The sequence below is a fragment of the Euprymna scolopes genome, chromosome 11, assembly GCF_053919585.1.
Source record: "Euprymna scolopes isolate OS-2025 chromosome 11, ASM5391958v1, whole genome shotgun sequence".
NCBI lineage: Eukaryota > Metazoa > Mollusca > Cephalopoda > Sepiida > Sepiolidae > Euprymna > Euprymna scolopes.
Window position 1 is genome coordinate 142484595 of NC_136492.1, and position 72089 is coordinate 142556683.

The window sequence follows — 72089 nt, forward strand, 5'->3', positions numbered from 1 at the left end:
CACGCCTGTCTCTAATTAATTAAGTCATGCCTAACCGCCTGCTTGGAATCGTCACGTGCGACCAGACTTTTTTTTCAAGCACTTAATTACCACAGGGTCCATCTTATTCTCCTAATCTCTAATGCTTTCCCGGCAAGTTACTCTTCTTGCGAAAAATATTTATGGACTTTAAAGCAATTTATTAAAAAAGGAAATCTATCTTTTGGCATATCACATCCATAAAACTTTCTAAAACATACCTGTTTACGTATTTGTTACTTTTGTCCCACTCCTAAAATTCTTATTTTCTTAAGGCTCACCATCTTTATCAATATCTTATTTTTCTAAATCATTTCAATTCTAATGCATATACCTAATAATGACTTGACTTCATTTCGCAAAAATACAATAATAATATGCATATATTTAAGACAATTTACAATATTGGTTCAACATTATAAAAACATTTTTTTAAATATATTTAACTAAGATTTACACAAAACTATGATCAACAGTTACAACTTTTTTCAGAAAAATATTTTCTGTAACAAACAACAATTCAACAAAGTCTGTCAAAAAAATTGTCCGTTTTTTTTCAAAAACGAAACAAATAAAACACATAAAAAGCTGAAAGTTTCAACTATGAACACAAAATGCCTTTTCAATAAAAGGGCAGTTACACGCTGTTTTAAACAGTGCATGCGACTTTTGAAAAAAATCCTGTTTGATTGACAGATTCAATTCAACAATTGTCCCAAACGATTTCATATTGACATAAATTTTATAACTAACACTCTGATACAAATTTTGAAACAATAATGAATAACTCCAATTTCTCTATTTGTGTGTATATGTGTATTTTTACAAACAAAACAATTCATGTATCAATGAATTACGCATGGTGACTTGTTTTAACAACTGTTTATTTTTTTCATTCATCTCTACTACTATTCTCTGCGGCATATCGACCCTTTTTATTTTTCTTGTATACATTTTGTTCCATTGTTTGTATTTGTGTGTTCGTTTTTTTCTTCTTTTTCTTTTCTTTATTATTTTTTCATATCGTCTAGTATTTATTTTCGTGGTATTTTATAATGGACCCTCAAACGTTGTGATTTTCCCGTGGTAATCTAAGTTTCTTTTTTTTTCAAACCCACCCTTATATGAGTGGACTAGTCACGTTTACAAAATATGAGAAGTATGTTGCATAATTCTTATTAAGATGACGACTTATATATTTTGTCGTTATGTTCGTCTTAGTAAGGGAGTCTTAGAGTGTTCATTTTGTGATATAGAGACAGGTACACTTTAAAGGAGATAGAGACAGGGCATATATAAAGAGACAGGGTACATGTTAATACAGTCATGCTGTAGACATGTAATACACAATGAGAGGAGATTTGATATATTGATAGATAGACCGAGAGATAGTGCGTTTGACATTTATACTATTTGACACTTCTGTGAATGGGAGTGTTTCTATAAACATCGACACATATATCTTTTACCTATTTTTAAGATGATTTTCACAAAGTCCTTATAATATAAATTGGCAATACCTTTTCTGTTGAATACATAACACGCAGACGCAGATACAAAAAGATGTTTATGTTGTTTATTCCATTACGACCGGTCAATGGCTTTGCATTAAGAAATTCAAGTCTTTACAGGATTCTTTCTTCTTCTAACCTCCGCTTCCAAGGTTCCCTATCAGCTCTGTCTCTGACTCCTCTCTTCTCCCCTGACTGACTCCGTCCGACTGAGATTTTTTGACTGACCGACAAAACCTCTCTATATTAAGACCCATAACGTCATTGCATGACCAACACGTGCCTATTAGACACATGGCATGACATGCCTCCGTGTTTAAGCATTCATTGTCATTCACATGTTTCAACTCCGATTTCTCTAACCTACTTTACAAATATGTTTAATATTTTCTATTGTTCTGATCTAGATTCCTTATTTTAATTTCATCTCATTACATTCCTTTCTCTATAAACAGATATCTTTTTCAATATCATTCTTATTTCAATAACATTATGTATTCTGTATTTATTTTAACTTATGATCGGAATTCTCAATTCCAAATATAGGTTCGCAAGTTCGAATCCTCGACTATCCTCTCTCGTATTTTCTCACTTACAAGAACAGGTGGCTGTCTATAACAGAGGGAGGAGGATAATGGGCCAATAATATAATGGATCAGTTCTTTCACCAAAGTCCATGTGAAACTCTATGCATACTATCAGTTTTAATATCACAGCAGACGAACTTGTAATATAAACTAATTCAACTGTTACTTATTTGATGACTGTTTTCTCATCTTCATCGATGTTGTTTTACGACATTTCGTTCAACTATTACCTTAGCCTTCGTCGTGTTGTTAACCTAAGTAATTACTGGCTTCCTTAGTTGTTGCTGTCTCACTATGTTTTTGGCCAACTAACTTTCTGACCTGCTTTGGGTAAGATTGAATTCGCTATTTCCAGACAATGCTCACCTGAAAATATAGAGATTCAACGTATGTAGCCATTGCACCGGGAGTTCCGAAGTGAATCAAAGATGGATTTCTATTCCTGTGGCCTCTAAATATATGTACAATTGTCAACAAGAACAAACCAGTCATGCGGGGTCCTCTCCAACAAATAATAAATTTACTGTCACCATAACTAGTGTTTGTAACAAATTAAAAAATATCAATAGAATGGTTATTGAGAAAAAGTGAGACCAAACGAACGAACTAACGATTTTGGTGCAATTTTAACCTATAATGACCCCTCGGGGTCAATCAGTATTAGCCTGGAAAATCAGTTCTGGCAAAAATTTACATTCACTATGACTAATGTTGAAATTTTAAAAGAATCTAAGGTTCTTGTGCGAACTGAAGACTGTACGAACGGAAGTGAATTATTACGTTCAACCCCTCCTTTGTCTTTGTCAAGGGACAACTAGACTGTTATGATGTGGTCGGTATAGGTAGTCTGGCGGTTGTGACCGGTGGTGTGCGGATGTGTCCAGTTCAGAGTGACTAACATATGATCTTACTTATTGTCGACTCTTTTTTTGTCTTTTTGTTATCAGTCATCATTTATAAACATTTAACAAATTGGAACCTTTCATTAAATTATTTTGTTCTCTAATAGATATGTCGATTGTTTCTTTTGTTTTGTATTTACGAAATCTGGACCTCGATCCGAAATGAAGGTCGACTTTTTTTGACTGTTCAGAGTTTTTTTACGTCATTTAAATCTCCAATCTCAATTAACACATGGAATATGCGTGTGTGAACATACGACAGATTTTCCCAACCTCGCAAAGGAACTATATTCAACTCTATGAATTTTTTTACTGATGTATTAAACCTATCTATCAGTTAAAAAAGTTGTGATTTAATGGTGTAAATTTCAGTATTTTTTATTGTTTATCATATAACTTACCAGTATGAAAAAATTAATTACTTATAAGATTTGTGAATTCCCCAAGGTTTTAAGAGATAACTATAAGAATGGTATCCATTCAATTAACTACGTTTAAAATACCAAAACGAGCTGGTTTACAACAGCGAGGATGCAGCTTTAAACGATGGATAACAACTAGGAAGTATCTTTAATAAATCTCCATGCATTTTGTTTTTCAGTCATTTAATATTTTCGTAAATGATTAGAAACTCTCTAAGTAATTGCGGGTTATCTTACTAGTGACTGACCAATTATTATGACTTCAGGTTCTAAATGAACTTTACTAACGCCTGATTGTCACATAGTGAATTACAAAAATGCAATATGAAGGTGGGGACACTTTAGAAAAATGATATGCAATAATATTTTGTTTTAAACTTAGCGGAAATGGCACAGAAACGTATAAAAATCTTTAGATTGCTTTTTGCATGAATCGAGCATCAGTTTTTGAGTGGCATAAGCGATTCAAGGAAGGCCAGGAGTCTCTGAAAGATGAATAAAGCAGTAAGGAAGCCAGAACAGCAGGGTTGATTGGCTAAATACAGAATTTCACGGATAAGAATCACTGTGTCTCTAAAGAAACAATAAGTGTACAAGTTGATGTGTGGGAACTGAAGATGCGAAAGATGTGCACGAATGTATCAGTCCACGGCTATATTCTTGTTACAGACTATTTGACCAAGATGGGCGTCAAGGCAGTTCTTCGCATTCCGTTTAGTCTCGACCTCGAGACAATTTAGGAGAGGAAAAACGTTGTAACAACACTTACTGACACGCAAGCACAGTAGGACCTGTGTGGGTCTGTCTAGACGCTGAAGGAACTGCACAAGTGCATAACAACCGAGGGAAATTACTCCGAAGAGGACTAGAGTTTCATCCATGTACTATCAATAAAAGTGCCCATTCCAAAAAGTCCTGAAAAGGCACCTCGTACGTTTTGTTAGATGATCAGAATTTTTACTTTAAATCGATTTGCCAAATGTGTAACATTTTGAAAGTCTTGAATTATACGCGCAATATTGGAGAATTACTCAACTCAGATTTTTAAGTCTAACTCGTTAAATTAAAACTGACACAAAATTTGTTCGCTGGTCATTGCGACGAATAATAATTTGTACTTTTACTTTCATGATCGATTAAAGGATATGATACAAGAGATGTGATGAAAACTGCGCGTATAAAATACTTGAAACGAATAAATCACTTCGTCTCGAGAGTATAATGTCTATAACAAATGTTGAAAGAAATATGTGTGGATAGAGAATGAATAATGAATCAACATAATTACAAATAAACTATCTATCTAATTCTGAAATACTTACAATTCGGCCATAGGTGCGAATTGCTACATGTTATAAATAAATATTTCTATTACTAGAACAAATGAAGAGACATTGCATAAAGTATTTATTGAGTAAATTTTCAATAGTCTTAAAATTTCGAAAATTTAGCATCATGTACGTGAATTATTTTAATGCATAAACTTTGTATGCAATAAAGCATGAACTGCCAAATGTTTAATCAATCCCAGAAGAAAAACATCAAATTTATTGCAAAAATATGAATATCGTATTCTACCAAATAAGTATAATGGCTATATATATATATATATATATATATATATATATATATATATATATATATATATATATATATATATTATAAGAGAGCACGAGAGGAAACAGGTGGGAAAAATGAGAAAAGTTATCAGGTATATAGTAGTGTAACCCTTTAGGCTGTTATCATAGCGTAGTATCTGTTAACTGTGGCAAGCGGGGTCAATTGTCAAAACATAATTATTTATCAATTATTAATTGATTTGAGCGACGGATGGTCGCTGGATCAGTTATCATGAGTAGAAGAATAAGCAATTAAATTGGGGAAGAAATTATTAACGTATGCATCGCAAAAGGAATGTGAAAATAGAAAATAGATGTAAATATTATTGTGGGGTGATGTAGTTAGTTTTGGAGAGATTCAGAGAGTTTCGGATTGACCACCAGAGCGGACAGACGTCTAGACAGTGGTGGACAGACAGCTAGGAGCGGCCTGTAAGAACAGAAAATATAAACGAACTGCAGATCCTGTGAAAACCATTTGAGACAACTGTAATAAATTTATATTATAAAATATAAAGAGTTGTTTTATGGTTTCACAAATAAGAACAGATGTCTCAATTATATGGTGCTGATCGCTTCATGGTTCATCACGGAGCAGCGGAAAGATACAGAAGAACTCTTCAAGCAAAAGTTATGAAGCATATATTATTATTCTATCATATGAACTATAAAAATATCCCGTGCGGCAAGTCTGATACAACATGATTCAGTTTACACGTCGATATCATGTCCTCCTGGCTAAATAACATACATACGATTTATACGTTTATTATCTGTCTGTTAACAGAACATTTATTATCTGTCTGTTAAAAGAGCAATACCTTACATACACTAGATAACACATGCCACGTTTTAATATATCATCTCCTCAAATATAAATCAATATACAACAGTAGTATTTGTTTGCTAGCATTTTCAATATGTTAAATATATGGAACCTAAATAATAATTCATTTGTTGTTAATAATGCAGCAATTAATATTAAATGACATATAAGGCACCATGCTTCATACACATTACAGTCTGTATGTATGTGAGTATAATTACACGATATATAATGAAAATCGCAGACAGCAAAATGTACGGAAAAGGGAAGGATACAGTTTATATTTTTGTTTCATCAAAGTGTTCAATTGTGGTTGCCATTATATCTTTACTCAGACTAACATACCCACAATTATAAATAATAATTTTTATACATACATGGACTAGAGTTCCGTCCATCATCAGTGTGAAAAAATCATCAGTTTGAAAAAATATAATTGTTGCTGTTCGTGGGATTCAAACCCCCGCAACGAACAACGAACACAACATATGACCACCTTAAACCACAATGATATTCCATTGAAAATAAACATTTATAAAAGCATTTAAACAAAACGTTCTGGAGTCATCGATCTACTAAATGCAGTGATCTAGTAAACAGGACAAATGACTTTTTACATTTCAACGGACAGTGCTCAACTGCGAAGAAGCTTACTTCTAAAAAGGTGCGGTAATTATATATATATATATATATATATATATATATATATGTGTGTGTGTATGTATATATGTGTGTGTCTGTGTATGTGTGTGTGTCTTTGTGTTGTGGGCATATATATATATATATATATATATATATATATATATATATAAAGAGCATATGAGAATGAAAACAAATGAGAGAATGTTAAAGAGCAGACAAAAATAATAAAAACTAGACAGTATCAAAGTGTGTAAATAATTTAGACGATTCCACATTTTTATACGGTTTTATTTGTGCTACTATTCAGTATTTACTTATATATAGAATCACTGTGAACAACTTTAAATCGAAAATATGCTCATACGAATTTCCCAAGGCAAATCAAATATTATTTGCAAAATACATATACAATAATTTCCTTACATATTTCAACAAAATGAATAAGTTTACAGGAGAAGAAAAAAATGTACATATTTATTCTAACGCATTTTTAAAAGTGTGTATATAGACATCGAACAACCCAACCTTCCCATACGCACACATATGTGTGCCCTTCCCGACATGGGTAGGATTCAAAATTGTCCTCTTTTTCGTACGATCTATGACCTTTTTTTCTTGCATTTTTACGTCAATTATCCTGAAGATGTCCTCTGAAATAAGGACGAAACGTTGATTATTTTAATAATTTCATTCGGTTTTTCTATTTTTCTCAAAACATATATATATGTATATATATATATATATATATATATATATATATATAAATACATCTAATATCTCTCTCTCTCTCTCTCTCTCTCTCTCTCTCTCTCTCTGTATATATATATATCTGATATATCTATATATATATATATATATTAAAATATATCTGATATATATATAAACTGTGTCCATCGCTTTATTGCAGATTAGAAAATAATCAATATTTCAGTAAATATAAGTTATAAAAGGCTGAAAATTACACCATCCAAGGACTGTATTAAGGATCCTAAAATTTCATCAAAATTCATGTCATATTTAAAAAAGTTATGTAATTTTTTAATATTAAAGATTTATCTCACCTTAATACAGTCCTTGGGTGGTGTAATTTTCAGCTTTTTATAACTTATATTTAGTGAAATATTGATTATTTTGTAATCTGCAATGAAGCGATGAACACAGTTTATATATATAGCTCACAGACAAAACGTCGCCAGGCGATGCCTAATTGAAATGAATGTCTATCTTGATTTTATCATAACTCTTATTTAAACTTGTTTCCAAAATCTATATTCCATGCTGCATGCACTCGTATATCAGAACTTTGTGAAAGAAACTAAATAAGATTATCAGAAAAAAAAATGTGCATGTTCAAAAGCAAGCATGAAATAGATATTTTCTTTCATTATTTTTTTCCGAATGGCATTTTTTCCTGCCTACACGGCATGTGATGAAGGCAGGAATGCATGCTTTCTCGGTCAAGGAGCTGTGCAAAATCCGTTTTAAAGCGCGTAGCCTTAACCGATTTGCATGCAGGCTTCGCGATACTGAGAGATATATTTAAAGACTTGATTGCCCAGTAACAAATAGTCCCTGAAGGGAGGCGACTTGATTCAATTAGTAATATCTTTAACCGCCGTCGTTTCACTTCCCCGCGTTTTCCCCTGGCGGGGAACGATCAATCATTGACTCATATTCACACTTGTGTGTTGAGCTCGCAGTTCACAGTCACCTACTGCGTTGATATTCGCCATTGTGATATTTATGTCTTACTCCCTGTTTTCCCCAGTGATTTCTTTCTATCAATTTCATTTAATGCTTTGGTGTTAAGAAAACATCCCTTTTATTACTCTTGGTGTAGTAAAATACAGTTACTGTTGAAAAAAATCTATATATCTTGAGTTTTGGAGATTAATATTGAAAGCCTTCTTTTTTCTATTAGTATTTATTTGCTTCCCCACGAAAGCAACATGTGTCAGAAAATCGTTTCTAATGTTCAGGTGTCTAATGTTATGACATGATGATTACGTCACCTTCGCGGGAAACCGATCAGAGTTACTTATTAGTCGCAATCGCGAAGCTAGAGATGATACATGTGTCTTTAAAAGGTGAGAGATCCTAAATAAATATACCCGTGCAATGACCATCCTAAGATTAATTTTTAAATAATATGAAGTAATCAGAATTAGATTGGTCTCTCTTCCCATGAATAACATTCTCTACATACTGGACCCAACTCTCTTCCTGATCTACATCAATGATCTCCCAAAACACATACTAAAATCTTTCGTTGACATATATGCTGATGACACGACCATCTATGGCAACACATCAAAGGCCGTAAATGATTATGTTCTCTCTGATTCTCTCTCCTCTGATCTTGAGCGCGTGGTACAGTTGGGAAAGAGGTGGCTGGTTACCTTTAAATCATCTAAGACCAAGCTCCTATGTCTACATCATAAACGCTCTGATCCCCATCTGGCATCAATTGAAATGGATGGCTCTCATCTAAGGGAGGCCCCAGGATTTGATAAGCTCCTGTGTTTGACCTATACACCTGATCTTAAATGGAACACGTACATTAAGTATGTGGCCAAGGTTACTGGGAAAATGGTGCGAGCCAAGTACGTCCAAGGATGGAGTACTGCTGCCACATCTGGGCGGGGGTTGCAAAAAACAGCCTATCCTGCCTTGACGGAGTACAAAATAGACTCCGTGGCTTGGTGGGGGATGCCCTTTTCTCTACCCTGCAACCTCTTTCCCACAGAAGAGACGTAGCGAGCCTGTCATTGTTCTATCGTTATTTCCATTGTAGGTGCTTGTCTGAGCTCCATTCTCTGGTCCCCCCTCGCAATCTTTTTCAAAAACACCCGACTAGCTGAAACCACCGTCAATAATTTTCCCCACTCCCTATCTGTGCCTAAATCAAAACGCAGATACCATGAACAATGCTTTCTAAGAACTGCACGCCTGTGGAACTCTGTTCCGCTTGCCTGTTTCCCTCCCGAGTTCAACCTGGATAAATTCAAGTCCAACACAAGCACATTCCTGATGAACCCCCCCCTAAGTAATGACACCTTACCAATTCTCCAATACTATTGCTACACTATCCCTTTGATTACTGTACACACAATAACCCTTATCCCTGAGTGGCCATTGGTGAACTCCATGTAAAAAATTTTTTAAAAAAACATTTGATAGCTAACAAGTCTCCAATGCTTTTTTTTTTCTTGAGTTCAAACGACCATTAACGATTACATGGGTCACCTCTCACGCATGGATAAGCGATGATTAGAGAAGTAAGACCAGCAACTTTAAATTAATGTATGAAAGACTTCATTTTGTTGAAATATATCTAAATAACTCATTCGCAATAACGCACATGTTCACCTTCCATGTTTGTTTTTCGTTTAACGTTTGTTAACATATGATGGTGTTCCCCGTCGCATTAGCAAAGTAGATCCAGTTCTGTTTGGTTTTTCCTGGAAATATCGAACATAATTTGGAATGTAATACATTGATTATCCTAATATCCGTGTTATCCTGAAAGACGATAAAAATATGCACACCAAATATCTAGTAACATTATGTACTGAGGAGACAGTCAACCTGAAATGTTGTTTTAATATAGACGAGAAGACACAAAAAGTAAATACAAAGGTTGTTCTAAAGCTAAAACCCTTATGTTTTTAACTCAGGTTAGTTAGATATGAATACGCCCGTGTATGTGTTGCCTTTTTAGAGTATATAACCGTCAAAACCTACAACGTAAAGATGAAACTTTTACGTTATGAATACATAAGTTTAATCATTATAAGAATGCAATTCGTAACATTCTCTTATACATTCGGGGAGATAAAAATATAAGGCATTACTTATGGAACTTCCTTCGTAAATATTGTTACATATTATTTGACAATAATCTGTTCTTAATACTAAATGTAAAAATCATTTGTGAGTTACAAAATTAATTTCACAGGGTTTCCTTGTTTTCAACACTTCATCTGGTAATTTAATAGTTGGTTTATTGATGTCATTTTTGTGATGTATTTAATAGGGAGTGCAGGTGTTATTGTTTTATTCAACTGCATATTAAATTCTATTTGGGTTATTCATATTGAATTCTGTTTTTTTTTTTTTGTATTATTTGGACTGTCCTCACTTTGGACGCTTTTTCTTAACGTTTCGGCTGATGTAACCTCCGACCATATTCAGGTGCATTCAGACTGGGTGTTATTTGTGAATGGTGAAAAATAGCGAAAAGTCTACTTCTTTTTATAAGTTCTGGTCCATTTCTTTTTTATGATGTTTGTATATTTTTTAGATGGGACTTAATAATGATTTTTGTAGGATTCGAATTGTTTGGATTATTGTTCTCATCATGCTTTAAAATTTCATAATCAAGTCTCATTTAAGAAATATAACGTTGTAAAAACAACACGTTGTAAAAAACGTTGTAAAAACAACAACCAAGATGAGAATAATAGTCTAAATAATCTTAACAGTAAAACTTATTACCAAGCCTCATCTAAAAAATATACAGACATTGAATGTGGTTGTTAAGTTAAACGGTTTTTTCGTGTGTTTTGTTTTTGTTTTGTTTTTGTGTTTTGTATCGAATGCTTTATGTAGTTATATACTTTTTCAATGTGTTTACGTTCGTGTATTGTAGAGCATTGCTGTTTTTATTTTTTCTGTTTGTATGGAGAAAAATTTGGCAAAAGGAAAGGAAAAGTATACGTCGGACATTTTCTGTTTCTATGTCTATCCTTGTGGCCATGTCACTAGTAAGGGTGATGGAGGTAAACGTTTAATCTGGGCTGACGTTATCCGCCTGATAGTCAAGAACCCGAACCTTGGATTAACACTAAGGAGGTTGTCCTATCAGCAGGTGCAAAGTATTGGAACTGCAGTATTGCCATTTGGTGAATGGATTTTGGACCATGCAATAATTTCTGGTGGGGCCTCTCGATGCCATACTAGTGGATAAATGTTACAGATTTACTTTATCATGTGTTACAAAAAAAATCCTGTTTTTTCTTTATTACTTTCCCCCTCTGTCCTGCCATAACCAAATCTGTCGACCTGTTCCACAAATCCCAAAACCTTAACATAAAATATCTCCAGAAAAAAACACATATTCTTTCTAAGCGAAACTGGCATAGGGCCGATCATTTCCCTGGACGAGTTCGTAATCTAAGAATACTCCGACTTAACATCTAAATCTGACCCCAAGATCGACATGGGCATGGAATATGTGCCTACATTAAAGATGGCTTTACGTGTGGTAAGGATACCTCCAGAGAAGATACTAATTTACCTTATATGTACTTCCGGGTTGCACTTACTTACACCACTGTATTTATATTTGTCTTCTATCGCCCCCACAATAGCGAGGTTACTCTCTTTAAGAATATATCTGAGAAAATTGGCCATGTCTGTCTACACATCCGTCGGCTAACATTCACATTTGCGGGGACTTCAATATCCATAATGTGGAATGGCTGACCGACTCAAATAAGACCGTTGATGAGGGGAAGTTCTGTCATGATTTTGCCATTGCCTGTGACCTCCCTGAAATTGTTCAGGAACCCACCCGTGTGCCCGATACTACCGGTCAGTATGCAACACTTCTAGACCTTTTCTCTCAACTTCCCTTGAGCTATGTTTATGTTCCGTTCTATATCCTCTGGGATCCTCCGACCAATCCTTCGTATCAGTTAGGTTAAAAATGAAATGTAATAAGTCTTCAGACATACCCCTCCACCGTACTGTATATCGATACCCTATGGCTGACTGGAATAGCTTCCGTACATTCATATCTGATCTACCTCCGCATTCCATGTTTAAAAAGGATGCGTCCTCTATAGTATCAAACCTGGCCGAATGGGTAATTGTAGGCATAGACCGATTCATACCATCAAAAAAATTCCAACAAAAACCTAACAGCCAGCCATGGTTCTCCCCAGATTGTGCTGCTGCCATCGCGCACAGAAATCTTCTTTTCCATAGCTACCAACGTAATAGATGCACTGAAACTAAAGCCGCTTTCAGGACTTCCAGCAACCACTTTAAAAGAGTAATAAAAGATGTAAAAGAGCTATATGCTCAGTTCGTTAATTACAAAATAGCTGAGCATAGGCTTGGTTCCCACCAGTTTTGGCAAATAGCAAACAGGATCTTGAACAGAAGCGTGCGTTCTATCCCAATCATCATTAATGGACCTGAGGTCATCTCGTAAGCATCAGAAAAGGCCAAAATATTGGCCAGGCACTTTGCAGCTAATTCTACCCTATGCGACGAAGGCCATCAACTCCCCGTATTTCCTCCTATAACAGACAACACACTATGCAACATGCAAATATATGTGCGTGGGGTCGCCAAGATAACCAAGAACTTTGATTCCAGTAAAGCAACTGGCCCTGACGGCATCCCAATAATAGTGTTGAAAACGCTTCAACCCGAATATGCCCCCATACTTACGAAACCCTTCAAGCCTTGCCTTAAGGTGAAGTGCTTTCCAACACCCTGGAAAACCTCATCAGTATGCCCTGTATTTAAGAATTCAGGTGAAAAGCTATCTCCCTCTCAGTACAGACCAACAAGTCTCCTGTGTGTCATGAGTAAGTTGTTGGAATCCATATTAAATAAAGAAGTAGTCAACTACTTCAATAGAAACAACCTTCTTAGTGACACGCAATGTGGTTTCCGTTCTGCAAGATCTACAGGAGATGTGCTAACTGTTATATCTCATAGAATCAGTGAATCTCTCGACAAAGGCTTCCTTTCTAGGGCAATTGCCCTTGACATAACGAAGCCATTTGATAAGGTATGCCACAAAGGCCTACTTCACAAGATTTCCAGCTAGAGCATAACTGGAAATGTTTTCTCAATTATAAAATCGTTTCTCTCTAATAGGCTCATAAGAGTAGTGATTGATGGGCAGAAATCAGAGGCCCACAGTATTAATGCTGGAGTCTCTCATGGATCCATCCTGGGCCCAACTCTCTCTCTGATCTACATCAATGCTCTCCCAAAACACATACTGAAATCATTCGTTGACATTGATGCTGGTGTCACTATCATCTATGGCGACACATCAAAGACGGTAAATAATAAAGTTCTCTCTGATTTTCCTCCTCTGATCTTGAGCACGTGGTACAATAGGGGAAGAGGTGTCTGGTTACTTTTAATGCATCTAAAACCAAGCTCTTATCTTTACATCATCAATGCTCTGATCCCTATTAGGCATCAACTGAAATGGATGGCTCTCGTATAGGGGTGGCTCCATGTTTTGACAAGCTTCTGGGTTTGCCATTTACTCCTTATCTGAAGTGGAACACTTACATCAAGTCTGTTGCAAAGGTCGCCGGGAAGATGGCGGGGTCCTTCTACGGTCCAGAATATATCTCACTACCGATGCAATTCTCTATCTATATAAAAAGTAAGTACGCCCAAGGATGGAGTACTGCTGCCATATCTGGGCAGGAGCTGCTGTTTTATCGTTATTTCCATGGCAAATGCTCGTCTGAACTCCAATCTCTAGTCCCCCCTCGCCAATCTTTTACGAAAAACACCCGTCTAGCTGAAACCACTGTCAAAAGTTGTCCCCACTCTTTATCAGTGCTTAAATCCAAACGTAGATTTCATGAACAAAGCTTCTTTCTTAGAACTGCACGCCTGTGGAACTCTGTTCCGTCTGTCTACTTCCCACCTGACTACAACCTGGATGTCTTCAAGTCAAACGTAAACAAATCCCTGATGAACCGCCCCCTTAAGTATACACTTTATTAAATATTCACACTAACGTACTGTACTTACAATAACCCTAATCCCTGAGTTGCTTCAGGCCCTTGATAAGTGGTGACCACCTTGTAAAAAAATAGCCTATCCTGCCTTGACAGAGTACAAAATTGACTTCGTGGCTTAGTGGGGATGCCCTTTTCTCTTCCCTGCAACGTCTCTCCCATAGAAGGGACGTTGCGAGCCATTGTTTGCTTTATCCTTATTTCCATGGGACATGCTCGTCTGCGCTCCAATCTCTGGACCCCTCCCTACTTTTTCATGATAAACACTCTTCTGCATGAAACCACTGTCAATAATTTTCCCCACTCTTTATCTGTGCCTAAATCATAACGTAGATTCCATGAACAAAGTTTCTTTCTTAGAAGTGTACGTCTGTGGAACTCTCTTCCGTTTGCTTGCTTCCCACATGACTACAACTTGGATGTCTTCAAGTCCAACATAAACAAATTCCTGATGAACCGCCCCCTATAGTAAGACACTTTATCAAATCTCCAATACTAATGAGTACTATGATACTATCCCATTGATTACTGTACACGCAATGACCCTTATCCCCGAGTGGCTTCCGGGCCTTGATAAGTTGTGACTACAATGTAAATAAAAAAAAATTTGGTGCACTTTTGGTCAAGAAGCTGGCATCTTCAGACATCAGTTTAAATAGAGCGTTTCATATACAGATATATGTTTGTGAAATTAATCGTTATATATAGGGTTTTAATTAATACTGGAAGTGTTTATCTTGTCATAAATTCTATGATAATCCCCAGATGAAGATATAATTATTCAAATAAATATCTATAAATACACGTGGAATACAATTTAAAATAATATAATCCAAAAGTTTTCTATATTTAAGCTAAAATAGGGAATTATGTTCAAGAGACCATATTTACCTGGTGCTCTTCATGCAAACTATAGAGACATAAAATCATACATTCGTATATAATTTTATAATTAAGGTAGAAAACATAGAATAAGATCCTTCTTTCGAAATAAATAATTTTAGCATCATAAAAGAGAAAACACGCCTGCCATTTTTCCGACGCGTTAAGATTGCAAGTGAAAAGATGCCCACGCCGCGCAATACTTCCGACGCCCCTGGATATTGCCATTACTCATCGCAGGAGGAAAATGACAAGATGTTTCCGGAAATGTAGATGATTCTCATTCTCCTGACCGAGTTAAAAGGTTAATGTACACCACGTACGCTTTAGAATGCGAAACCAATGGTTGTAAATTACACACACAAACATACACATACACACACGCACACACACAGAGTGCCTTACATACAAAAATGCCACACAAAGAGCTTATTAAAGAATAAAATAATATTGTAGATCCAGCTTTTGCGGACGGTAAAGGTAAATGCGTGAACTTTTCTAAATCCAAGCCTGTTGGTGTAAAAGAAAAACGTAATTTAAAAGTAGTTATGATTCATTTTCATAAATCCATTGAGCTGTATTCAAATAGGAAAAATATTATTACAACAATAGTTATTCATTAGGTTTAGGCCATGTTTCTTTTTGGGCAAATGTGTATTTACATAGACTAGAAAATTTATGCAAATATATATATATATGTTATATATTCGGGATTGTCATAAAGGAGATTTTGTCAAGGAGATTCGTGTACGTGATCGTCTAGTTTCTAACCTTATTGTTCATGTCTTCGTGGATGTGTGTTTGTGTACATGTATTTCTTAACATACCTTTATTCATGTGTCGTCGGTTGTTCCTCTGGTTTTCATTGTCTCTTGGAGGGGAGCTGGCCTGTTGGATGAAGAATTCACTCCAAGATGACAATTAAGGTTTTTATGTTTTTATTCACCTTCCAAAGGTCGACACAGAATGGAGGTGAACCTTGCTTGTTTGATGATACACGTCAGCGTCCTCCCCAGCCCAGGGGGGGGACAGCTGAAAAGCCGTCTGTCTTATTCAACACCCGAAAACCCAACTGCCAAGAAAGAATCAGCTAACCTCATCACATGATACCACGTCATCTGGTCAGCTGACCCTTCTTTTGCAAACGTGTCCACTGTCCACGTTATTCACCTCTCTCTCTCTCTCTCTCTCCCTCTCTCTTTCTCTATTCTCTAATAGAGACACACAGAGAGAAAATAGAAAGAGTAAGAAAGCCAGAGAGGGGGGGGGAGATGCTCTTTAACATTCCTCCACCCCTTTTTTATCAAAATGTATGGCAAGCCATACATTTTTAATAACTAACTAACTAAAAAAAATAATTATGTCCGAAGTACATCTTTATTTTTTTCACTTTCCGGACTCACCCCTTTTCCAAGAAAGATCAGGCACCAGTACTCTTCTACAACACTATCAACCCTTCTGCTGCTTCTCAAAAGTCCCTCCTAGACATTAACTTGCTTCCAAGTTAGACAAAGATACAGCTTTGCAGATATACATCTTGTCTAGGCGGTCGCATTGTTGGATATTTTCCACTGACTCTGCTCTTTATTTGGACCACTTGGCCAAACAAATGGAGACTCCATTTTCGATCACTTTTTCGAAATGGGGCCAGCATATCGCAATTACGACCAGAACGTCGGATGCTCCATGTTGGTGGTAGCTTTATCGCATGGGGACTCGAACCCCAGACCCTCAGATTAAAAGTCTGATGCTCTACCGACCCAACCATCCCACTCGCGTTCTCGACTTTCAGCATAGGCCTAAGTCCCAGTTTTTTTTCCTTTACTGTAATGCCCTGACGTCTTTCTCTGAGTGGTCCTATTACTGGAGCTTTGTTCTATTCAATCTACTACTTCGGGACTTCACAAAGCTCTTCTACTAACTCCCTTGGTTGGTCTAAGTCAAGATACGCCTTCACACTGATTCACTCGGAGCCTGTTTGAGTTCCTGGAACCCGACAAGATACGGAATCATCACTCCCTAACTAATGCGCCATCGATTTCTAACTAAGTAGTTTTCCCTTTGTGATTTTTCAGCATTCCCAGCAAGTCCCAAGATTCCAACCCAGATATCCCTCACACATTCCTCTAAAAAAATAAAAAAATAATAAGGCTCTATCTTGTCCCTTACGTAATCTGCATCTTTCCCTTTCTTCTATCTCCCCGTGATTAGGCTTGGTACCGACTGTCCAGTCGCTCCGTACCCTGAGGAATTATCGCGACCTCGCACGCCAGACTTTTGTTGGACAAGACTTATTGCCGTTGCTTGGGCCTACGTGGCATCTTCCAACTCACTGGAACCACTAGTATTGTTTTAACAGGGTTCTCATTACTCTAAAATAGTATTTCCCCTGCCAAATTTTCTAATTTGTGACAATACCGTGGCTTATAAAATAAAAATAAAACAACAGAAAAAACTGCTTTCTACAGCCTAATCGCCTTGTAATTTTCATGAAAAAAAATGCAACTACGCGCTAAACGTCCCTAAAATATAACTAAACCAACCAAATCTATTCCAAAATAATTTAATTTAATAATACCAATTAAATTCACCCAGCATGGTTTTTTTTTAATTTTGGTACCTTTAATTCACAATATTGTAACATTTTATTTTCCTAAGTACTTGCATACATATTTCATTCATCTTCTCTTGAGCGATTCGTAACATAATGGCCACGTCAGCCATTGCACCCCCTCTGCCCCTTACACCATGTCAGAGGGCATTTCATTTGCTCCCTGAAGTTGATTACAACTAGATCCGCTCACGCTGGACAGAATACATTCCGTTCACTGCTATGTCAGAAAAAACTTTCTTTTTTTTTTTCCAAAGTCGGTAAGCGCAACCTGCCTTGAAGACACATAGCTTCACGGAAAACATCGGATTTCCACACATGAAGTACTCAAACTTGCTCCATGTTGATTCTACTCGAAATCAACAGAAATCACGATAAAAAAAAATAAAATTCGAATCATTTCCCGAGAATAATGAAATTAATAACTACCCATGTAATTCAACACCTCTCCAAAATTCTAACATGCTTGCCACAGAAATTAAATTCCATTCACGCCCCACTTTTTTCTTTCATTTCTTCATATAGTTTATTTAACCCTATATTTATCCTTTTTTTTTTTTTTTTTTTTTTTTACTTATGGTCAAAACGTCACTCATGTCGAATAGAACATTTATTCTACTTTTCGAAAATTGAAATTAATACCGACTGAACCTTTGACTCTTCCGAAACTTTTTTTTTTTTTTAATCATTTATTACACTGTTTAAATCTTATTTCTTTCTCCCTATTTTATTATTACTATTTAATTAATTAAAAACACATTTTTTCTTTTATTAATCCTTCTTTCCATAGACCCCACAAGCAAGATTCCACCTCCCCATTCTGCGAAAAAAAAATACATGTCACAGAGTAAGAAAATCCTGCACAATACCATTTTAGAACACATCAATTACATAAAGAAAATAAATGAAAAAAATACAAAAATATCCTATAAGCATTCAGAAAGTCCCATCTTAGCAATAAATAAAATCCAAACAACAAAATTTTGTCCACGTCAGCAAAAGAAAATTCCTACGAAAAAAATCGCACAATCAGCGAAAAAGAAAAAAAAATCATTTTACAGGACATGATCATTGTCTTTTCATCAACAGTTCATATTGTTTTTTCACTAAAAGCACATGAAGCTTCGCAGTTCAAAATTGCAACAAAAATTATTATTAACAACAAACCTTTCGTGATTGACATGTTTTTTTTTTTTTAGTAAGGTGACAGGCTCATTTCTGACACACACGTTGTAGCTAACAAGTCATATGTTCTATTTCCTTTTTCTTTTTCTTTCTTTCTGTCCTTCTGTTTTACACTTGCTGTTTAATTCAAAATTAACAATATTTTATCAGTTTGTCTTTCGTTATAGCTGGGTTTTTTTTCCAAGTTATTCTACTGTTTTTCTCACAGAATTTTTTTTTCTTTTCTTTTCTTTTTTTCTCTTTACTATTATTTTTCCTTATTACTTAGTGTTTTAACGGACCATCGTTGTGTGTGTGTTGATTTGTATTTCTTTTTTTTTCTACTAGCAAGTTTGAGTACTTCATGTGTGGAAATCCGATGTTTTCCGTGAAGCTATGTGTCTTCAAGGCAGGTTGCGCTTACCGACTTTGGAAAAAAAAAAAGAAAGTTTTTTCTGACATAGCAGTGAACGGAATGTATTCTGTCCAGCGTGAGCGGATCTAGTTGTAATCAACTTCAGGGAGCAAATGAAATGCCCTCTGACATGGTGTAAGGGGCAGAGGGGGTGCAATGGCTTTTTTTTTTTTTTTTTTTTTTTTTTTACTTATGGTCAAAACGTCACTCATGTCGAATAGAACATTTATTCTACTTTTCGAAAATTGAAATTAATACCGACTGAACCTTTGACTCTTCCGAAACTTTTTTTTTTTTTAATCATTTATTACACTGTTTAAATCTTATTTCTTTCTCCCTATTTTATTATTACTATTTAATTAATTAAAAACACATTTTTTCTTTTATTAATCCTTCTTTCCATAGACTCCACAAGCAAGATTCCACCTCCCCATTCTGCGAAAAAAAAATACATGTCACAGAGTAAGAAAATCCTGCACAATACCATTTTAGAACACATCAATTACATAAAGAAAATAAATGAAAAAAATACAAAAATATCCTATAAGCATTCAGAAAGTCCCATCTTAGCAATAAATAAAATCCAAACAACAAAATTTTGTCCACGTCAGCAAAAGAAAATTCCTACGAAAAAAATCGCACAATCAGCGAAAAAGAAAAAAAAATCATTTTACAGGACATGATCATTGTCTTTTCATCAACAGTTCATATATATATATATGAGTGTGTGTACTAGACTACCCGTGACCCGTTGGGTCAGTATGTTAGATTAGCTATGGAATTAAGTATGAGCGTGACACTTCTGACGTAAACAAAATCTGTGACACAACAGAAACATTGCTAACCGAAACCTTTAAATCAAACAAAAGGAAATGACACCTAAAGCAAAAGATATGTTTAAACGATTACCAAACTCAAAGAAAACCAACCTGCCTCCTCCCCTGAGGCTTGCATTTACGAATATCCGCGGGCTTAGAACTAACTTAGATGATGTTGAATCATATTTCCTTGTAAACACCCCGGTTATCTTAGCATTAAGTGAAACTAACCTTTACTCCTCCATTTCCTCTAACCACTTTAACATGCCTGGTTATCTCCCACTCTACCGTAAGGAATCGGACAGACATATGCATGGGCTTGGAGTCTATATTCGCAACACCCTCCCGCTGACTAGAGAAACAAAACTAGAAACAGACGACCAGGCCTTTATGTGCTTCAGACTAAATATGCAACATAATATTAGTTACTTGTATTTTCTTTACTGCTCTGCCTCAACCCAGGACTGTACCCTAATTAACAGAGTCTCTGACAGCATAGATATAGCACTCTCCCTCGATAATAGCGCTGAAGTACATGTAGTTGGTGATTAAATATCCACCACAGTAACTGGCTTGGATTCTCTAATTACACAAACGTAGCTGGTAGCACAACACAAACTCCTATCCTTACATCATCAACGCTCTGATCCCCAGCTGGCATCCATTGTGATGGATGGCTCTCGTCTGGGTGAGGCCCCGTGTTTTGACAAGCTTCTGGGTTTGACCTTTACTCCTGATCTGAAATGGAACACGTACATCAAGTCTGTTGCCAAGGTCGCAGGAAAGATGGTGGGATCCTTCTTCCGCTCCAGAAGATATCTCACTACTGATGCAATTCTCTATCTATATAAAAGCCAAGTACGGCCAAGGATGGAATACTATTGCCATATCTGGGCAGGAGCTGCCATAAACGACCTATCATGCCTTGACAGAGTACAAAATAGACTTCGTGGTTTAGTGGGGGATGCCCTTTTCTCTACCCTGCAACCCCTCTCCCACAGAAGAGACGTTGCGAGCCTATCCTTGTTTTATCGTTATTTCCATGGCAGGTGCTCGTCTGAACTCTAATCCCTCGTCCCCCCTCGCCAATCTTTCATGAAAAACACCCGTCTAGCTGAATCCACGGTGAAAGATTTCCCCCACCCTATATCTGTGCCTAAATCAAAACGCGGATTCCATGAACAACGCTTCTTTCTTAGAACTGCACGCCTGTGGAACTCTGTTCCGTCTGCCTGCTTCCCTCCGGACTACAACTTGGATGTCTTCAAGTCTAATGTTAACAAATTCCTAATGAACTGCCCCTTAAGTAAACACTCCATCAAATCTCTACACTAACGTAATGTACTTGCAATAACCCTTATCCCTGAGTGGCTTCCGGGCCTTGATAAGTGGTGATCACTGTGTAAAAAAAAAAAACACACACACACACACAGAATCTACATATCCCATTCCCTGTCTCAGACGGTTGCATTCCCGACACGTTTCCTAGACCGGCAAGATAAGCATACCTCACTTCTGGATCTCTTTCTGACAACAGTTCCCGATGATTGTACAACAAATGCCCGCAGCCCGCGCGAGAATGCTGATCACGTTGTAATAATGGTAGAAATCACCCTAAATTCTCGCCCTAAAACTGAAGACCCACTACTCAAAACAACGAGGTATTACAAAAAGGCCGACTGGGAAGCCATCAGGGAACTCATCAGAGATGCCCCATGGCAAAATATATTTTCTCTCCTAGCTGGACAGCGTGCAAATGAGACCACTGAATGGTTAAAAACTGCAGTTGAAGCACATGTTCACACACGGAAATTCTATAGCAAACCCCACTCTCCTCAATGGTTTGCGTGTGCTTCTCAAAGGCAGCATGCGTTCCGCAGATTCAGCCGACATAAGTCCAGTTCAAACAGACAGAAGTATATAGAAGCCAGAAATAGTTGTAAGAGAGTAATAGAGACAGCTAAGACAGATTACACTGAAACCACCAGGAAACGCATTGAAGCATGGAAATTAGGAACCCGTGATTTTGGGAAAATCTACAACACTGTAGTAAATAATGGGCAGTCAACGATTCCTCCACTATCAATCAATCATGAAGTTGCTTCCATGGTAACCGATAAGGCAAATCTGCTTGCCATTCGGTTTGCCTCTAACTCCACACTGGACCCAGCACACCATCCCTCCCCGACTTTCCTTTGCGGATAGACGCCATACTAGACGATTTGAAAATCACCCCTTATGGTATCATAAAACCTACGAAATATCTGGAAATGTTCTCTTAACCACCAGACATTTACTTTCTTATAAGCTTATAGATGAAATGGTTTATCATTTTGCCTGTTTTACAAGTATTTTAATGATAGGTGCTCCAAAAAACTTCAATCTCTTGTACTCCGTCGACGTAAATACACCCGACAACCAAGACAAGCAGCAAAATTCCAACCTACACATTAGGAATTCCTATATACACAAGGCAACCTTCTACTCTAATAGTTTCCTTCATAGAACTGCTAAAATTTAGAATCCCTTTTCGGGTCCCTGCTTTCCTGACTGTACTGACAATGATAAGTTTAAGTGTAATGTAAACACATGTCTTGCTGCTTAACTCTCTAATTAGTATCCCTGCAAATTATGCCCCAGATAGTTTCCTTCTAAATGAAAGTATTACTGGGTCTTGTTTGTGGTGAAAATACAATATAATAAAAAAAAGAAAAAGCAATAAAAAGAAAAAGAATTTCAATAAAAAATAAAATGCAATAAAAAGTACATGAAAGAAAAAGAAAATGCAATAGAAAGAAAATGCAATATAGAGAAAATACAATAAAAAGATAAAAATGTTATCATGACAGTAAGATTCAGATTCTGATTCTGATTCTGATTCTGATTCTCATTATTATTATTATTATTATTATTATTATTATTATTATTATCATTATTATTATTATTATTATTATTATTATCATTATTATTATCATTATTATTTTCATTATTATATCATATTATAAACGATGATACCTATCCGCTTCCTGCTCGACATAAATTATTTCCACATCAACGTTTTTCTACCTATTAACCTATTAAGCATCAATTGAAATAGAATGGCTCCCATCTTGAGGAAGCACCCTGATTGGGCAAACTTCTAGCATTGACCCCTTGTATCTTTCCTCTCTGTGATTAATTTTATAACAGGTGATCTAGTTTTAACTTATAGCTGCACCCCTGTAAAATATTCGCAAGAAATCCTTGCACTGTAAAACATTCACAACAATTCATGTCAAAGATTTTCTCTACTCCCTATTTATGCCTAAACTAAACGAAAGGTCCATGACCAAAGTTACTTTCCTAGAATTTCTACTGATGGAAAACAATACAAAAGGGCAACTTATTAATTATTAATTAGCTATACATGATAACCGTTTTTATATTCAGCGTCAACAAGTTCTTGTGAACCGTCCCTTGAAATAAGGATTTTTTCCCAATTCCGATCATTAGGAATCATAAAAACTAGCAGGACCTGTGGAAATTCTACAGGGGACTCATTTATATGTAATATATTGATGTTGGTATTCTGTAAATGTTCAATGTAAATGGAGACGCTCTGATATTATTGTAGCTCATTTGTTAAAACTACAGATGTATTTATCTAAGCTAGCACGAACGCCCAGCAAAGCCCACTCGTAAAGTACGCTTAAGTATGATATTTTAATTCTTGCAGATTTCGTACATATTATGATAGAGTTAATGTTCTATCGATTTTTATATATTATGAAGTTGCGATTTCAAAAAAAAAAATATATCCATATGACTTGGGCGCATTATATTGAATCGAAACCGAAATAAAAACTTATGATATATACACACACACATATATATATATATATATATATATATATATATATATATATATATATATATATATATAATGTGAGGGTGCTATTTTTCAAAGGTAGAGTGACCAGTGAAATATAACGAGATGTATACAAGAGTGCTCGATACAGAAGTAGAGCAAGTTACATTTTAAATGTGTCTTTACATAAGCAGTAGTTTGTTGCTACACAGTCATGAGCATGTTTCGGTCTACTAATATTTACTAACTAGAGATCTCTTTAGGCAACAACCCTTATTTTCGAAAACCGAATTTGCTTTTAGAATTCCATTTTCGAAAATAAAGGTTGTTTCCTGTAGAGGTCTCAAGTTAGTAAACACTAGTAGACCGAAACATGCTCATGACTGTGTAGCAACAGACTACTGCTTATGTAAAGAAAAATTTAAGTGGCATCAGCTATAATCTAAACCGAAATCAAAACTTACGAAGAATAATTGGTAAAATTATTCATGACAAGAAATGGAAGTACATAACAATTAAACGACCCGGATATAAGCGTGACACAGAAAATAACACACACACTATCGTATTAATATAGAGCTACTTTTTTCACCATCCACTTGACAGTCTTTACCCACTATGCTTTAAAGGTATTTGGGCCTTGATAATCGGCGACTTTCCGGAAAAATGGACTTAAAAAATAAAATTTTTATTTGAAGAAAAGAAGTCATGGTAGTTTAATAGAATAACAACAGAGACTGAACGCGTTACCCTATTCGAATATTTCTTTCCATAATATTTCTTTCGTTTACAGATATTTGTAATTATTATGTTACTACTTACAGATGTAAAACAGATCCAAACGAATTTTAAAGTTTTATTCAATCGGATCTACTTTATTTACCACGTACTGCTAGTCGAATTATTTGAAAAGTCCTGGAATGTGAAACGTAATTGCATTGATGTTTAAATAGAGTCTAATACAAAAGAATATAGCAATATTACTCTTTGTGATGGCACAAATGAATACATTTACGAAATAAAAATGATGAAATAAATTTCAAACTGCGTAAGCTATAGGCGTAATCAACTTGCTAGTATCATGTTGTTCCTTTCGCTATGTTGGAAGTGAGATCTTGTTTCTATACCTAAGTACTTAGGATGTGCCTTCAATAAGTTTACAGACTTTTTTCGTGTGAGTATTTTTATTGATAGTACACATATTAAACTCTAGTCGACTTCGAAATAATCTCCCCGGTCGCAATGCACTTGTTTTACCGTTATAACAACTCCTGGAAGGCAACATGGAAGTCGTTTTATGTGCGGCTGTCAATGATCCTTATCACAGCTTCTTTCCTCCTCAATTTTCTCAAACCGACAGCCTCAAAGGTTTGATTTGAGCATAAAAAATAACTACGAGTCACAGGGAGCAAGATCTGGACTATAGGTGAGGAACGGTCTTGATGGCCATCTTTATTAAATAGTCTGATTTCACTGTTGGACAACTTCGCGCAAATTTTCCGCATCTTCAGTCTACAGTGGATAATTGTGCGTACAGTTTCCACACTGACATCAAACTGTGCACTTATTGTCATATACACGCAGGGCGATCCTTTCCTATGAACGTCTGTATTGGCCAATTAACTGTCGTGTTCTGACTTCTTTTCTAATCGGATACCTCTCATCAGCCCTCACAGACTTCCTACCTTCTTTGAATTATTTATAGAACTCAAAAACTGATGCTCGAGTCATGACAGTTGGTTCAAAATCAGTCTGAAGCATTCTATTTGTTTCTGTAGCATTTTTCCAAGTTTAAAACAGAATTTTATTGCATATCTTGCTTCCAAACTGTCATCATATTCAGATTGTATTTTTGGAATTCATCAGCTGTGACAATTAGGTTTTAGTAGGTTATAATCCAATCCCTGTTGTAGCTGTTCATTTGAACCTGAAATCATAAAAATATGTTAGTCTTCTACAAACATGTGTAGTAATAACACATCGAATTTCAAGTATCAACAAAAAATTTATATGGCTGTACAAAAATAATCCTGAAACGTATTGAGGACACCTCGTATATAAACAATGTCAATGCATATTACAGAAGCATTCATGGATATACTGTGTGCCTTTTTATTTTCAGCTCATATTCATTTGTATATTTTGATATTTTTCGTGTCTGTTGCCATTAAAGACCGACTTTAAAATCAGCAAGTTTTAAATAGAGACGCTATATGCTACTGTTAAATGAAGCTATAGTGGAATGCTGTCGTAGGTGGGAAACTGGTCTAATGTTTTATTCAAAAACGAACATAATTGTTGTACACGTGCATTTGTCTATTTATGTATGAGAGTGTAAACTACTAATTTAATGGAAATTTATAGTCAATTAATTCTAACAGTAAATATAACTTTATTTTTGGTTGCCAACATGTCTTTCACTATCCTCTTGCTCACATATATGATTTTCTGTCGGTTTTACATGCAAAGACATGATATACACATACAGAAGCACATTAAATTAATGGTAAAATTCAAATAATTAATTGTATTAACAACCACAAACACTTTCTGATTTTAATAACCTGTCGCACGGCAATAAACTCTTTTTCCTTTTTTAGATGAAGTCATATAAATCAATATATTTGTCATTATTACTATAATGATTTTTTAAGACAAGAGTGTTTCATCCTTTCCGGAATCATCAGTACAGGTGCCACGATTACCGATTCGAACTCGGCCACCCAGCCATCTTTGCCTTCATTGGAAATGAGCAAACCCACGCAATGAACTTTATGTGTGAGAAATATAGTTGAAATTTAAACATTTATTTTTAAATATCGAGACCTCCTTCCATAGTGATCTAAGGATTATAAGATCATAATCTGCGCATGCGAGTTTAAGTTACCGACTTATATTTCAACTTTAAAGTGATCAAAAATAAGAACCAAGTTCTTAAACTGATTGACATAATTATTGCTATAATAATTTTTAAATAACTACAGACACTACTGTTTTATCCTTTTGAGAATCATCAGTGAAGGCTCTTACAATTACCGCCGCCGGTTGGGATATTCGAATTGAGCCACAAAGCCATCTCTTACTCCATTAGCATATATATATATATATATATATATATATATATACATATATATATATATATATATATATATATATACGGACGCATAAACACGTATTTATATATATTTCACATGATGTATTTTAAAATAAGTTTTTGATATGATACATTTACTTTATATATCATTTTAAAGAGCAGTTATCGCCCTATCTAATCGTTTGTTTACAATTGTTTAAAAACAATTATGTGTTCTTTTCAGTACGTGGAATAGAAGATGGCAAAATGCAAACTCAACCAATTTCCTTATTTCAATCCAAGCGAGGCTAAAATATTACTAAAACAATATCAACGAAATCTTTGATGTGCTTTAGACTAAACGTGCAACACAGTATTAGCTACTATTATTTTCTCTACCGCTCTCCCTCGACTCAGGACTGCTCCATAATAAACAAAGTATCTGACAGCATAGACACGGCACTGTCCCTCGACACTAGCGCACAAATACATGTGTTTGGTGACTTTAATGTCCACCACAAAAACTGGCTTGGATTCTCTACTCACACAGATGCAGCGGGCAGCACAACCCATAGCTTCGCTATATCTCACTCCCTATCACAAATTGTTACGTTTCCAACCCGTTTCCCTGACCAGGAAGAACAACACGCATCACTTCTAGATCTGTTTTTGACCACAGTTCCCGATGACTGCATAGCGAAGGCCCACAGCCCACTCGGGAACGCTGATCATGCAGTGATAATGGTTGAAATCGCCCTAAACTCTAGACCCAAAACTGAAGAGCCAGTGCTCAAAACAACGAGATATTATAATAAGGCTGACTGGGAAGCCATCAGGGAACTAATTAGAGATGCTCCATGGAAAAATATTTTCTCTCTCCCTGCTGAACAGTGTGCAAACGAGACCACTGACTGGTTCAAAACTGCAATCGAAGCGCATGTTCCCATGCGGAAATTTTATAGTAAGCCCCACTCTCCCCAATGGTTTACGTCGACTTGTGCAACTGCCATTACTCAAAAGCAGCATGCATACCGTAGGTTTAACCGACATAAGTCCAGTTCAAACAGACTGAAGTATATAGAAGCTAGAAATAACGTTAAGAAAGAAATAGCGACAGCTAAGAGAGAATTTACGGAAACCACTAAAAAGCGCATCGAAGCACAAAAACTAGGAACTCGAGACTTCTGGAAAATCTACAACAGTGTAGTAAATAATGGGCAATCGACAATTCCCCCACTAACCAACAATCACGAGGTTGTCTCCTCAGCAACCGACAAGGCTAACATGCTTGCCAGTCGGTTTGCCTCAAACTCCACACTGGACCCTTCCAACCACCCCCTACCTGACTTTCCTATGCGGACAGACGCCACACTAGACGATCTGAAAACCACCCCTGCTCAGGTGCATGCTATCATAAAAAACCTTGACACCTCAAAAGCATGTGGACCCGATCTTATCCCAGCTGTGCTATTAAAAAAGTGCTCAGCCGAAGTAGCTCCAGTTCTCTCCAAACTCTACAACAAATGTCTTAATGAAGCTTGCTTTCCGGGCTGTTGGAAAACTGCTTCTGTTGTACCAGTATTCAAGAATTCTGGTGAAAGGACAGACCCATCAAATTATCGCCCCATTAGCCTCCTTCCACTTTTTGCCAAAATATTTGAGACCATAATTAACCACGCTCTAATCCATCATCTTACAGATGCTAAACTACTGACTGACAAACAATATGGATTTAGACAAGCCCGTTCCACAGCAGACATCCTCACCGTGATCTCTGAACGTATATACCAATCACTGGACAAAGCGGGGGAAGGCAGAGCGGTAGCTCTAGATATATCTAAGGCTTTTGACAGGGTATGGCATGAGGGTCTCCTCAGTAAAATCAGATCATACGGTATCACTGGTAGAATACTTAACATAATTAAATCCTTCTTAGATAAGAGAAAAATCCAGGTAGTCCTCGACGGTCGCACATCTAAACAATATGATATAAATGCGGGAGTGCCCCAGGGTTCTATCCTTGGACCTCTATTGTTCCTGATATTCATAAATGACCTCCCCGACAACATTGCCTCTGAGATGGGTATATATGCTGATGACACTACACTCTATGGCAGACACGACAGGAAGACGAATGAACACATTTCTAAAGAAATGGCAGAAACACTAGAGGAAGACCTCCAATCTGTAGTGGAATGGGGACAAAAGTGGTTGGTCGCGTTCAATGCTGCCAAGACTAAACTAGTTTCATTCAATAATTACAAGAAACCCTCTCTACCACCAATAGCAATGGCCAACGACTCTTTATCTGAGAGTCCATCTTTCAAACTCCTTGGCCTAACGTTCACAGGAAACATGAGTTGGAACAATTACATTGAAGGCATTGCCAGGGCCGCTGCAAGAAAGGTGGGCTCTCTCTACCGTGCTAGAAAACTACTAACACCCGAAAGTATCCTGTACCTCTATAAGGCCACCATTCGCCCATGTATGGAGTATTGCTGCCACATCTGGGCTGGTGCATCTGCTACTAGTCTCTCGCTCCTTGACAAGGTTCAAAAGAGAGTCGCAAATCTGATAGGCCCTGAACTGGCATCTAAGCTTCAGCCTCTGTCCCATCGACGAAATGTTGCATCCCTCTGCCTGTTCTACAAGTATTTTAGTGGTGAATGCTCTGATGAACTGCAATCACTTGTGCCCCCACGACGCGAGCACCCTCGACAAACCCGACAGGCTACTAGATCCCACCCCCACACTGTAGAGGTCCCTAGATGTAAAAGATCTTTTTACTCCAATAGTTTCTTCCCCAGAACCGCAAGACTCTGGAATTCCATTCCAGGTCCCTGCTTCCCCAACAGTACTGACGTGCAGAAGTTCAAGTGTAACGTGAACCGACACCTTGCTGCCCAAATCCCTACATAGTACCCCAGTAGTTGTTGCCCCTGATAGTAGCCCCCTACACCAAAGTGGCAATTTGCCTTGTTTGGGGTGAAAATGTAATAAAAAAAAAAAAAAAAAAAAAACATTAAAATGGTGGTTTTAGAAATCTCATTGGGGCAACCAGAGTATTAAAGATGATTAGCGTAGTGGACAGTAATCGGATGTTGACAGCGATCAGTTAAGTGCTTTTGTCGAACCAATCCACGCACAACTGTTTGGGAAATTAGACGTAATATATACGACAATCTTTAACCACTAAGTAGAGATTGGAAAGAAAAAAACTTGATAACTGGGCGCTTCACGAACTGAGCGACAACAAAAAAAAATGCCGTGATAAATGCCATCATCCTTTCTTTTACGCAACAAGAACGATCCGTTTCTCGACCGTGTTATGAAGTGCGATAAAAAGTGGGTTCTTTACGATAACCGGTAATGCTCAGCTCAGTGGTTAGGCGCCTCAAAGCTCCGCGACACTTTCCGAAGCCAACGTTGCATTTAAAGAAACACATTTGTTAAATGCAAGTGAAACCATTAAAAGCGGAGAAGTACAGACAACAAATGGATAAAATGCATCAGAAACTTCGACAGAAACAGCCAGCATTAGTCAACAGAAAACAGTGCAATTCTCCTCCGCCATAATACCCGACCGCACGTTGCTAAACTGACCTAGCAGAAGTTGAACGAATTGGGCTACGACACGCTACACAATCCAGCATCTCCAAACCTCTCCCATATCAACTATTACTGTTTCAAGCTTCTCGACAACTTTCTCCGTGCGAAATGCTTTAAAAACCAAAGCGAAATTAAAAACGTTTCAGCGACTTCATCGCCATCGCATCGCGAGACTTTTGTTATCGACATAAATACACTTTTTTCTGGTGTTAGAAAATCTTTCCCATCCTCTGTATTGTTCCTGTGCAAGGTTTTTCTGATAATCAATCATTTGAGGATGTAAAATTAATTAGATTCCCTTTATATGATGAGAGGATACTGAACATAAGTTTGACTAATATTTCACATTATATAGCAAAGTATTTTTAAGCTGGTAGACAAATCAAATACAGTTATAAATAACAAAGGCTGTTATTCTTATGAATATATATATATTTTTTTTATTTTCAAGATGATGTTTTTAAAACCTTTATTTAACCTTTTACACAGACCTAATCTATCTATACATCTATCTATACATCTATCTATCTGTCTATATATCTATAAAAGTGAAAGCATGCTTGATTGAGACAACTTCTCGTACTCAACGAGATTTTAATCTGCAAACTTTGACGGTTATATATAGGGTATACAGATATGCAGAGAACTTTTTAGTCGGTTTCATCCATAAAAGCAGGACTGCTAACGAGTCAAAATTAAAACATTGTTACTTTGCAGTTTTCAGATTTCTATTTGTTTATCAACTGTTTCATGCACACTCGTGACCCATGACATTTTCTTTGTGTTATAAACAAGTAGATTTAAAAACAGTTTGTAAAGATCATGTCATACTGGTGTATCGTTATCATATTTGACTTATTTTCCTTAGGTTTTGGTTTCGATCTAAGCGTTACGTATTCTTTTTTTTTACTTACAAGAAGTGAACTCTTTCGAAAAATATAATACTTGCATGCACATGTCTCAGTTTCCGTATGAATAGAATATGATATTCATGCATATTTTCTGACCGAGCAACACCGGGCGGCCTCCTATTATCTATAAAAGTGAGAATGTGTGTGTGAGGGCACTTTTTAACCTATATACTCAACAAGGTCTTGATCTACAGATTTGAAATATGGTGTATAGGGTATTCAGATGTGTGGAAAACGTAAATATGTTTTCATGCGATAAGAAAGGCTCATAGGCTCATCATATAACAACAGCGGCCGCGTAAAGCTAATCTGATGGTTATAATAGTTGCCTTGAGGCTTCGGTTTTGATCTCACCTCTAGTATTTTTTTTTTTTACTTACAAGAAGTGAATTATTTTTAAAAAATATAGAAGGCATGTCTCATTTTCTGTATGAATTAAGATGTAATATTTATACTTATTTTCCTAGCGACTGACTAGTATATATTAAAAGTTGATTAATCTTTTTTCCTCCAAACCAGGACTATAATGTGAACCCCTTACTTATATTGATTTGGTTACTCCTGTGTAATGAATTACTGCTTATTTTTACGCATTTCTTGTAGATTAAGCACACAATTAGACGAAAATGTATCAGGCACATAAGTATTCCCCTTCATTTTCTGAAAGTTGTAAAGAGTAGCTTTTAAAAAGAATGATCGTTCAAAACATATTGTGTTAGATGAATCTATTTTTTCATAAAATAATAATGAATGAAAAAGTGAGAGAAACATTTTTGAATGCAAGCGCATGTTCCTTAGGATATGCCGCACCTCTGTAAAAATCGTTAAAATTATTTTGATAGTTTTTAGCAGACAAACGCAAAAAGAAAACGTTTTTCCTTCGTTAGAGATAATTATAAGAGAAAAACAGACAATGAAAAGAAGTGATTACTCATAGTGAATGAAGCGAATATTTCGTTCTATTGTGGACGGGAGCATGAATACGGTTTCCTGGATGTGTATGGAATACCTACGGGCGATACCGATCATTAATTCTAATTCCTTATACGCGTCCACATCCTTCACCACACGTTTCCGATTTTTCATTCATTCATTCAGTCCACCATTCATAAATATTTCCTCCTGTTTTTGTTCAATCGCTTGAAGGTTTACGGGCGCTCATCTGTTGAGCGGTTATAAAACATTCCGGAAACTTACGCTGTCTGGATTAAAATTGTTTAGCCGCGTTCATTGATCAGTAATTATTGCTAGAATATTTTAGTAAGTAACATTACGATATATAAACATATGCTTACGTCAGATTTTATATTTTGTCTTTAAAATGCTTTATCAACTAAACTCCAGCCCTTAGGCAATCGCCGCAATGTTACATCTCTGCCTGTTTTACAAATATTTTAATGAAATGTGCTCTGATGAACTAGTTACACATGTGCCCCCCGACGTGCATATTCCAGACAAATCCGCTTAGCAACAAAATCACGCCTCTTCACCCTTGGATTTCCTAAATACCATAAAGCTTTCTACTCTAATACTTTCTTCCCTCGAACAGCTAGACTTTGAAATTCTCTTATTGCTACCTGCGTCTCTGACTGTACTGATATGTAATGTATATTAATCTCTTGTTAATCTTTCATAATCATGGTCCCAGATAGTAGCCCTTACGTTTAAGTGGAGATATGCCTTGTTGGGGCTGAAAATGAGTAAAATAAAAAGCAATTAAATTGAACCGATACTTTTAGCAAAATTATTAAGTTTGTAAAATGTGAGTATGCATAAGGTTTTCAGACAACATTCAGAACTGGACAGACAAAGAGAATCGAAACAAGAAGTAGCGATCGAGAATGTCGAGAACCTTTAGCCCTTCGCAATTGACGTATGTGCTGGGCGTTGATACGTTTAACGAAGGATCACGCTTTCCCTCTAGTAATGTGTAACGCTGCGTGTCTTTTCTTGAGTCGTCTATGAATTGACAATGTACTAAGAATTAAATTCTCCCACCATGGTGCGCGCCCACTTATAACAGTCAGAAGCAAAAATCCTGATAGGTTAGTGCTCTTCTCTAGTAAAACGGGTTAACTTCCAAATTATAAAAGTAACTTCATAATAGAGTGTCCATTTTAACATAATACTTTTACATGTCTATACATATATCTCTAATCAATAGATTAAAAGATTCAGACAAAAAGACATAAAACAATAGGTCAACATATTTTGTTAGTGAAAACAACTGTTTTTGTGTTAAACAGGGTCTTACTTTCAACATTTAATTAGTTTTATTTTTTATCAACAAAACCTTGTAGAAAACACAGTACCCAATATGCCCGTTAAACATATTCTTGGAACCGGCTTGTCACTATAAACCGACAACCGAAGACTCTTACCTATGTTTTAATTCGCCGATTCCTGCCAGAGTATACTGGGTGTTTCTCTTTCTTCCAACGACAAAAAGTTGTGACACAAGGGTTCGGAAGTTTGATTGAAGAGCCAGCAGCAAAGTGGATGGGAAATCTGCCCTGGAAATTGGCTGATTAGCTCGGTCTGCATTTTGTGGTAGGGCTGCATCAGGTGATTAGTATTAAGAGAATAAGCAAATAGGAGGAATTGGGATGCTTAAACTTGCACAGCACCATCTTTGTGGTTATAGAAAAAATAGTATTTCAGATATATAAAAATATATTTAAGAAATATAAAAGATATTTCAGAAATGTGTAAAAATATGTCAGAGATATAAAATTAATATTTCAGTATTATATATAAATTTCGGAAATATATGAAAAAAATTCCCGAAATATAAAAAAAAACATTTCAGAAATATAAAAAGAATATTTCAGAAATATAACAAAAATTTTAAGAAATATATAACAATTTTCAGAAATAGAAAAAAATACTTTGGAAATATAAAAATATTTCAGAAATATATAAAATATATCTAGAAATATAAAGAATATCTTTGAAATATAAGAAAAACTTTAGAGATATATAAAACATATTTCAGAAATAAAATAATATTTCAGTATTATAAAAAATATTTCAGAAATATATAAAAATATTTCCGATATATATATATATATATATATGTGTATATATTAGAAATATAAAAATATTTCAGAAATATGAATACTATTTCAGAAATATAAGAAAATATTTCAAAATATAAAATTATTTTAGAAATATAAAGAATATTTCAGAAATATAAAAATATTTCAGAAATTTATAAAATTTTTCAGAATTATGAAAAATACTATTGATTTATAAAATCGCTATTATTTTACATGCAATAATGCATTTCATAAACATAAAAATATATTGTTAGATTACAAGTTGCATTCGAATTCGTATTATTGAATACGGTGTATCAACATATACTTCTTTAATTATGGACAAACATACACTGAGAAGCTTTTGCCTCGTTAGTCAATTACACACATTAGATTTTGATGGCAGTTCTAATGGCACAGTACTCATATCTTACATCATTTAGTTAGAATAATATTAAAATATGGTATATATTGACACTGCTTCCCCTCTCCTAGATTGATGGCCTAACAAAATCTGCTAACTAATATACCGTGTTTTTCTTACCCCTGGTAAAAATATTAATATAACAAATTCCCCTGCAATTGTTGACAGAAATAAATACTCTGGTATAGAAATATTATTATGACATCCTATACGGTTATCGTGACTCTGGAACACGGCCAGCCAAACGGCCAACTCTGGCTACAATAGAACGCCTGCAACAGAGACTTAAATACATATGGCATTTAACCAAAATACTTCGAATCAAAGACATCCGATCCCACAGCCTGACGAACAAAGGTCACGGACAAGATTAAATTAGCAGAAAATAAGAGAGAAAGACAATGGGAAGAAAAGAAAATCCGCAGTCGAGATAGGATACAGTTCATCCCTGCTACCCTCACCTTCCCTCCGGCTTACGACACTTGCAGGAATTGCCAACGATGCTACAAATATAAAATTGGGCTATATAGCTACAGCAGACGCTTTAGTTCACCTACGTTCAGAATGTCATTGCATTAGAGGACAACAGGTTTTTACTACATCACATAATTTTTATGTATTTTATTTACAACGAAACAAGGCATATTCTAGTTTTGGAACGTAATTGCTTACAAATTATGATTATGCCCAATAAAGCAGCTGGTGCTTCTGCACTACATTAAAACTTCTACAGGTTAGGAGAATTAGGGAAGCAATAAACAGAAAAGGAATTCCAAGGTATAGCAGTCTAATGTTAAAATCTATTAGCGTAGAATACTTGTCGGCATCGAGGGACCGCAACAGAGATTGAGTGGTATTTTTATGCTTGCCGACTTAGTCAGGATTATGTACATCGACGGGTGTGGGACACGTACAGTGAATGTATCAGTGCACATTCCATTAAAATCTTGTCAAAAAAGCACAAGTTTGCAACATTATGGCGGTGGGATGTACATTAGACCTTGGCAAGTAATGCTAGATCTTGTAGATTTGAGATCCATTTTATGAACTCGCTCTTAGTGTTGAAGATAAGTAGCAGACGATCCCTCCCAGATGTGGCAACAATATTCAATGCATAGTCAGATTGTGGATTTATACATAATTCTCTTTGGTGTGTCAATTTCAAGCACGGTAATAGGACCCAATATTTTTGCAACAGCTTTGGAAATGTGCTCATAGTATTTTTTCTAATTCATGTTGCCTTTAAATGTTAAGCCGAAGAGTTTGAAGCTCTCGACATATCCTAAAAATTTCAATTTCTATGATCTTTCCTACTAATGACGGCTTCCATATTATTTCTGTCACAATTCTCTCATAATGTACGGCTTTCAATCTATTTAAGAAGTATTGATCTACAATCTACAGCTTATATTTCCGAATTCTCGAATGCGTGAAAAATCTTCATGATAAAATTCACTTTCTCTTTATACCATGCTACCTCCTAGTTTTGTATGGTCTTTATCTCTCCAAACTACCAGAACGCATGGTCAGCATTCTATTAATATGCGCTTTTACCTTTTTTTTTACCTAAAAATAAAATAAAACACGAAAACTTATACTTTCTAAATTTACGAAGTTATTTTTATTAGCATTTAACTGCATTTAATTAATGTGGGGAAATTTCAGCAGTTTAAAACCTGTGTTTCATGTGTAAGTAAAAATAATATGCTTTTATATGATTGCAAACCTCATTTTATTTTTCTGTGAACGCTAACTTGACAATAAAACAATAAGAGATACGAAGGTCGTTCCAAAAGTAAAATCTAGTTTAACTGAAAACGTTAAAGAGGTACGAAGAGAGATGTGGTACCATAAAAACGACAGCATTTAATGCCCCATAAATTATTGTTCTCCATACTTAACACCATTTTAATGCGCATTGCAAAGAATTCAATAGCGCGTCTATGCTTCTAACACACCTCTATGACAGAGATTAGTTTCTTAGAGTCTCACACAGAGAGATTAATCTTTCATGTGATAAATGTATACGTTCAGTTATCATAATAGTAACATGTTTAATCACCTCTGATCTATTTGGTGAATGAAAAATTAGGAGTCTTTACTTCTAGAAAATTGCTCGTACTTCAGATGTGCACTATTATTAAATTTAAATTACTCGCGGAACGTAGTATGGGTGAACATACTGTTAGCTATGTTATGTTAGTCTCAGCGTATTTTATAACACTAGGACTTATCAGAGTGTCGTCTAAGCATCAACGGAACAAACTTGTAAAACCATATCTTCGAGTAGCTATTAAGACTACATATCTGCTAACTTGTTAGTACATAAATTATGTAGATAAATATAGTTTTAAAATGTCGCTTTCAGGTTTCATGTCGTTTATTAATTAATTCTGTTTAAACGATAGATGGGAAAAACCTGTTCGATTTGGAATAAAATTTGGATTTTATTATAACAAATAAATATGTCTGTAACGGAGTGATGAAGTTTGTATTAGATGGCGGATATATGTTTCGACATAATAAATTTCTATGTGGCATTTGTTATTGCAAACCTGCCATAATTTGGTCCAGAGGGGAATTTCTGTAATCAAATTATTGCATATAGGAGATTGGATGTATGCTCCTTTTTCTACATTCCTACATGCTTTAACAAAGGTATTTTTATTGGCCATATAATCATAAAATAGTCTACGATGTGAAGTAATCGATAGTTAGTAAAAAGGAGAGACTAGTCGATTAATATAAAAATGCCGAACAATATAAGTTACTTTGGATAGCGATTTTTGGAGATTAGTAGATGGTGGCATATAAAAATCGTTGGTTGATCTAAAACAAGAAATATGATTTTCACTTCATCTCGGATAGAAGCACGAAAAAGTAAAAAGTAAATGTTCCTCAATTTAGATTTAATACACGTAAAAATTCTACAACTTCATTTTCGTACAGATACAAGCATCATAATTGTATATTCATTGTTCCTAACAGATTTTAGGTTACAAACAACAAATCCAGCATTCATCCATGTTTCTGTTTAAATCTGATCAGCATCAAAGTAATGTGAGTCTAAAAGAGAATGTGACCAGAAGACGATTCTTTAAAGAATACAAATTTAAACACGTCATCGTAAGAAATCAAACTTTTTTTTTCACATTCCATTCAAGATAGACCAGTCGTATTTTTAATATACAATAGATCCCGTTTATTTTCATCACCATTTCCTTACGTATTCACATTACTTTGTATCTGATCTGAAACACAACTTTTAATAAACATCAAATGTTATACACACACATACACACACATATATATATATATAATTATTTTTAACTATAATAATTGTTAAATACCTAGAGACACTAGTGTTTCATCCTTTCGGGAATCTTCAGTGCAGGGTGTCACGATTAATACCAGTCGAACAGTTCGAACTCCGCATCACGAGACATCTCTGGCTCGGTTTAGCGAAGACCTAATCCATTCGGCTACCATTAACCGCGTGAAATAACGTCGAATTTAAACATTTTAATTTTAAATGTTCATTTACGTCAGTCAGAGAGTGATCTAATCGTTATACGATGATCTATGCATATATATATGCATATATATATATATATATATATATATATATATACATAATATGAAGATAGAGACAGTGCCGCCCTCCGTGAACTCAATGGGTGGCTGAAGTCCCCGACTTTGGAGAGGGTCAGAGGAAGACCCTTCCAACACAGCTTACGTGGCCGACGGTGATTATGGCTAAATGTGTTGCCATAATCCTTGTAAATCATTCGAAGCAGGCATGAATAAAAGAGAAAATAAAATAAAATGGATGCCTCAATAAACAGACGAATTGTGGTCACAACCTAATAAAACAAGGCACAATATTAGATGATCTATTTTAATAGATGATAGAAGGTATCTTGAAGCTGACCAGACGAAATACTATCCGTACAGACATTCTGTTTGATTACTTAACGTAGTCTGAAACGAATGGAAATTATTGATTATTCAATAGCTAAGATACAAAGGGTCTAAGTTAACAGCGCACATAGAAGAGCGAGGGTCACAGGAACCATTGGACTTAAAGTAGTCCAGTTCATGAAGGGCAAAATGGACCACTGTTTAGTCATATTTTCTTTACTTTTTTATTTAAAGGGTGCAAGGGGGATAATTAGTCTAACTTAATTTATTAAAAAAAATGTAATCTATTTTTACTAATAAGTAATTTTTAATGATTTAAGGTGGTTTATATTTATCAAATTTAAACCAACGTTTATGACTGCATGTGAATATTAATTCCTTTTAAAAATAACTCTCTGTCAAACCAAACTACTCTATCCAACTATATTTGGCAACTAAAAAATAGCAATATTTCTTTCAACTTAAAATGGCGAGTAATTGAGTCTTGCAAACCATATAAACCAGGAGATAAATTATGTGCACTATGTACAAAAGAGATCCTAAAATTTTAAAATATGAAGATATAAAAAATGCAACCACACTATTAAATTCAAGACAGGAACTAATATGCACGTGCAGTCATAAACGTTGGTTTAAATTTAATAAATATAAACCAGCTTAAATCATTAAAACTTACTTATTAGTAAAAATAGATTACAAGTTTTTTTTAATAAATTAAGTTAGACTAATTATCCCCCTTGCACCCTTTAAATAAAAAAAGTAAAGAAAATATGATTTATTATCCCCCCTTACATTATGTAATTACACAAACAACATTCGATATATAAACCGTAGCGTCTTTAAATGAAAAGTACGCTAACGGAAATAATTTATTGCACGGGCGTCTCCCCCTTTTAAAATTCATCATTCAATAAGGTACAAAGCTATAGCAAACATCTAAATGAGTATTTTAACCATAGTTCCTGATGTCAAAAGGCGAAAAATTATAAGGTACATTTCTGTACCTTTATTTTTATGTATATACCTGTATATCTATATATATGTATGTATGTGTCTATTTTTTCAATGTTGTACTTAAAGCTAACTTATAATTTAAATTCAAATCTATATTTTATTCTATTTCTTTTCTATCTCTAACCCATATTAATTTTCTTATCAATTTTAAATCCAGACCTTTTATTTCAATTTTTTCAGATACATCTGCCTTACTTTTAATGCTAGGTTTATTTATGGTGTCTTTTAAATTTAATAAAAACCCTTCAAAATTTGCTGACGAGGAGACCTTGCTTATTAAAAAACTATATGTAATAATTATTGTCCGTAATTTAATGTCTACCACAATAAAAAGCATTGTTTTTCGAATCGATCGTACAGATAATTGATTTTGTTGTTGTTCCTTCTTATGAAACGGATTTTTAATTTCATTATAATTTGATTTTTAAATTTTAAATTATCAATCACATTACTTAATATTGAATTAGTTCTAGGATATTTACCTATCGAGCTTATTATATATCTAAATTACAACGAGCACTTTCTGTTTCCTGTATTTTAATTAAACTAGTAATTTCACTGTTACATTGAAATACACTCAGCTCTTTAGACTATTGTTCTAATCTCCTTTAAATTATATATATATATATATATGTGTGTGTGTGTGTGTGTGTGTGTGTGTGTGTGTGTGTACTAGAAGAATGTGGTCAGTTGTGTCATACATTGATCTGAGGTACGAATGTTTGAATCGAGTGGTCCATTAGCAATAAGCTAAATTTCACTTGAATAAAGATATTATGGTTAGGTTTGTGTAGGCTGAAATTTACAAACAAAATTATACATTATGCCAGAAAACATTTGAATCTGAATATGCCTATGACATCCACATAAGTGTGAAGAGAAAATCAGGAAAAGGTTTCATTTTAGTGTCTTTGACTACAACTAAAAGTGTCTTATGGTTATCTGAATGGAGTAAAACAAAAATTATGGCGAAATTGAAAAAAAATGATACAGATAAACGTAATGTAACCTGTCATTATTTAAAGGTATTAAAAAACATATAAATTACACTAATTTTTGACGAAACATAATCTTCCCAGAGACAAAGCAAGCTCTTGTTGGCAAAAAAGATTACCAAAACTGTTTACTGATGCTATTAATTAGACGATAGTTCCCAAAGTCAGTTAATTTAAAAACAAATCAAATTACAGACAATAAAATAATATTTCTATTTATTTTCTTCTAGTATAGTTAAATATATTATAAATGTTTATTTCTTTGTAATCTACATGAAGATTATCAAGTACTGTCACATATTTTATTCATACAGGTGTTTACAAAGGCGTTTTATTTGTAAATTAGCTGATAAGAGTAAATGGCCCTTCCTCTCTCTCTCTCTTTTTCTCTTTCTCTCTGTCTCTCTCTCTATCTATCTATCTAGCTGTCTATCTGTCTATCTATTTCTAACTCTAGCTCTTTCTGTAAAAGCTCTGAGAGAGTAGGAAATATTAAAGGGGTTAAACAAGAGAAACGGCCAAATAAATACAAAGATGGAATTCAGAAAATTACAAGCTATAGCCAATTTGGCTTAATAAAAATGGATATTTTCAAACATAACACAATACTAGAAATAGCTATTTTAGCACGAATCCCGCATAATTAATGAAAACAAACTTTGATTATTTACGATGCAATCTTTATGAATAAAACAGTAGATATGTGTGTGGAGCTGTGTGTAGATATTAAACTGTGAAAATCTTAAAGTACTGGCCACATCACAGTAAAAAAGGGAAATAGAAAACATATACCAAGAATAGTTCATAACGAGTAAAATCTTCGTTTGGATGGATGGACGCGTACAAAAATACGTCGCCAAGTGCGCATGTGCAAATTCAAAGATGGCTTCGAGTTGTTCAAGTTTAATCCTTCTTCAGCTATGTTGCAATAGTTTAGATGGTAGGGAAATATTTTAGTACTGATTCGAGCTGATACAACCCAAGTAATTTTTTAAGTTTTAGGCATCAGTATTATATATTAGGTACAGTATAATTCAATAAGAATTGACTTTCATATAATAAATTGCATTAAAATACATTCAATAGTATTTTATGATCGGATAAAGCCAGGCGCATTCTGTTAATAAAATAATTAATGTTTTTCATCTGTTGTGTCGACCATAGAACACATATTAATTAATTAGGAAACGTGACTTAACGATACTAGTATATTATATATATATATATATATATATATATATATATATATATATAGCTCTCTAGCACACTCTCTCTCTCTCTTTCTCTGACAGCTATGTTAAAATATCGTGTGCTTACTTTCTTTCGTAGAGTATTGATAAACAATGAACACCTGATGGGAGCAAGAGTGACACATTTCGCATAATCAACACAGGTCAGAGATAAATTTCTAAACATTACCCAATACTCAAACTTAGTCATATGATTTGTGTATATGTACCATATTTCGAAAATAAATGGATTTTTTCAGACAGTGGTAACAGAGTTATGACTAAATGTCGTGAGTGTTGAAAAAAATCATATAACTGAGAGTAGCTAACCTGAAGTGAGGTTGCGAATAAATACAATCTTCTTCGGGACTTTCTTCTCAGGTCTTGTAACCACAGTAACATGAAAAATAGGAACGAAGTACTCTTCACAAAGGAGGAAGGTTTTTGTAACAATTAACTTACTCTATTAGTATAAATAACCCCAAGACTATTCTTCTTCTTGGCTGTTGGAAGAGCATCCTCATCTCCGGCAGCTACACTCAGGTAAGGTATGTATTATTCACTACATGAGTTATGGTATAAGCAATGGACCGTTATTAGAAGTATAAATAATTGTATTTGTGAGTAGGTTGGTGTATTGATGAGACGCCCCTTGGGGAAATGCTGACCATGTTTCCCAGGCTATTTAAAGGAGAATAGTGTGCCCCTTTTTTAGTGGCATTGATTTGGTTTTCTGCGATCCTTACCCCCCCCAGCCTTAAGCCACGTTTTCATGTCGTGAGAATCGAGTAACTAGAGTAAACCGTTACACTCATAGCCACGATAAGGTGTATATATTTCCTGTAATATACTATAGCGTACTTTAGTAAATATACTATTGTTAAGAAGACATTAATTATTCTTGGCTATTCAAAATCAAAACACTGGTGATGAGATTTTCACTCTATGTCAGATAACAGTGGAGACAACATACTAGTCCTAATTAGGATCATTTTCCCAAACAAAGAAAAAAGTATGGATTTATTAAGACTCGAAAATTTATCAAGCATAACGCACGAAATAGAAAACTAAGGTTTGTGGAATGTACATTTTTTGTTGACAATAAAAATAAACCATATTTTAACAATCAATGTGCGTAAATCTGCAGATTGAAATATCTAACGTTGTAAAAAGTGTTCGTTTCCGAGTAGAAAAATAATTTGTATTGTTTTTAACTTCAAGCCGTTAAAGAATAAGACATACCAATATAAATGTCTATCAATTTGTATTGCGTTAATCAAAAATATAACTTTACTACGACTTTATGTTATTTCTTTCTACTGAGATGTTATGAATTCATAATGGCTCTTTCTTTTCTTTTTATATATATATATATTAAGGGATAGTAAAAAAGCAATATGTATATAAAGCTAGATGGAAGCATCCATACACACATACATCAATACAGAGGGGTGTATGCATACAAAGAATCAGTTTAATTTAAGTGACAGAAAAAAGACTTTCGTAAACATAAATAATATGTTAAGAATAATCTTCATTTCAATTGATGCTAGACGGGGATCAAAGAGTTGATAATATAAAAATAGAAGCTTGGTTTTCGATGCAATTAAATTAATCACCCACCACTTTGTTGCACAACGTGCCCAAGATCAGAGGAGATAAAATCAGGGAGAATTTGCTCATTTACTGATTATCACCATGGATGGTAGTGTTGTCAGCATAAGACCTGCCTACGAATGATATTTTGATGTGATTTGGAAGATCATTGATGTAGGTCAGAAAGAGAGTTCGACCTAGGAGTGTACCCTGATGGAGTACAGTATTTATATTGTGAGCTTCTGATTTCTGTCCACCATCCACTACTCTTATAAACCTATCAGTGAGAAATGAAAGAGAAAGGTTGCATTCAGACAAGAGAAATTGTAATAAAATCCTTAGATGTAAAGAGCGGTTCGTACTTACAATTATTTTTTAATTTTTTTTTACACAGTGATCACCACTTATCAAGGCCCGGAAGCCACTCAGGGATAAGGGTTATTGCAAGTACATTTGTGTAGAAAAATGTTTTGAGTTATACAAAACTAAAAGAACGACGGTCTTTGTTACGAAATGTATCAATTAAAACCTCAGTGAATTATGGGAGATTGGCAGTAGATTTTTGGAGTGAGTAAAATTACGCCTATTTATTCTAAGTTTGCGTGTTAAGAAACAGTCATGTTGTTTATAATAAATGTACAAAATTATTTTATCGAATGAAATTTACTGTTAATTTACAGATTACTGCATTAGATAGTTTTAGTGAGTAAAGCATATGTCAACGTAAGAGAGAACTATGGATGTTAAAGTTAACGTACTGCATTTTGAAATCAAATTACAGTAAAAGCATCGGTTGTTGACACGTAGCTTGACTATAGTTATTTACAGCATCTGTTTTCTAGCGTTAAACTGACTGAAATTAAAGGGGGAAATCGATTGATTTACTGATAATGTAGTAGATATTATCTAACAAACTGACTGGATTTGATATGCACAAATATTCAAAATAACTTGTATCCGTATTTTTCCCCAATTTTGTTTCATTTTATCGCATCGTTAATTCACACAGCAAACTTCAAGATATTCGTGTAAGCAGAACAAAGAAAGATCAGTGCAATAACTCACGATCTGCCTGAAGAACGCATTTGGTGAACCTTTTTGGTTATCATGAATATTTCAATATCACGCGTGTGTACATATGCATGCATATATGTATATATATATATATATACATACATACATACGATTATAAAAATACTTTTTAATGTGTATTCTATACTTTTTAAAAAGCACTAATTAATTAAGCTCAATAAAAATAAATTTACATTTTCAGAGCATATTTATATATATATATATGTATACATATATATATATATATATATATATATATATATATATATATATATAGCAAAACTGTTAATTAGTAAAAACCTAAAGAAGGTGTTCAATACTATTGCAGAGCAAATATATGTTTTTATTACCGTTTTATCTGTTTTAGTTACACATGTTTCTGTTACCGGATCGTAGCAACGATCCAGAAACTTCGTCAGAACCATTTCTGTTCAAGTCTGACGAAGGTGCTGGATCGTTGATACGATCTGGTAACAGAAACATGTGTACCTAAAACGGATAAAACGGTAATAATATTGATATATACACTTAATTTGTTTTTACATAAGAGGTAATATGTTATTACATATTCATGAGCATGTTTTGCTCAGCTAATTAGCAAAAGCTAAGGACGTCTTCAGGCGATAAACGGTTATACGAAAGCAATGTTTGCGATAAAAATGTACTTATTATAGAGATTTTATATCAGAAGGTTCCATCAAATGTTGTGAAAAATAAGATTTAATTGTATGTAAATGAGAAGCAATAGGAGTGCTGATGTGATTTGACATATCTATGCTAAAAGGCGTTTAAGATTTAATCGGTGTTATGCAGTTATAAAAATGTTTTAATTTAACTAGGATTTTTAGGTGGTCAAAAAATGTACAACTTACTTTGCCCTCTTGTATATCCCGCCCCACCACTATCACTCTTATATACATTAGTGAAGAGGGTAAGAGATAAGAAAAAAGGAGGGGAAACGCAAAGGAGAAAAGAAGACAAGAAAATAGAAAAAAATGGAAAAGGAAAAGAGGAAGGATAAAAATGGGAAGCCATAAATAATTTATTAGTGGTGATTCTAAGGTAACCTTTTCTTCTACTTACTCGTCTCTCGCCCCTGCCCACTCCCTCACCCTCGTTCCCATTGTATAGCAATAATAATAATAATAATAATAATAATAATAATAATAATAATAATAAAATCTCAAAATTTATATGATTAATTTATCTCCATGCTTAGATATAATCATCTACTCTAAGTGTGCTAATGGTAATTAAAAATAGAAGATAATGTGGAATAAACACATTGGTGACTACGATATTTACGATAATTGATGATGACAATTTTTATGTTTTTTTTTTAGAAAATATTCAAACATATATTCATTGTCTATTCAATCTTCGCATCTGAATGTTATTGCTATTTTTGCCAGTTTTATTTGTATACATATTTATCACCTATTATCGAATGTATTCTCAATTTGTTATTATTTGAAGTTGTTTTCTTAGATATTTGTTTCAATCACTCGATTTTTTGCTAATCTAGCATCTGATCTCTTGATTTTGCTTTTCGAACGTAGTCAACTTTCGTTTTGATTAGGGATTTTCTATTTTAGACTATTACCTACTATTTCTTTATTTTGTATCTGATATTATTAAAGAATCTGTCAGTTCTAGTGCTTCTTCTGAGAGCTGTGATTTGGTTTTTCTTCCTAATCAATTTTCTTATATATCGATGCACTGTATTCTTTCTAAATGAAATTGACCGTGCCAGCACATAATAAAACTCTATTTTCGAATTGCTCTGAGATATACAATTTGTCTGATACTTTTATTTTATATATAAATGTATTTCTTAATGGGTGTGAAACATACTAATTCTTGAGATTCTACTGTCAACCTTCCGGTTTAAATTTTTTGCTTGGATCTTTCTCTAATTTCGTATCAATTCACAGGATGGATTTAACGAGTATTTTTAAGTTTTTACGATGATTTACATTTATTTACAAGATTTGCAAAGATTCACAAAGATTTTGCATGCATGCAGCGACCCTACTGTTTATGCATCGTCAGTGACCACAGGTCTCTTAATTGTAGAGCCATGGTAATCTTGGGAAGACAAGTAAAGTAGTTTCCGTATACTATAATCTTCATTCTCCACACATTTTTACTTTGTTCCTCTTTTTTTCGCTTTTCGGAAGCCAAATGTTCAGATTTCATTTGAACTTGTATAAAAAATATTTATTTTCTTAACACATTTTAAACATTTAAAAGTTTTTCATCTCGATTTTTTCATTTCAAATTCTTTCATTTGTATACATGTTCCTGTATCCATTATTTGCTTTTAATAATCCAATTCTTACTTTCTTCACCTTCTCCATTTTCTTTCCAATCGTTTTCTGTTTTATCATTTGTCAATGACCCCATTATTTTATAGTGACTCCTATCTTATTTTTACTATTACTCACCTATGGATTACTCATCTGCGTTTTATTCCTTCTAATCTCCTATTCTTTCTTACTCGTACTTAACTCCTTCTTCTAGTTGTATTGTCTATACTTATACTTTTTGTATTTTTACAAGTTACCCTTTCTGTTATTGCTACTTATAATATACTTTAATATCTTATTCACATTTCCAATCTAAATAATATTAAGCTACTTTTCATCTATATTTACATTCAGTTTAATTCTGGATTTTCTCGTTTTTCTGATGAGCATCATTTAGCTTCAGAATGCAAGGAACTTAAGATGTTTCTTTTTCTATTTGGCTTTAATGTTCTGATGATATCATAAAGTTATGTACAACTTTTATCCCTTGTTTTTTATATAATATATTTAATTGCTCCTTTTAACATCTATCTTTTTCTATCTTCCTAAGGTTTGCTTTGTAAAATATATACTCCTTATAACATAATTGTATATATATATATATATATATATATATATATATATATAACATAATTGTTTGTATATATATATATATATATATATATATATATATATATATATAACATAATTGTATGCATATATATAATATCATAATTATATATATATGCAGGTATTTAATACCTTTAATAGTAAATAATTATGGCAGTCCCTTTAAGAAACGTGTTTCTTATCGTGGAGCACTTTCCCTCGAAATGCCATCGGTCAATTTAGCTCTTATGCGCAGATCATCATATAACGATTAGATCACTCTGACAGACGTTAAAAAACATTTAAACATAAATGTTTCAGTTTCAACAGTATTTCTCGCTGTTAACGGTGGCCGAATGGATTGGGACCTTGCTAATTAAGCCAGAGATGACTTCTGTTGGCGGGTTCGAATCTATCGGCCAGTGTTAATTGTGACACCTTGCACTGTATTCCCGAAAAGATGAAACACTTTGTCTGTGTGGTATTTAATAATATATAATTATATATATTATTATATTATTATATATATAATTATGTATATAATTATATATAATATGTTATATATATATATATATATAACATATTATATATATATATATATAATATATATATATATATATATAAAGTATTTCTTCAAAACACCATGGATTAAGGAATATCCACTTATTTTGTGCTTCCTCTTTAAAATTAAATATATTTTTCAACTCTTTTTCAAAGTATTTTATACGTTTTATTAACTACTTGCTCTTATATATATATATATATATATATATATATATATATATGTACTAGCTGTACCCTGCCAGGCGTTGGTGTGGCTTAATTTGGTGTAATGGAAAATTCTAATAAAAAGAGAAAATGCATGTTTCTTATATACTTAGTACAGTAATCCACTCCAAAAAGTAAAAAAAAAGGGGCGAAAATGAAAAAAAAATAGAACTCTTGCAGAATTGAATCCGGTTCCTCGAGAGTTACCAACATTCAGTGGATTAAGCCGAAAGTTGCTAAAACGTTGAAACATTTAATAGTTGTCTTTTTTATTGTATTAAAAAATGTGAGTTTTTAATTAATATTTGGGTTAGGGGGGGTTACTATCCACAGATTCGAAAAAGTTGTCCAAAAACGAATAAATGAAAGCGAAGGTAAGGTAAATTACGTTTCTATGTAACTGGGTATTTTGTTAGTGTTTTTATTTAATTTAAAATGTTTAATCGGCTCAAAAAACTCGGTGTTAATCTATGTATTTGAAAAAGACGAATGGTCGTAGACTCTGTTGAATACGTTAAGTTTGGGAACATCAGTTAAAAACTATACAAAACAGTGTCAGACACCTACTGATTATATGTTATTGTGACATAGGCCGACACATTCGGTGGGTTTCTCATAGTATTTTGTATAGTTGTTTTAGTTTTAAATCATTTTCTCAAACTTAACATCATCAACAGGGTCCGTCACCGTTTGTATTTTTCAAATACACTGATAAACACTGTTTTTCGAGCCGACTAAACGTTATAGTAAATAAAACGGGTTTGTAGTACTAAACACAGAAACGAAAAAGTTGTTGAAAAATAAATATAACAAATAAATGTAATCAAAGGAAAGATAAGTAATTTTTCTACCTAACTGGATAAGATTTTAGTGTTTTTATTCAGTGTAAAATGTTTAATCGGTTCGAAAACATGTAGTGATTGTCAGTATATTTGGCAAATACAAATGGCAGCAGACTGTGTTGAACACGTTAAGTTTGGGAAAATGAGTTAAAACTAAAAAAGTATACAAAATACTGTCAGGAACTCACTCAATATATGTTACCGTGACATAGGCAGACATGTATTCGGTGTTTTTTAACAGTATTTTGTATAGTTTTTTAGTTTTAACTCATTTTCCCAAACCTAATGTGTTTAACACAGTCTGCCGCCTTTTGTAATTTTCAAATATAGCAGTAAACGCTGTGTTTTTCGAGCCAAATAAACATTTTACATTAAAAAAATAAAAAAATTATCCATTTTGGTTATAAAATAACATATCTATCCTTTGATAATATTTATTATACATTTATTTTTTGACAACTTTTTTGAATCTATATGTACAGTAATACAAACCCAATAAAAACACTAAAAATTAACCAATTAGGTAGAACAGTAACTTATCTTGCCTTTGAAAATATTTACTTGTAATATATGTGTTTTTGTTGACAACTTTTTCAAGTCTTTATGCAAGTACAAACCTAAAGGTGTATTTTTCTGTCTAATTTTATTTTTAGTACCGCGCTTAAATTTCACGATATCTTTTTGGGGGGAGGGTATTTTTTTTACATTAGGCCCACCTCCACAATTTTCGACTATGCTGAATAAGAAAATCTCACTTAAGATTTGCAGAGGCAATTAGTTTTCGAGATATAAAGACCTGTCCTATGCACTATAATTCACTGACGGCCATGAATAAACACTCCCAACATCCCCATATTAAGAACGGCTTTCGGAATAAACAACACCCATGTCTAACCACGTGTTTTAACCTTTTATCTGTCTTTCGTCTTTTAAAAACGGCTTTTGGAATAAATGCCACCATTTCCATGTTAAGAACGGCTTTCAGAATAAACACCCCCAACCTACAAATATTAAAAATTGGGAGTGAAATCACAGAATAGTGACAAAACACCATCTCATCACCTTGGTAAACATAGCAAAAAAAAAAAATAAAAATAATGGTTTTCTTAGTAGAAACTATTCTGTATTTCACCTAACAATTTCTGGTGCTAATGAACTTACTGATCCGCGCTATTTTTTAAATCGTATTTCCACGTTTCATTAAAGTTTTATGATATGTTTTTCATTCAATTGTAAGGTAAAAGTACAGATTAGGTACAAAACCCCCTCCCCTCCCCATGTTAAGAATGGCTTTTTAAATAATAATATTATTATTTCAGCACGGATCACTCTTTGCATGAATACCAATTAATGTTTTGTTGTAGGCTTTTTTACCGTATTTTTTTTTTGTTTTATCGGAGAGGCAAGCCAAGAACGTGATGTGAGGGTCACGTTTTCTTAAACCTTTTTTAACAAAAATTGAAAGTACACGTTTTTTCTTTTTTTTTTACAGAAATTGTTTTTATAAAAGAAAATATGAATGTTCTTTCTTTATTAAAGAAATTGGGTACTCGTGCACTTATTGATCCGTGCTGAAATAATAACGTTATTATTTAAAAAAGTCATTCTTAACATGGGGAGAAGAGGGTGTTTTGTACTTATTCTCTACTTTTACCTTACAATTGAATAAAAAACGGTAAATTTTTAGATTAAGTCCACCTCCACAATTTTCTTTTAACTTTTGTAGGTTTTCGACTATGCTGAATATGGAAATCGCATTGAAATTTCGCAGAAATAAGTAGTTATCGAGATATAAAAAAGTTGTATAATGCATTGCAATCTCTGGTGGCCATCTTTTTTACACGCTTGCACGCGTCATAAACAAATCTACGCGCATAACAAAAATGGCCGCCAAAGAATACAATGAATAAAACAATTATTTATATCTCGATAACTACTTATTTCTGCAAAATTTCAATGCGATTTCCGTATTCAGCATAGTTGGAAACTTTTAAAAGTCGTCATTTAAAAGAAAATTGTGTAGGTGGACCTAATCTAAAAAATATCAAAAAACATAAAACTTTAATTAAACTTGGAAATACGATTTTAAAAAAATAGTGCGGATCAGTAAGTGCATTAGCACCCATTTATCGATTAACGTGACCTTATTGCCAAATAAGCTCCGGCTACAATGTTGAACGCGCCGTTCACATTTTTTTTTCAAGTTAAATTCAACTTTCACAATATCTTTTTATTTTTTATGATCTCACAATATTTTTTAAATAATAAATTGTTAGTTAAAAGCACAGAATAGTTACAAAACACCATCCCCTCTCTATGTTAAGAATGGCTGAAAAAATAAAACAATATTAATGATTCAGTACTGTTCCTTGTCTTCTTAAGTTTAACTTTTGTTTATTACATTGTTAGGTGAAAGTCCAGAATAGTTACAAAACACCCCTATTCCCATGTTAAGAATGGCTTTCTAAATAATAACGTCATTATTTCAGAAGGGTAGCTAGCTTCTCTACCATGTTTTGTTTTTAAATTGTTAGGTGAAAGGACGGATTAGTTACAAAATACCGTCCCCATGTAAAGAATACTTTCTAAATAACATTATTTCAGCACGGTAATTTCGATGCATACGTACTATCTATTTTTGTTTATTAAATTGTTAGGTGAAAGTATAGAATAGATGCAAAACTCCCTCCCCATGTTAAGAATACTTTCTAAATAACGGTATTATTTCAGCACAGTACCTTCTCTGCATAAGTACTACCTGTTGTTTATTAAATTGTTAGGTGAAAGTATAAAATAGTTACAGAACACCCTCCCTTTCCCATGTTAAGAATGGCTTTCTTAATAGCATTATTTCAGCACGGTACCTTCTCTGCATAAGTACCATCTTTTGTTTATTAAATTGTTAGGTGAAAGTATAGAATAGTTACAAAACGCCCTCCCCATGTTAAGAATGGCTTTCTAAATAATGTTGTATAATAAGGGGACAGTCTGTGAAGAAATCGGAGAGGCAAGCCAAGAACGTGATGTGAGGGTCACATTTCAAGCATGGCAACATGGAATGTTGGACACGAGCATCACCTGAGCTAGTGACACACATAATTTGAATGCGGTGATGTTTCAAGGCCAAACAAGCAAAAGGAAATTGGCCTACAATCGAAAACAACGGTTGTGGATTATTGGGACAATTATGCTTTGAATTAATCAAAAATAATAACATCAACAACTATTTTATGACCAGATCGGAATGCAGCTGACATTCGCAGCTGGGGCTAGAGAAACGTGACCGATACCAATATAAACAAAGATGTTTTGGTTTTACAAAAAGAGTAGCCGGCCGACGCGGTGAGAAACAAGTCTGTCATCTGTCAACACCCCCGCCACGCAACCTATCTCTCCCAACACCTCTCTCCTCGCTATTGGAGTCAGTGACAACCGACACCAAAGTGTAAAGAAAGATTGTTTAAAATAAACTCGAATTCTTTTGTAAACAGTCGAGTCTTTTAATTGTCATTCCAAATATACACTCGTCGGTAAACTTCTCCGGCGACCATTTGTCCACGCAGTTATATATACTGAGTGCACACAACGCAACAATAACATGATTATTTTAGCACGGTACTTCCTCTTATAACTATCATGTTTTGTTTATTAAATTGTTAGGTGAAAGTACGGTACTCGTGCAGAGAGTAATCCATGCTGAAATAATATTAAAGTACAGACGTCATCTCGTCAGCGTCAGACAAGGCCAAACTATTTGCAAAGAACTTTGCAGCTAATTCTACCCTATGCGACGAAGGCCATCAACTCTCCATATTTCCTCCTATAACACAGAACAAGCTATGTAACATACAAATAGCCGTGCATGAGGTGGCCAAGCAAATCAAGAACCTAGATTCCAGTAAAGCTTCTGGCCCTGATGGCATCCCAATTATAGTGTTAAAAAAGCTTCAACCAAAACTTGCTCCCATACTTACGAAACTATTCAAGCGCTGCATTAAGGAGAAGTGATTTCCGACTCGCTAGAAGACCTCATCAGTTTGCCCTGTATTTAAGAATTCAGGTGATAAGTCATCTCCCTCTCAGTACAGACCAATAAGTCTCTTGTGTGTTATGAGTAAGTTGCTGGAATCCATATTAAATAGAGAAATAGTCAACAACCACAGTAGGAATAACCTTCTTAGTGACACACAATATGGTTTCCGCTCTGCAAGATCTACCGCAGATGTGCTGACGGTTATATCCCACAGGATTAGTGAATCTTTTGACAAAGGCTTCCTTTCTAGGGCAATTGCTCTTGACATATCAAAGGCCTTCGACAAGTTATGGCATAACGGCCTACTTCACAACATTTCCAGCTACGGTATAACTGGAAATGTTTTCTCAATCATTAAATCATTTCTCTCCGATAGGCTCATAAGAGTAGTGGTAGATGGACAAAAATCGGAGGCCTGCAATATAAATGCTGGAGTCCCTCAGGGGTCAATCCTGGGCCCAACTCTCTTCCTGATCTACATCAATGACCTCCCTAAACACATACTTAGATCATTCGTTGACATCTATGCTGATGACAAGACCATCTACGGCAACACATCAAAGGCTGTAAATTCTCTCTGATTCTCTCTCCTCTGATCTCGAGCGCGTGGTTTAGTGGAGGAAGATGTGGCTGGTTACCTTTAATGCATTCAAAACCAAACTCCTATCCTTACATCATCAACGCTCTGATCCCCAGCTGACATCAATTGTGATGGATGGCTCACGTCTGGGTGAGGCCCCGTGTTTTACAAGCTTCTGGGTTTGACCTTTACTCCTGATCTGAAATGGAACACGTACATCGAGTCTGTTGCCAAGGTCGCTGGAAAAATGGTGAGATCCTTCTACCGCTCCAGAAGATATCTCACTACTGATGCAATTCTCTATCTATATAAAAGCCAAGTACGTCCAAGGATTGAATACTGTTGCCATATCTGGGCAGAAGCTGCTAAAAACAGCCTATCCTGCTTGACAGAGTACAAAATAGACTTCGTGGCTTAGTGGGGGATGCCTTTTTCTCTACCTTGCAACCTCTCTCCCACAGAAGAGATGTTGCGATCCTATCCTTGTTTTATCGTTATTTCCATGGCAGGGCTCGTTTGAACTCCAATCTCTGGTACCCCCTCGCCAACCTTTCACGAAAAACACCCGTCTAGCTGAATCCACTGAGAAACATTTCCCCCACTCTATATCTGTGCCTAAATCAAAACGCGGATTCCATGAACAAAGCATCTTTCTTAGAACTGCACGCCTGTGGAACTCTGTTCCGTCTGACTGCTTCCCACCGGACTACAACTTGGACGTCTTCAAGTCCAACGTTAACAAATTCCTAATGAACCGCCCCCTTAAGTAAACACTTCATCAAATCTCCACACTAACGTAATGTACTTGCAATAACCCTTATCTCTGAGTGGCTTCCGGGCCTTGATAAGCCGTGATCACTGTGTAAAAAAAAAATAACGTTATTATTTAAAAAGCCATTCTTAACATGGTGAGCGAAGGTTGTTTTGTACCTAATCTGTATTTTAACCCTACAATTGAATAAAAAAAAACATATAACAAAACTTTAATTAAACGTGGAAATACGATTTAAAACATAGCGCAGACCACTCTGCATTAGCAACAAAGAAGTTCATATTTTCTTATATCGAAAAATAAAAAAACAAAAACAAAAAACAACAAAAACGAAAGACAAAAAAAAAGACTTCGACTCAAAAAGCAAGCGACAAACTTCGTTTTTTTTTGTCTTATATAATAAAGAAAATTGTTTTAATTAAAAAATTTGGAAGATAAGCAAATAAATTGTGTGTGTTTTTTTACTTATCGAGTAAACAGAAAATTAAATCTTCTAATTCGTTTCGTCAAATCGTGATGTGTGAAATGAATCGAACCGGAAGTTCAATTCTATCAACAAAACAGGTTCGCACTAACGGCTTACGAAAAATATTTATATTTAATATTTTAATAATTGGCGATGTAAATTTATTTTAATAACATAAAAACATCCCTCGACTCTAAAGATGGGTTGTCTGAAAATTTCCAATAAATTGGTAATGTAGAAATATGGTTAGATCAACTTTGAACGAACCAAGAATTCCATTAATATATATATATATATATATATATATATATATATATATATATATATAACTACTTCATTTACTCACATAAAATTAATATACTAAACTATAGATTTATGCGTAAACTTTAAGTATTTACTTCAAAAGTGCTCAATACGTTGGTAGAGCTAGTTAGTAATTTATAAATTACTTACTTAATCGCCATATATATTTTACAAATTACTATATATATATATATATATATATATATATATATATATATCCTTATCTGTATCATAACAGTACTTTTTCTCTTATAGATAAAACAGATGTGGGTTTTTACAGCGGAATACTTTACGTGGCACCAGCAAGGTAGATAATAAAATCTTAGCAAATCAATTCTTCTTAAAACAAATTGACATCTGCTGATATACCTGACTTTAGAGCATTCAACTATAGATCGAATGATCTCCGGTCCAAGCCTGGGTTCATCCCACTAATTTTATTTTAGTTTTTTTTTTCTTATTAATGAGTTCAATTTACAATGAAAATTACCGATTTAAAATCTCAGCAAATCATTTCAATCGTTTGCATATATAAAACGTAAACATTTATCAGAAGACATTCATCGTAAAGGCCAAATATCAGCTAACGTTATATTGTAAACAAATACAAACGGAATTTGATAGACAATATTATCATTATTATTGTTTTCCTTTTTGTCGAATTGACCACTGGTAAAATTATTCCTCATAATACATAATAATCAATAGAGGATGTATTCTACAATAATAACTACGCAATCTGCGTAAATCAACATAACATATTAAGACAGATTGTACGATCGGGCAACCCCGGGCGCCATGTTAGTAACTATATAAAGAACTAGCTAGATACATACATACATACATACATACATACTTACATAGACGCACACATGGATAAATAATGCTGGGGAATCTCATTGACTAAAACAGATGGCTGTTTATAGCGACCAAATATAACTTTTTACCCTCGAATAAATAATATATATATATATATATATACATATATATATATATATATATATATATATATATATATAAATATATTAATATATATGAAGTAAGGGACAGGGATAGATGGGAGAGAAAGATTGCCAAATAAACATTGTCTTTTTGTATAGAGCTAAATATTTATATTTTATTTATTTCCTTTCCATGAGGAAAGACACAAGGTTTAGTGCCTTGTGATGCAAATTAATTCTGTGGATGAGAGAACTCACAAGTTTTTATAGTTTTTCGTACATATTATAATCTTAATGCTAAGTTTTATATTTATATCCTGTTCTATTATTGTATATAATATTGAATTATTGAATGTTTTATTGTATGATATTATTTGAAGAAATGTTACTATTTTACTAAGTCGTAGGTGAATCCTCTCTTATTCTTCAGCGTAAAAACATCACTCAATTTGGTTGTTTTTTCTTTAAGTTCTCTTGTAAGTAATAATAATAAATATCGACGATGACTAGTAAAAGTATCTTTGCTAGAAACAGGCTGAAGGATGTTTTGCTAATGAGCCTGGACTGGGAAACCAACTACGGCATCAGGCCAACCTCCAGGTATGTTTCTACCACAGAAAACTCGGATAACTGTATCACTCGTGGATTAACGATAGGAAGTTTCGGGACAACTTTGACTTTTGGTACCATGCCCCATCTTGGTTGTACGGTGGGGTCTTGACTTGGCCGGAGCAGGGGTTGCCCTGCTTTGATGATACGTGCCAGCAGATTGTTCATTCGTCAACAAATTTTGCTGCGATTGTGGATGAGTACTGTACTTCGGTGATCTCCGTGGTGCGATTCTAAACGTTTACCCGTTTGTTGGGGGTAACTTTTTCATCTTCCGATTCATCGGCTTGATGAGGAAAAGAGAGACAACTACAACAAGAAAGCCGCAATTTACTTGATAAAATCTTCGCAAAAGCAGGAATTTACGGCTGAGTTGAATTACCTGCGGAATCCTATGGTAAAATTTTCACCTAATCGTGTTCAGGCACTTGATCTTTTTCTGGATGAGGAAGGGTTGATCCGTTCGCATGGACGACTGGGCAGGTCTTCTCAGTTTTCTTATGAAGTTAAGAATCCCTTGTTGCTGGGCAAGAATCATCACCTGACCCGACTTGTGATATTAGACTGGCATCTGTTCCCATCTGAGTATAGGGTCAACCTTAACGGAATTGAGATATCATGGCTTTTGGGTACCTCAAGGGAGGCAGGCAGTCAAAGATGCCCTGAATTCCTGCACAAAGTCTAAAAGATACAATTCTAGGCCGGAAACATGGCCAATCTACCAACTTCTCGTGTCGAATTTGAGGTTCCTTATAGGAATACTGGAGTGGACATTTTTGGGTGAGGGAGGGTAACAGTGAGAAAAATGTATCTGTTGTTGTTCACTTGTTTGAAGAGCAGTGCATATAGAGGTGGTGCCAAACATGACTATATTGTCCTTTTTTAAGGCACTAGTCAGATTTACTAATGCACATGGTATTCCAGAGTCGATTCTCAGTGACAATGCAAAAACCTTTCTCGGTAGTGGAAGACTGTTTAAGTGATTTTGTCTTCTCCAGGACTACCAGGTCAAGTTTGGGTCATGTAACATTAAGTGGGAGACAATTCCACTATTTTCCCCTTGGGTTGGAGGAGTATGGGAGCGTAGCATCAAGACGTTAAAATCTTGCTTATACAAAGTTATTGTTATGGGTAAGGTAGATTATTATACCTTCCTAACTATTGTCTTTGATATTAAGCGGGCTGTAAACAACAGGCGCCTTACTTATAAAGAGTCCGCTGACAGGCAACTAATGATTATCACACCCAATATGTTTATTAGACCCAATAAAAGCCCTGGTCTTTTATTACCATTGGGAGGAGATGATCTCTCCACCATGGTTCCTCCCAGCCGGAGAAGGTTTATCGAGACGATTGGATTACGAGATGAATAGTTGTCAAGATTTAAAGAACTGTGGTACAAGGAGTACCTCCTTGATCTGAGAGGAAGGATGCCAGGAAGATCTCAGATACTATTCCAGAATCGCATTAAAAGAAATGGTGTAGTTTTGGAGTCCTTTAAACCACGACCCTTTTGTATGTTGGGTACTATACTTGAGGTTCTTCCAGGACAAAATGGTGAAGACAGCTCGTGTCAGACAGGGCGATGGCTTGGTGAACGTCCATTTGCTAAATAATTTATATCCAATAGAAATTTCGCAATCTGATGATGATCTTGAGGAAAGTGAACTGAGTCAGGCGGGTGCGTCGTCGCTTGTTGCTAGAGGTAGCAGTCAAAACCAGGAATCCTCGGGTTCATTTTCGGGAGGAGATGGCACCATTTGGTTGTGTTCTGCCTGCAATACACCTCCAGGGCACCAAGATATGATATGATGCGATTCCTGTGATGAGTTGTATCATATTGAGTGTGTTGGCTCCACCCACTAGACAGAAATGGTACTGCAGTGATTTTGCACCTCGAAAGAGACGAAGGGGTAGACCTAGTCTATTACCTGCTCAATAGGAGTAGTCTTGGGTATGACTATAAACGACAACCGACAGCGCAGCCTTGGCTACTCGACATAATGAGGGTATCCTGAACCACTGTTATGTCCAGGTGGCCCTTGACTGAGGCAAGGGCCTGTTAGTCCCCCTGCAGGGTCACGCCAACTTAAAGTGTTTTTTCTATGAAGATATATATATATATATATATATATATATATATATATATATAAAATGCATTTTTTTATTTTTTTTATTTTGTTGGGAGAGTGTAGTGAATAATACATAACTTATCTTAGTGTAGCTGCCGGATGTGATGATGCTCTTCCAACAGCCAAGAAGAACAATAGCCTTGTGGTTATTTATAATAATAGAGTAAGGAAATTGTTATAAAAAACCTTCCTCCTTTGTAAAGAGTACTTCGTTCCTATTTTTTATGTTATTGTGGTTACAAGACATGAGAAGAAAGTCGCGAAGAAGATTGTAATTTTTCGCAACCTCACTTCAGGTTAGCTACTCTCAGTTATATGATTTTTTCCAACACTCACGACATTTAGTCATAACTCTGTTACCACTGTCTGAAAAAAATCCATTTATTTTCGAAATACGGTACATATACACAAATCATATGACTAAGTTTGAGTATTGGGTAATGTTTAAGAATTTATCTCTGACCTGTGTTGATTATGCGAAATGTATCACTCTTGCTCCCATCAGGTGTTCATTGTTTATCAATACTCTACAAAAGAAAATAAGCACACGATATTTTTAACATAGCTGTCAGAGAAAGAGAGAGCGTGTGCTAGAGAGCTATATATATATATATATTTATAATATACTAGTATCGTTAAGTCACGTTTCCTAATTAATTAATATGTGTCCCATGGTCGACACAACAGATGAAAAACATTAATTATTTTCTTAACAGAATGCGCCGTACTTTATCCGATCGTAAAATATTATTGAATGTATTTTAATGCAATTTATTATATGAAAGTCAATTCTTATTGAATTATACTGCACCTAATATATAATACTGATGCCTTAAACTTTAAAAAAATACTAATTATCAGCTAGAATCAGTACTAAAATATTTCACTACCATCTAAACTATTGCAACATAGCTGAAGAAGGATTAAAATTGAACAACTCCAAGCGACCATTTACACATATGCACTTTGCGATGTATTTTTGTCTGCGTCCATCCATCGAAACGAAGATTTTACTCGTTATAAACTATTCTTGGTATATGTTTTCTAGTTCCCTTTTTTTCTGTTATGTGACCAGTAGTTTAAGAGTTTCGCAGTTAAATATTTACAGACAACCCCACACATATATCTACTGTTTTTATTCTCTTGCAAGTAATAATAATAAATATCGACAAGGATGTTGGTTGTAGCTTTTTATGAATTAATTATTCACAAAAATAGAAAATAAAAATAATTATGTAGTTTTTCACAGGAAAATTTCAAAATAAAAAGAAATAAAATGTATATTGTAATTTTTCTCGAGTAGTTCGATAGTATTTAAACGGAGCTTATTTTAGTATTTTTACAACCGATTCCTTACTTATCGGATAGGTGGTGTGGCGTAGTGTACAGTCTCTCTCGATTTCAACAGACTCCGAAACTTTTGCATTAAACTTGACTCCAGATTCCATGATGTTTATCGATCTGCAGTGCCTTATGCATGTAGGGATGGTGCAGGTTGGAGTTGACATGAGTTTTCAATATAACCAACTCTTACTCGCTACGTCACACTCTGGTTCGCCCGGATTGATAATCAGCTACCGATCACACACATCCCAATAAGGTAACTTTCCACAGAACTAAGGTTCTCAACGACGATATTCTCATGCATCTGACGAGTTTCGGTCTTGACACTAAGTCAACATTTTAGCCCAAACAATGGACTGGCAACATATAAATAATCGTTTTTTACGGCCATACTGTTTCACATTTTTACTTTGTTTTTTATTTCTGTTACAAAGAAAATGTATTAACCATCTGCGACCACGTCACCTCTCTTTCTCACTGGTAAGGTTTCGTTCGAATTCATCTCTCGCTGGCTCCCTTTTGAGACAATTTTCAACTATAGCTCCCATTTAGCTCTCCTTAGTCAGCGTCTGAGGTAATCTCTTGCTATAATAACTCTCATAATCATCTATAAGTCTCACAATTGCAATTGTAAGACTTTTGGTATTATTGTACACATGGTTTTCATTTCACATTTTGCATGTAAGAAAGTAATTATTGAGTTCTCAAGAATTTTTCGCTATCAGAATCAATTTTCAAAGGTCCGTCCGTATGTCAGATATACTTAGCAGAAAGGTATTCTCACGTTTAATTCTAATTCACTAGAATAGTACTCCACCTCACCATTTTTTACTCTGTAAACGGGTAACCATTTCTCATACCCAAAAATGGTCAAGAGATAATTATAATCGTCTTTAGTATAAAGTATCGTCTATGTAGAACTTTGTAATTGCAAGCAAAGAAGCAATAGATTCTCTTTCTATCTGTGAATATTGCTTTTCACACGGAAGTAAAGATCATATGTACAATACATGTATGAGCTCACATCACATTATATTTATATATTTCTTTTTAGTTTTTCGAGATAATAGAGTGTGGACGGTTATGCATCTTTTTTCTTTATTTGCGGCTTCGTATTCTCATAAAAACAAATAAATAAATTTATAAATTACTCATCTTAATGTGATTCCAATAATAAAAACCATACACCATTCGGTACGGACCCGATGATGGAAGACCAGATAAGAACAGAAAAATTTAGATGTATAAGACCAAACAATCAAACCTTGATCGCCTCTCGGGGTCAGTGGCGTCGTGAATAGAGACGTTATATCTCTACAGGTCCAGGTGTGCATTGTCTGATGATAGCAGTTTCAATCCTACCCAAAGAAAGACATAGGCTTAGTTGGCCAAATATGAGGTGAGACGACAACAACTATGGAAGGCAGTAATTAGTGAAGATACATCTAACAGGATCAGCATTCCTATCCCGTCACGTTTTACCACCTGACGAAGGCAAAATAAATAGTTGACTGAAACGTCATGGAACAGCGACTAGAAAATAAGGATAAACACCCGCTAATAAATAAATAAATAGATATATAAATTACTCATCTCCCAAAGATTCCAGTAATAAAACGAATAGATTTTATGATCAGTCTTTCTTGTATTCTATATATTTCAACATATTATCCAATTTTATTTAAAACTTTATCCGTGTGTGTATATATATATATATATATATATATATATATATATATATATATATATATATAATTTTTTTAAATAATTTTTCAGGTCCAGGTGTGCATTGTCTGATGATAGCAGTTTCAATCCTACCCAAGAAAGACATAGCCTTAGTTGGCCAAATATGTGGGGGGGAGGAGGGGGAGAGGAGGAGGGGGAGTGCATTTGGTGCGGATTGGGGTTGATTGTTGATGGTGGTGGGGGTGGGGGTCGGTGTGGACTGGGGGGAGGGGGGAAAAGTGCAATTAAAATTCTCTTTTTTTCTTTTTTTTTTGTATATTTGTGCTATCACGACATAATACTAAAAGAAGCTTCTCATTAATTCATTTACCGTTTATTTTCAAATCTAATGTAAATGAGTTCCTGTTGAGCCGACCTCCTTAGTAACCCAAGTTGCTTACCACTTACTTAACGCTTATCATAGAGTGGCCTTGATAAGCAGTAACCTCAAGAAGTCATATCAAATACTAATATTGTAATATAATATGCACGCATGCAGAATTCTTGTTTAATAAATAAATATATTTATTGATTCATATTCAATTAAAATTTTCGATTCAAAGAAGAATCCCAGACAGGAAAATCCACACATTTTTTTCTTTTTTTTTTTCATTCGTGTCATGCTCCTGGTAATACCTGGCATGTCTTCGGATGTTCGTCAAGAACAAGGTTTTAATGTATGATACAAAGTAAACTCAGCAGTAGAACGCGAGTGTAATAGAAGATCCACTGTGTAATAAGAAGCATTGTTTATACTGTTATAAAAAATTCAAAATTTTATAGTGTATATATATAAATATAAATCAATATATGTATGTGTTTGTGTGTATGTGCGTGTACATATATATGTGTGTGAAAATGTGTGGAAATGTGTGGAAATGTGTAAAAAATATTTTTTAAATTAAATTATTCATATATTCATCAGCATTTCTTTATTTTCAGATTCCTCGCAATGATTGAAATAAAAACGAATTTGTGATGAATATATAAATAATTTGAATATCTCCCTTTTCGTCTCCATAAAGTTGAAATATTATTTTCATAATAATTTATTTTTTGTTTTTCTATACTGTATATATATATATATATATATATATATATATGTATATATATATATATATATATATATATATATAATTCAAACACGGTAGTATTCAATTATATAGTTAAGTAGAAATTTTAGTCATTTAGAACTGCTTTAAAGCTTCACCGCTCACTAATTTTCCGACCAATTCTTCAACATTTAATACAGTTTATAGATCACCTTCTCAGCCACAGTGTGATAAAATATTTTTTTAATTTTCGGTCAATAAAACAAAAGTTATGATGAATTTAGTTCTGTTGAAAATCGTAAAAAAAAACGTAAGGAGTTAATGGAAGTTTTTTATAGCTGTTTTCCTTAGCAACCATCTCGCTTCAGCGACAAGTGTTGCTACTAATTCACTGCTGTTACGAAAAGAGAAGTACCAAGTGAAACAGACAGAATGAAGAATGAAAGGGGGATAATTGGAGGATTTAACCGAAGAAGCCGAGTCCGTACATTGTTATTACATATCTTTATGTAATGCTCATGGGGCCAAAAAAGTAAGACTGAAATTAACAAAGAACAAGTTAATTTATTGCAAGCCTGGAAAGATCATGGATTATAATAATAAAAATGCGAGCATGAAAAGTAATATGGTTAACTTAAACACGTAAACGTAAACGACTAGTTGTTAAAACCGGAAAAGAAAAGGATAAGATATTTTAGTAAAAATATTATAACTTACAATGTTGCAGAATTAATTTTTTTACATTAAATTAAACATTATATAATCAATTCTTAATGCTTCAATATTTTAAGTTATTAATGTTTAATATTTTTTACTAGAATATCTAGTCTTTTTTTCTAGTTTTAACAACTAGACCTTTATTTTTCAATGTTTAACCATAACAATATTACTTTTCATGCTCGCATTTTCTATTGTAATGTATATACATTTCTGTATATGCATATATATGCATATATACATGTTTATATATATATATATATGTTCATATATATATATATATATATATATATATATATGTTCATATATATATTATGTATTCGCTACATCCGGTCATCAAAGATGTTTTTTCTGTTTATATAATATCTAAAAGAAGCCGCGGTCATTGGTAGTGAAATAAAAAAAAACTCGTCATAAAATATTTTGCTTATTCCAAATAACTTTTTTGGTTTCAGAATGACATGCCAGTAAGAATGACAGTAAGTTGTGGTGGTGATAGAGGGTTCGTTTTGTTGCAGTCTGCTCCTCTATTTTATTTGCACAGGTGAAGTGAAATAGTCCACCCTTCATTGACCTTAAATGTCGGTCAATTTCGCTGACTAAATCCCCGGGGATTCAACTTTCTCTATTTTGGACTTCTTTCGCCTCATTTCAAAGAGCAATTAAACCCAGACTCCGACCAATTTTCCTTTTGATGTAATTCCTGGCCGCATTGACTATCCCAATTAAAGAGTTACGAAAACTTGATGTATATTAATAGATTTATTCCCTAAAACTTATGTGTTTACATAATCATCACCATTCAATTCAATTTTGCCAGCGATTAACGATAGTTTTGGAGTTATGCATAGGCCTCGCGAGTACGCTTGGGCATAAAGGAATTCTTTCAAAAGTAAAGGCTCCTATTTTTACTTAAAAAGGTTAATACCTACAAAAACAAGAGTGTTACAATAAAAACGGACGATACATTCTGCTTCTGACGTACGTCGGTGACAAGTGATGCGTCATTGGTTCCTCAGACTGTCAATATTTACAAACGAAGAATGAAAACTTTAGATCATGTATATATAAGTTCAGTCATCATTGCAATGGTCTTGAGCTGGAAGCCATGTTAAGTTTCAGAACAGTTTCCGATGGTCAGTTGTTCTATACAAGTCCTGGAAATAACTGGTTCTCAGAATGCAGTTGTGTTGTACAGGTTCCTGACTCTATACATTTGTAGCCACAGAGCAAAAGATTCTTCCCGTGTTCACACGAAGAAAACATATGCAAAGTTGCTAAAAAACGGTTTCACTTTTATGGAGCAATTCTGATTTCTAATTGGTTGATAGCAGAACGTAAATTAATTTGATTCCTCAGTTCCTAGCAGCATCGTTTATAAAGAGAATCTCCAGACTGTGAAGGGCCATACCACATTATGAATAAAAAAAAGGATTACAACAAATGTAACTTTAAATCCCCTCTGATCCATTTGGACAAACAAAAATTAGGAGCCATTACATTTAGGACGCCACTCTTTATGTGAACATACACAGTATGTTCTTAAACTAAAATATAGAGCAAGAAAGAAAATAAGAACAAACAACGAAAAATAGACCGATCAATCGAACGATTGTCCAAGATAAACAGAAAGCTTCTCGACGTGAGCATAGCCATTTAAAGTCAGCCAAGTTTTACGATTGCATTAAAAACGGCTAAAACCAGAGATATAGAGTGTTTAAACTTTAGTAAATGTAAGATCATATGACACAAAAAGAAAAAAAAAAACTAAAAGAAGAATTCGAAAAATCACAAAACTCTTGCAGTATTCTCGACGGAATCGAATCACTAACATCCATAGCGTTCGTGATGCCCGGGTGCTTTCTTCTGGAACACGTCCGTTGACGGCGTTCGCTATTGCTGCCCATGCAAGAAGCCTCTTTGCCCTACGGGATCAGTGCATTCTGTTAAAGAATGATGGGGAGGAAACTGAGATTACTTACCATAACAAGCAGATTTTTTCTGATGGTAGCTTTACATTCAGGCGCTAGTTTTATTTTTATGACAAACTATTAGAATATATTTGCATAATTCACAAAGAGAACTCAAATAATAGAATACATGAAGAGTAAAATGAAACGTCTGGGCGAAAACAAAAGTTTCAGCTTAGGATGTGTGTGAAGTTTTTAAATCGCAATCAAATTAAGAGACAGTTACAAAGTTGAATAGGAACAAAAGGATTAAAGATGACAGTTTGAAAACAAAACAGGAAGAAACTGACAAGGAAAACAAAATGGGCAATACAGGGTGGAATGATACAATTGTCGCTCTAGAAAAGACGACATGATTCAATTTCCGTTTGATGGAAACTGGTTTTCCTTTTAATGCAGGCCATCTACTAGTTGGCAAGTTGTGTACAAATCCCAAGAGTAGTAGTAGCCTTCTATCATGTCTGAAAGTGACACAATGTTAAATGAGCAAGATCAGAGATGCTCCGCTATACAACCCATGCTCTTTACTTATCCAACGTATAACAACAAGATCATTGCCACTAGCCTCAAAATGCATATCCGGACAACAGGGACTTTACATGGATGATTAAAACAAGGTTTTGGTCACAGTTATGGCCTTTAGTATGTTTTCAAGTAAAGGCCACATCATGCCACTTCACATCTTTGAAGTCGGCTTGAAATTCAACATCAAAATGTACCTGGATGTGTTGAAGAGTGTGGTGATCCCCTATTGCAATCAGGTTGCCGACGGCAGAATCTAGGTGTGGCAGTAGGAATCGGCACAGGTTGGCAAGTCCAAACAGAACCAATATTAGCTTCAGAAGTTGTGCCACGGCTTTATATCTTTCTCTCCCTGCTGTAGAGAAAAAGAAATGAAACGATCGCGAGCGATAAAACAAAACGTGTACGTGAAAGAGGGATATAGAGAGTGAATAGTAATATTAGATAGGGAGTGGTGCGCAAAGAACGGGTGAGAAATCTTGAGAGGCAATGGTAACTTCTCGTAAAGGTACTGTGCGTGTAATAACGAAACAAAGGTTACGCAATCTGCAACCACATATGTCAGTAGCGGGGAAGCTGTGTCAACTGGATACAATACCGACATAAATCGAGAACACATACGATACTTCACAAGTTCAAATAGTCACCAATTTTCATACTGACCAGGCTCAAATTCGCTTAACTCTTGTGATCTAAGTTGAACTAGCGTATAAACATAATTGAGCTACACACACATAGCATAATACACAAACCATAAAAAAGTGCCGCCGTTACTAAATCCTTCCATTCGACTTTAACCTATTGCTGACCTCTACATCTTATAATTCCTTAATTTGTCTATTTGTCATCTATTTTCTACCTCAGTACACCATTTAATTACTTTTCTTCTCATTTCTTTTCTTTTTCTATTTCTATTTTTTAACACCTTCTTAATATCTTATAAAATTATTATTTATTTGTTTATTTTTATCCTCATCCCATTATTTCAAAATTGTTTACTTTTTTTTTAATTAGCATGATCTTAATATTTAAAATAATTATTATTATTTAACTAACTCCACAAGGAATATAACACGACGTCTTTATCTGCTATACAATACAATACATAATGACAATAAAAATAAATTTCCAAAAATTGTACAACAAATACATAATCGGTTAAAAACAAAAAAAATGATTGCTTTATAACGAAAGTCTCCTTTTACCAAGAACAAAAGTTCAAAACACAAAAAACACAGATATGTGGATCTCAAAACATCAGCACAATTTTGGAGCTGAAATCGGTTTTACTACACCAACTAAAAATAAATTTTGGAGTCAGCTGAAATCGGTTTTACTACACCAACTAAAATAAATTTTAGAATCGTTATTGCTTTTTCCCAAGCGCCCATAAAAACATTTTTCTCTCTCTCTTAGAAAACACAGAGGGACACTGCTTCAACATTATACAGAAATGTGTGTATTTTTCTTAATCTAAAAATAAAACATTCATTGTTATATTCGAGCGTTCATTGCGCAATTTACATCCATTGACATAAAATAAGAAACATATTTTCCAGTCACCAAAATAATTTTTTTTTAATTTTTAAAAATGAAAAACTACAACTCAAACTGGAAAAAAAATCACATTGGAAGAAATTGTCCATTGTTTCACTCAGAAAAGAATATCAAGTTTTACAATTTACAAATTGCGACATTTACAACATGCGAATGCCTTATCTGCTGTTAATATTTCTATAATATTCTTTTTTGATTGACAGTTTTTCATAACAATTTGCCACTGCGTGTTTTATTCAGCATTTTCATCTAATCTCTCTCTTTCTTTTTCTGTCCGGCATAATGCATGTTTTTACAACAATGTAAATATATTACGATGTGTTCTTTTATTACATGAAATGTATCTTACGTCTAGTGTGTGCCATTTTCTTATTTCTTTTTTTACACAGTTAACGTTTTACAACGTACCGTTCTTTTGTTTTTATGCATGCGTATTTCTGTGTTTATCCTTTTTATTATAAAGCTAGCATATATATCTATATATATTTTTAACGTTGTCTCTATTGTTTCTTCGTTTGTTTTTTTTTTTCTTTTTTTTCCTTCCGACTCCATATACACGTTGTTCGTGGTTTTGCCATATTTGAATACTTCCCTTGCTGGGAAGCTCTATCACAAGCACGAAAATGACCTATGTTTCATAATAGGGTACCACCATGACGTATGTTATATATACACTCAATGAAGATACTGCGTATGTATGTGACGAAGGGTTCATCTGAATGTGTGTGCGTGTCACGAAATATCTATGGTGTTTCTTCACTAAGTGTTGAAGGCAATGTGTGTGTTCTTAACATTTTCTTAGTGTATAATTAACTCTTTTGTTTAACCTTATATTGTTTCCCGCTATGATCGTTAATTATATCACTTGTGTGTGTGTGTGCGTGTGTGTGTATTTGTGTGAGTGGGGGGTGACATATAAAACTAATATATAAAAGTGGAATACCTGGTTCTGCTGCTGCTTTTTGGAGGAGGGTTCTTCGATCATCTTGAGAGAGTTGATTCTCTTGACTAAGAAAACGCAAGCAAAATACTCAAGACGATGGCTTGTTTTTTATAGTTGTTTATTCACTCCCAGGCATTACATCTAGCAGGGGAGCGATCGACGATCTTTAGTTGGGTGACTAGTTCTTACACGTCCCACGTTTGAGATGCACCCCCTTTAGGAGGAGACTCCTTTCAGATCATCGTCTTATGTTGACGTCCTCAAGCCAACTCATCTATTTTTCCAGATAGCCTGATAATGTGACAACCACGTCCTTCCGGGTCAGCTATCACACACTACCTGGTGCAACTTGACCAATTTATTGTTTTGACAAGTTTATGAAACATCTCTAAACAATAAATAACGTCCAATGTAAACTATTTTAACAATCTCAGTGGATAGATAGATAGATAGATAGATAGATAGATAGACATAGATATATAGGTAGATCGACAACAGATAAATAACAAATATTCTTTTGCGTTTCCAACTGTGTAACATATGTCCGTCCGTGTCTGTTTGTGTGTGTCTGTGTGTCTGTGTGTGTATATACCGAACGAAAGGTTTGCTTTATAAAATTTCATTAGTTTACCCCAACAGACGAGTACCTTAACCTGAGATCAAAACTCGGTCGTGATTTTTGAATGGAAGCTTTTATAAACGATATATATATATATATATATATATATATATATATTCCTAATTTTTTTGTGCATTGATATTCATATAAAAAAAACTTTTTTTTTCTATTTAATTAAAAAATACATTGTTATAAAATACATTGTTATATATGGATCGGTGAATTGCATTTATCTGCAAATATGTAGCTTTTTGCACATTTTATTAAATATGTATTTTAATTAAATTCCTATTAGTTTTTTTCTATTTTCTCATGGGATTATCTTCTTTAGTTGTACGTGTAATTATATTCATGCAAATATTTTACAGGATTAATACATGCATAATATTTGCGTAAGAACGATATAGTTAATACAAACCTCTTTTTATATATAATGCGTTGTATTTAACACAAACCCCGTTCTATATATATTTATGCGTGCATATTTTCGTTTAAAAATTTTGCTTAACAAACTTCTCTATCAGTTTTTGGTCTACAAAAATAAAACTTCATATATAAGGCATTCGAACCCATGCGAAACTTTATATTTGTGGAAAATTGTTTCAAAGGTGAAACTTCAAAATGAAATTAGTAAGGTGAACATGGAACGATGGCATTACGAAATTGAATGCGTAACGCAATAGCTATTGCTTCATGGTTAAACGTAATAGCTATTGCTTCATGGTTTAATTTTTAGTCTTACGGTAAACATTTCCATAATACAGTTATTAACAGCAAAGGAAAAAAGTAAATCGTAATCTAAACGTTTTGGTTTCGAGTTTGAATGGGGGCACATGAGACATTTTTAAAAAACTTTTTCACTCATTTTACAGATAATAAACGATAAGGTAGCGAAAAAAGTAAATAAAATATATAACAGTGTTTCGAAGCTGTTTATATCACTAAAAACAATACATTTTTCATATATTTTTTTGTTTTTGCGATACGTTTTGAATGAATTCAATTATTTACGAAAGTGCATACTTACCTAAATGCAAGTTGGGAATAATTTCCCCGTTAACCAACTTAGTACCCTCATACGGGGAGCGGCATATATATATATTGTTTTTTAAGATATAATTATCTACCGAGACGTGTTCCGTCGTATACGATCCATCAGAGTTGATATGTATATATATCATCAGTTATCAAGGCCTGGAGGTCCCTTGAGGATAAGAGTTAATGGGTATACATTAGTCAACCAGGCAATCGGAAGAGAATTCAACAGGCGTGCAGTTCTAAGACAGAAGCTTTGTTCGTGGAATCTACATTTAGGTTAGGCACAGATAAAGATAGGGGAAATTATTGATAGTGGTATTGGCTAGAGGAGTGTTTTTCGTGAAAGTTTAGCTAGGGGGAGACCATAGCCGAGAACTTGCCATGAAAATAACGATAAAGCAGAGACAGGCTCGCAACGTCTCTTCTGTGAGAAAGAGGTTACAGGGAAGAGAAAAGATCTGAAGTCTATTTTGAACTCTGTCACAGTAGGATAAGCGGCTTCTAGCTCCTATCCAGATGTGGCAACAGTACTCCATTATTGTCCGTGGCTGGCTTTAATATAGGTAGAGAATTGCATCAGGAGTGAGATATCTACTGGAGCGGTAGAAAGATCCCACTATTTTTCCAGTAACATTGGCAATGGATTTGATAAACGTGTTCCATTTAAGGTCAGGAGTAAAGGTCAAGACCAGAAGCTTGTCAAAACATTAAGCCTTCCCAACACGAGAGCCATTCACACACACACACACACACACACACACAAACACACACACACACACACACACACACATATATATATGTATAGTCATCCACATACAGTACTGTTTCGCTGTTTCACAGCTCATCAGTGCGGCTATATATATATATATATATATATATAATAGAGAGAGAGATAGAGTGAGAGAAAGAAAGAGAGATAGAAAGAGAGGGAGATTTAATGATTTATATAGAGCGAGTAAGAAAGATAAATAAAAGTTCGAGCCACTATGGAGAAAAAGAATAACGCCCATATAAATTGGAATCAGATAAGTAAATGAAGATAAAAAAAAGATAGAGAAAGACAAACAAAAGATAAATGGAAAAAGATGAAGATACATGACAGCAATCTGATCTGAACATAAAAATAGTTAAAAAGACAAGAAAAAGGACGTAATGTACGTCAGTACGGGTAAGTGAGTGAATGTGCGTGTATAAAAGCGAGAATTGGAGCTGGGGGTGTAGAGAGTGGAAGATGAAAGATCTGATAAAGTTTATATTAAGACTATTAGTTGCGTGACTAGTCATCCTAAACTTCATTTTTATGATTTCCGCACGCGGTGGGCGGTGG